Below are 72,089 nucleotides of genomic sequence, written 5' to 3' on the forward strand. Positions count from 1 at the left end.
AATAGATCTATCTTTAGGATTCGCGTCAATTAGGGTGTCTGTTCCCTAATTCTTAGATTACCAGACTTAATAAAAAGGGGCATATTCGATTTCGATAATTCAACCATAGAATGTAGTTTCACGTACTTGTGTCTATTTTGTAAATGATTTATAAAACATGCATGTATTCTCATCCCAAAAATATTAGATTTTAAAAGTGGGACTATAACTCACTTTCACAGATTTTTACTTCGTCGGGAAGTAAGACTTGGCCACTGGTTGATTCATGAACCTATAACAATATATACATATATATCAAAGTATGTTCAAAATATATTTACAACACTTTTAATATATTTTGATGTTTTAAGTTTTTTAAGTTAGCTGTCCTCGTTAGTAACCTACAACTAGTTGTCCACAGTTAGATGTACAGAAATAAATTGATAAATATTATCTTGAATCAATCCACGACCCAGTGTATACGTATCTCAGTATTGATCACAACTCAAACTATATATATTTTGGAATCAACCTCAACCCTGTATAGCTAACTCCAACATTCACATATAGAGTGTCTATGGTTGTTCCGAAATATATATAGATGTGTCGACATGATAGGTTGAAACATTGTATACATGTCTATGGTATCTCAAGATTACATAATATACAATACAAGTTGATTAAGTTATGGTTGGAATAGATTTGTTACCAATTTTCACGTAGCTAAAATGAGAAAAATTATCCAATCTTGTTTTACCCATAACTTCTTCATTTTAAATCCGTTTTGAGTGAATCAAATTGCTATGGTTTCATATTGAACTCTATTTTATGAATCTAAACAGAAAAAGTATAGGTTTATAGTCTGAAAAATAAGTTACAAGTCATTTTTGTAAAGGTAGTCATTTCAGTCGAAAGAACGACGTCTAGATGACCATTTTAGAAAACATACTTCCACTTTGAGTTTAACCATAATTTTTGGATATAGTTTCATGTTCATAATAAAAATCATTTTCCCAGAATAACAACTTTTAAATCAAAGTTTATCATAGTTTTTAATTAACTAACCCAAAACAGCCCGCGGTGTTACTACGACGGCGTAAATCCGGTTTTACGGTATTTTTCGTGTTTTCAGGTTTTAAATCATTAAGTTATCATATCATATAGATATAGAACATGTGTTTAGTTGATTTTAAAAGTCAAGTTAGAAGGATTAACTTTTATTTGCGAACAAGTTTAGAATTAACTAAACTATGTTCTAGTGATTACAAGTTTATACCTTCGAATAAGATAGCTTTATATGTATGAATCGAATGATGTTATGAACATCATTACTACCTGAAGTTCCTTGGATAAACCTACTGGAAATGAGAAAAATAGATCAAGCTTCAAAGGATCCTTGGATGGCTTGAAAGTTCTTGAAGCAGAATCATGACACGAAAACAATTTCAAGTAAGATTTCCACTCGAAATAAGATTGTTATAGTTATAGAAATTGAATTAAAGTTTGAATATGATTATTACCTTGTATTAGAAAGATAACCTACTGTAAGTAACAAATTTTTCTTGATCTTGGATGATTACTTGGAATGGATTTAGAAAACTTGGAAGTATTCTTGATTTTATGAAACTAGAACTTTTGGAATTTATGAAGAACACTTAGAACTTGAAGATAGAACTTGAGAGAGATCAATTAGAAGAAGAAAATTGAAGAATGAAAGTGTTTGTAGGTGTTTTTGGTCGTTGGTGTATGGATTAGATATAAAGGATATGTAATTTTGTTTTCATGTAAATAAGTCATGAATGATTACTCATATTTTTGTAATTTTATGAGATATTTCATGCTAGTTGCCAAATGATGGTTCCCACATGTGTTAGGTGACTCACATGGGCTGCTAAGAGCTGATCATTGGAGTGTATATACCAATATTAAATACATCTAAAAGCTGTGTATTGTACGAGTATGAATACGGGTGCATACGAGTAGAATTGTTGATGAAACTGAACGAGGATGTAATTGTAAGCATTTTTGTTAAGTAGAAGTATTTTGATAAGTGTCTTGAAGTCTTTCAAAAGTGTATGAATAAATATTAAAACACTACATGTATATACATTTTAACTGAGTCGTTAAGTCATCGTTAGTCGTTACATGTAAATGTTGTTTTGAAACCTTTAGGTTAACGATCTTGTTGAATGCTGTTAACCCATTGTTTATTATAACAAATGAGATGTTAAATTTTTATATTATCATGATATTATGATATATAATATATCTTAGTATGATATATATACAGTTAAATGTCGTTACAACGATAATCGTTACATATATGTCTCTTTTCGAAATCATTAAGTTAGTAGTCTTATTTTTACATATGTATTTCATTGTTAATACACTTAATAATATATTTACTTATCATTTAACATAATTAACCAAGTGTATCAATATCTTAATATGATTCATATGTACCTAGTAAGACGTTGTTATAACGATAATCGTTATATATATCGTTTTCGAGTTTCTTAAATTAATAGTCTCATTTTTATGTATATAACTCATTGTTAAAATACCTAATGAGATACATACTTATAATAAAATCATGTTAACTATATATAACACCATATATATGTCATCGTATAGTTTTTACAAGTTTTAACGTTCGTGAATCACCGGTCAACCTGGGTGGTCAATTGTCTATATGAAACCTATTTCAATTAATCAAGTCTTAACAAGTTTGATTGCTTAACATGTTGGAAACACTTAATCATGTAAATAAAAATTTCATTTAATATATATATAAACATGGAAAAGTTTAGGTCACTACATGTATGACGATTATTGAGAAAGATGGGGTAGTGTGGTGTATATGTATATACATATGTGTTAAGTTTTCTCATTCGTTGCTTAACCTTTTCTGTTTTATAGTATGAAGACGAGAAACGGACCTGAGACCAATGAAGGGGGTTCGAGCGAGGATGTTGAGTTTACGGCCAAGGTTGAGGCCATTATGCAAAGGCATCATGAGGCCTTCTTAGAGGATGTTAAGAAGATGTTCTTGGATTCGATTGACGAACAAGTAGTCAATCTAGTCAAGGAACAAGTTAAGATTGTTCTTAAAGAGGATAACGCGGGAAGACGAGACTTCCACTATAAAAACTTCAAAGATGCTCAACCTCCCACCTTTGAAGGTGAACGAGACCCACTCAAGAGTGCTCGATGGATCTCCGATATGGAGGGGGCTTTCCGTACTAGTGAGTGCCCTCTCGATAAAAAGACGAGGTTTGGTAGTAGCATGATGATGGGTGATGCCAAGTTATGGTGGGACGCGAAAATCCGACTTTATGGCGAAGAACAAAGTTTGAGTTTGACGTGGGACAAGTTTAAAGAAGAATTTTTCAAGGAGTACCGAACTTTGGCCGATCTTTCAAAGCTTAAGGAAGAGTTACGTACTTTAAGGCAAGGGTCAATGGATTTGAACACTCTCAAGTCCACTTTCTTATCAAAGACCCAATTTTGACCGAAGTATGGCGGGAACGATCATATATTGAAAGAAGATTTCTACCGAATCTTGAATGATAACTACCAAGAAAGGATTAATAGGAATTCAGCGAAGACTTTTGACGAGTTATTTGATATCGCTAAGGGTTTTGAGTCGCTTGCACCAAGAAAGAGTGACTTCACCTTTGGCAAACGAAAATTTGAAGCTACTAGCCACTCGAACAAGAAGAACAAGAGTGTGACCGAGAGCGTCGGTAGTGCGAAAAAGGGGGCTTCTAAGAGTTTTGGGCCCACGTGCTACAATTGTGGTCAACAAGGGCACTTGGCCCGTGATTGTACGAACTCATCTTCCAACAAAATCATTTTTTTAATTGTAACAAAGAGGGGCACAAGAGGCCGGAGTGTCCCGAATTGCGCAATGATAATGTTAAGCGACTAGAGAAGGCGGTGGGTACGGCTAGGGGTCGAAATTATTTGATGACCAATGAGGAGGCCAAGCAATCTAGCGAAGTTGTCTCAGGTACTTTCATGGTTAATTCCAATCCGGCAAGGATACTCTTTGATAGTGGTGCAAACTTGTCGTTTGTGTCACCAAAATTTGTGCCCAAACTTAATAAACCGTTAGCTAAGTTAAGTCATCCGGTAGAAGTTGAAATAGCGGATGGCAAGACGGTGCTAGTGGTTGATGTATGTAAAAATTGTAATGTTGTGTTTGGTGTCGAAAACTTTAAAATCGATCTCATCCCGATGACTTTGGGTGATTTTGATATCGTTGTTGGTATGGATTGGCTCGATCATAATAGAGTCGATATTGCATGCCATGAAAAATCTATTCGAGTGAAGACCCCTAGTGGGGGAGAGTTAATTATTCATGACGATAAACGAAGAAGACTTGTGCCGATATACACTTTTGCACGGGCACGTCGTTTTCTTGTTGGTGGTGGCATGGCTTTTCTTGCCCATGTTGTTGATACTCGAGATGAGCCACCATCCATTCATGAAATTCCGGTGGTGAGTGAATTTGAAGACGTTTTTTCGGATGAGTTACCGGGTGTTCCGGCGGAAAGATAAGTTGAATTTCGCATTGAGTTGGTTCCGGGGGCTACCCCCATTGCTAAAACTCCTTATCGTTTAGCGCCGACGGAAATGCAAGAGTTGTTAAATCAAACCCAAGAGCTACTTGAAAAGGGTTTTATCCGACCGAGTGCTTCGCCATGGGGCGCTCCGGTTTTATTCGTGAAGAAGAAAGATGGTAGTATGCGGATGTGCATCGATTATCGGGAGTTGAACAAAGTGACGATCAAGAATCGTTATCCATTGCCTAGGATTGATGATTTGTTCGACCAACTCCAAGGTGCAACGTATTTCTCTAAAATCGACGTACGGTCCGGCTATCACCAAATGCGGGTCCGTGAGGAAGACATCGAGAAAACGGCTTTTCAAACGCGTTATGGGCATTTTGAATTCGTAGTTATGCCTTTTGGTCTTACGAATGCACCAGCGGCATTCATGGATCTTATGAACTGAGTGTGCCAACCTATGTTGGACAAGTCGGTAATTGTGTTCATCGACGACATACTTGTCTATTCGAAGAGTATGAAGGAACATGAACAACATTTACGGAGTGTGTTAAAGACGTTGCGGAAGGAGAAGTTGTATGCTAAATTCTCCAAATGTGAATTTTGGCTAAGGGAAGTTCAATTCCTTGGCCACATTGTGAACAAAAATGGTATTCAAGTAGATACGGGGAAGATAGAGACGGTAAAGAGTTGGGGACGACCGACTACGCCTACGGAAATCCGAAGTTATCTCGGATTGGCCGGTTATTATCGTCGGTTTATCCAAGACTTTTCCAAGATTGCTTCTCCATTGACGAAGTTAACGAGAAATAATGCGAGATTTAATTGGGAGAACGAGCAAGAAATTACTTTTCAATTGTTAAAAGAGAAGTTGTGTCAAGCTTCGGTGCTAGTTTTGCCGGAAGGGATGGAAGACATGACGGTCTATTGTGATGCTTCTTTAAATGGGCTCGGTTGTGTTCTAATGCAAAGGGGTAAAGTCATCGCTTATGCCTCTCGACAATTAAAGGAACACGAGACGAGATATCCGACTCATGATCTTGAGTTGGCGGCGGTTGTTCATGCGTTGAAAATTTGGCGCCATTACTTGTATGGTGTCAAGTGTACAATTTATTCGGATCACAAGAGTTTGAAACATCTTTTTGATCAAAGAGATTTGAATTATCATCAACGTAGATGGATGGATGTGGTGAAAGAGTACGATTGTGAGATACTTTATCATCCGGGCAAGGCGAATGTGGTCGCGGATGCGTTAAGTCGAAAGAGTCATCACCCGGCGTTACAATTGGGATTGTTACGTATGATTATTACTAATGATTTTCTTGAAAAACTTGGTGTGATTCAAATTGAAGCTTACGTTCACAACAAGCATGCGGAAAGAATTGTGGGGCAATCAGAATTCATTACTATGGGCTCGCGTGGTTTGTTGTCTTTTCAAGGAAGAGTGTGGGTGCCTAAGATGGGTGATTATCGACAAGTGCTACTTGATGAAGCACATAAGTCAAAGTATTCCATTCATTCGGGCGCGACGAAAATGTATCTTGACTTAAGGAAAGATTATTGGTGGCCGGGCATGAAACGTGATGTTGTAAAGTATGTTGAGCAATGCGTCACGTGTTTGCAAGTTAAGGCCGAGCACCAAAAGCCGTATGGTAAGTTACAACCGTTAGAAATCCCGAAGTGAAAATGGGAGCACATTACCATGGATTTCATCACAAAGTTACCTAAAACGGCGAGAACCCAATTCAATTCGATTTGGGTGATAGTTGATCGATTGACGAAGAGTGCCTTGTTTCTTCCCATTCGGGAAGCGATATCATCGGAAACCTTGGCTAAATTGTTTATCAAGGAGGTAGTCGCTTGACATGGGGTTCCTATATCTATTATTTCGGATCGAGATACTCGTTTTACATCTCGGTTTTGGGAAAAGTTTCATGAAGATATGGGCACACAATTGAAATTGAGCACGTCATATCATCCTCAAACGGATGATCAAACCGAACGTACGAATCAAACATTGAAGGATATGTTGCGGGCGTGTATTATTGATTTCGGTGGTAGTTGGGATGAGCACTTACCTTTGGTGGAATTCTCGTACAATAATAGTTATCATACTAATATCGGGATGCCACCTTACGAGATGCTTTATGGGCGAAGGTGCCGAACTCCGATTTGTTGGGGTGAAATTGGCCAAAAGGAAATCGGGAGTACTGATTTGGTCTTAGAAACGAATAGCAAGATTGATATGATTCGGGATTATTTGAAAAAGGCGCAAGATAGACAAAAGTTGTATGCCGACAAGCGTAGATGAATGATCGAATTTCAAGAAGGTGACATGGTGATGCTTAAGGTTTCGCCATGGAAAGGTGTTATTCGGTTTCGAAAACGGGGAAAGTTAGCTCCTCGGTTTATTGGACCATTTAAGGTTTTAGCTCGTGTTGGTGAAGTTGCGTATCGTTTGGAATTACCCGAAGAGCTTGCGGAGATCCATAATACATTTCATGTTTCCCATCTCCGCAAGTGTCTTGCGGATGATTCATCTTGGGTGCCGTTAGACGAGATTGAGCTAAACAATAAGTTAGAAAATATTGAGGAGCCGATTGCCATACTTGATGAGAAGGTCAAAAGGTTGAGAAATAAAGAAGTGAGAACTTATAAAGTTCAATGGCGTCGTAGTAAAGGTTCTGAGTTTACTTGGGAGTCCGAAGAATTCGTGTTGGTTTACCTTCCCTCTTGTCATGCGGCTTGGATCGCGAGGACACGCTCCGATTCAAGTGGGGGAGAGTTGTAAGACCCTAATCTTCATTGTACAGCAGGGTATATATGGTACATAGCGTGTGGGTGAAGTTGTGTAATCAAACAGAAGTTAGAAGCTGAGCTGGGCTAGGTGCGCTCAGCGCACACCTAATGGTGCGCATCGTGCACTGTTCACTGTAGCTGGATCCAGCTCTTTTATTCAGATATTTTGTTGGGCTTTTTGGTAATTTTACTTGTGGACGAGTTAAAGGCCAGTTGGTCAGTTTTTGGAGTATCATTAACTCCATTATCAACAACCTTATCCTCTTCACTTAAATTTTAGAGAGAGAGTGTGATTCTTGAGTGAGAAAGCTTAAATCCAAGAGGAAGAAGTTGTTCTCGGACCAAAGTGCGGGTATTAAAGTTGTTCATCTCCTCTCTAGCTCCGTTGTGGTTGTAGTGGTATGTTCTAACTTTAATTTCCTTACTTTGATTTTGTGTAAGGGTTAGGGTTTGGGTAAATGAAGAACATAAAACCCATATTTGGTGATTTTGGGTGTTCTTAGGTAAAATGGAGTCATAAAGACTCAATGGTAACTAACCTAGGGTTTTAAAAGGTTAATTGATGTTTATGAGTTCTAATTGGTTAGTTAATCACTAGCACACCTAGTTAATTAGTAAATGGGTGTTAGATGAGTTAGTAGATAACCCGAAATGGGTGTGTTGACTTTAAATTAGTCAAAGGGCTAATGATTGACCTAATTGGGAAATATGGGTATGAAATACCCTAATTGTGTAATGGTTAATGTTGTTGGACCTTAATCACTAGCTCTTAAGTGATTAATGATGGTCTTGACCCTTAAAGGGAGGTTTTGGTGAAAATGGGGCATTTAATGCATTTAAGTCATTAAATGCACATAAGTGAAATTTTTGGTATTTAGTCCAACTAGTTACGTGGGTTGATTGAAGTACTTATTATATTAGGTACTTTGCTTTGAAGCTTGCGGAAGTATAAAACTGTCACCAAATCGTTAAAGGTGAGTGGAATGATTATATGCATATGTATGTAATGTATTTATTTGTATGCTATGGTATGAACCAAAGAGCCGATAGTGCCATAGTATGTGCGAGCGTGCTATGATGTGAACCAAAGAGCCGGTAGCGTCATAGTACGTGTGTTATAGTGTGAACCAAAGAGCCGGTAGCGCTATAGCACGATTTGTTAGGGTGTGAACCAAAGATCCGGTAGCACCTTAGCGTTGTTAGAGTGTGAACCAAAGAGCTGGTAGCACTCTAGCGTGAGTATGACTCGAGTTGTGATGTGAACCAAAGAGCCGGTAGCATCATGACAAATGCGTATGGTGTGAACCAAAGAGCCGGTAGCACCATGACGCGAGAATGGTTAACCATGGTTGTGTATTGTTTTGTAACATATTATATTATGCCGATTATATGTTATTCATTACGCTAGTAACGGTTTGTTGGAGATTATTAGCTTTGTACTTGAGATAGTATGCTAATTGTATTGCTAGCGTGTATGCGGTATATGTGTAAGTGATTGCAAGAAGGTATGTTATATATATATATGGGTATAATTATTGCATTCACTAAGCTTTGCTTACTCTCTCGTTGTTTATCTTCTTATAGGCTCCGGCGTTGACAAGGGTAAGGGCCTTTGATTGGATTAGAGATCCCGCTTGTTGTATAGGGGATGCTTTTGGGATGTGATAGCTTTTGGAGTTTGACCGAGATATAGGTAGTTTAACCCCAAACACCATGCTCATAGTGTAGTTTGGAATTTAAACTAGTGTGGTCGAAACTCGAACTTTTGTATGAAACTCGTAAAACGGCCGATGTGGCCCCGTTTTGTAAAACTCATTTTATGTTTGAATCGTATGAGTTTTTCATATTAGAACATGTTGTGAAAAGCGTTTCGTCTAAATATGTCGGGAAGTGGGAGATCTTTATTTGAAAAATTGAAAAATCGGACAGAACTGAAAATAGACCTGTGCGCGCCGCGCATCTTGAGGTGGTGCGCGTGGCGCACTCCCCTGTAATAAAAAAAAATTTCTTATGCGTGTTCAATTGTATATTGGGTTGGGTTGTTACATCTACGTACGGACCAGTTGCGCTATTTATATAGCGCATCCCTTACCCACGCTATCGGACTCATACCCGTGCTACCAGATTCATAGCATTACACTAGACGTCCTTGATATACAGGTAACATTCCTTGAACATAAACCCTATTCCCTACATGAGCCATCGATGACCGGACTACCCGTCGATGGTGGGTCTACGTTTAACCACCCCTGTTGAGATCATCATCTCGCAAGGGGCTATTCACGGTACTCCGGACCGGAGAGTTAAACTCAATCAACCCTTAAATCCCCTCTTAATGATGTCAAGCGTGGACCAAACCCGACCCGATCATTCTATGCTTGATCATTTGGCGCCATCCGTGGGACATACAAGTTAAAAGGTTTTGATTTGATCTTTTTTCTATATGTACACTTCTCATTTATTTTTTCTATACAGGCACCTGTCGCGAAAAAATAAATGCGTTCAATGGCCGACTGCCAACCACAGCTAGGAACGAAGCACAAAGCTAATGCTGACGGGAGCTCGAGGATGACGGAGATATCATTCCCCACCATTCAGATGTTCAACACTTCATGCGCGCCTATTATAGTGCAGGGATATCTGCCAGAGTCAGGACATGGCGTTAAGCGCCTTCACATAGACAACGGCAGTAGCATCGACATCATGTACGAGCATTGCTTCCGGCAGCTACCCAAAACAGTGAGGCAAACCATAAAACGTCCGACTACGTCTTTATCCGGATTTTTCGGTGAATCATCGTGGCCTATTGGAATCTTGGATTTGAAGCTCGAGCTGAGAGACAGCAGAGATAAATCAAAGAAGCGCACCGAAAGCATAGAATTCTGCGTTGTGCGCTCGTACTCTAGATATAACGCTATTCTAAGAAGGACTTCCATCCAGAAATTTGGTGCTATACCGTCCACCATTCACGGGATGGTTCGATTCCTGACGGATCAAGGAATTGCCACCCTCGAGTCAACACCGTTGGAAGCCTTATGCGCGTCTGTCACTGATAAGGGTAGCACTACTCTAGAAGAAAAGGGCGCAGATGAGTGGTGGGTTATAGTCAATCCCGAGTATCCGGAACAGAAGGTGAAGATAGGGGGAGCCTTACACACGAGACTAAGGAAAAGCTGAGGAACATCCTCATCGCTAACTCTGACGTGTTTTGTTGGCGCGATGCTGACATGACTGGAGTACCACGAGAGATAGCGCAGCATCACCTCTGCGCTAGCATCAACTTGACCCCGATTAAGAAAAAGAAGCGGCCCATGGCCCCGGAGAGAAGTGAGTGGTTGCGCAGAGTAGTAGATAAGTTGGTCAAAGCCAACATACTGTGCAAAGTGAACTACCAGACATGGGTAGCCAACCCTATGCTGGTGACCAAGTCCGATGGAATGTGGCGGCTCTGTATTGATTTCAAAGACGTTAACAAAGCTTGTCCCAAAGACAACTATCCTTTACCAGAAATAGACTGGAAAGTAGAGTCGTTTGCTAGTTTTAGGTTCAAATGCTTCCTGGATGCATACAAAGGATACCACCAGATACAAATGGCAAAAGAGGATGAAGAGAAAAATGCGTTCCACACAGACCAAGGGATATACTGTTGCACTAAGATGCCCTTTAGGCTGAAGAATGCTGGCGCTACATATCAACGCACTATCGATACAGCATTCGCTAAGCAGATAGGGCGTAACCTCGAGGCATATGTTGACGACCTCGTCATTAAGAGCAATACCGAAGAACAATTGTTGGATGACATACATGAGACGTTCAACACGCTCCGAAGCATTAACATGAAACTCAAGCCGGCCAAATGTAGCTTTGGAGAAGAGGAAGGGAATTTTTTGGGACATATTGTGACTCCACGCGGAATCAAGGCTAACCCAAAGAAGATAGAAGCAATCGAAAAAATGCCCTCCCCAAAAACAAAAAAGCAAGTTCAAAGCCTCAATGGGAAGTTAACTGCATTGATGTGATTCCTGTCCAAGGCCGCCAAAAGATCACTCCCATTCTTTCACACCTTGAAGGACTGCGCCAAGAAATCGGACTTTAAATGGACTGATGAGGCAGGAAAGGCATTCCAGGAAATGAAAGCACTCCTCAAAGATCTCCCAACGCTAACGGCGCCGATTGCAGGCGAAACCCTGATACTTTACCTCGCAGTATCTACAGAGGCTGTTAGTTCCGTTTTAGTCGCTTTACTTCGTCAGCAAAGCGCTATCAGGAAGCGAACTGAATTATCGCCCCATTGAAAAACTTGTGTACGCGCTCGTTGTCACCGCTCGACGTCTGCGCAGATACTTCCAAGCACATCCAATAACGGTGCTCACCGATCAGCCTATTCGACAGCTACTCTATAAGCCCGAAATATCAGGCAGGTTGACCAAATGGGCGATAGAGCTAGGTGAGCATGAAATCTCATATTGCGCTAGAAGCGCTATCAAGGGACAAGTGATGGTCGATTATTTAGCCTAAACGGCCGTTGATATGCCAGCAATAGACGACCCTGAACAGCTTCCCGCGCCCCCCTCGAACTATGGGAGCTCTATACCGACGGCACAGCAAGCTCCGAGGGAGCTGGCGCAGGATTAATTCTTACAGGCCCAAATCAGGAAGAGCATACATACGCACTACGATTTAACTTTAAGGTGACAAACAACGAAGCAGAGTATGAGGCGCTGTTAGCAGGTATGCGCATAGCTCAAGAACTAGGAATAAAGAAGCTGCAAGCATACGTGGATTCACAGCTAGTCGCTAATCAGATAAATGGCACCTTCGACGCCAACGACAAATCCATGCAATCGTACCTGGCTTTGGTTCATTCTCTAGCCGACACGTTCATCGACTTCTGAATCAGCTAAATTCCCAGGAGCCAGAATAAACAGGCGGATGTACTCAGTAAACTAGCGGCCCTCACCTTCAATCACCTGGAAAAGAAAATATTAGTAGATCAAGTCTTCACGAAGTCCACAGAGCCAGAAACTACAATCGCATATGTCGAAGAAGAAGAAGCGACTTGGATGACAGATATCGTGGAATTCTTGCGAACCGGATCTTTACCCGAAGGAGAGAAGGAAGCAATGAAGATCAGGGTGAAGGCACCAAATTACGAGTTGCGAGGAGAAATTTTATATCAAAAGTCTTATTTAGGCACGTCCCTGCTCTGTGTAGGACCTAAGGAGGCTGCTATGATCATCGATGAGGTTCACAAAGGATCATGCGGATTGCATTCTGGGTGGAGGACATTCACCGAGAATATTAAGCGACTAGGATATTATTGACCTAGAATGTACGCTGATACAGCTGAAAGGGTTAGAGTTTGCCTGGAGTGTCAGTTACACGCACCCGTCAGCAGGGCGCCTCAGCATCCCATGATACCTATTGTATCACCGTGGCCATTCTGCAAGTGGGCTATCGACATAGTGGGACCTTTCCCAAAGGGCGCGGAAAATGCTGAATACCTGGTGGTAGCTATCGACTTTTTCACCAAGTGGGTGGAAGCAAAGCCATTGCGCATTATTACCAGTAAGCAAGTCAGAGATTTCTTCTGGAAAAGTATCGTGTGCAGGTTCGACGTACCTAATGAGATTGTTAGCGATAATGGTACGCAGTTCGAAGGTAACCCCTTTCGCGGCTGGTGCCAAGATTTGAATATTAAACAACGCTTCACTTCCGTTGTGCACCCTCAGGCCAACGGTCAATGTGAAGTCACAAACAGAGACATTGTGCACGCCATCAAAGAAAGATTGGGGATGAAGCGCAGCGGATGGGTGAACGAGCTACCAAAAGTCCTATGGGCACACAGAACGATGCACAAGAATAGCACAGGGAAATGCCGTTCAGTCTGGTATACGGGTCGGAGGCAGTAATCCCAGCAGAGATAACAGTTCTGACAAAAAGAATTTTATCATACAGCGAAGGAGAGAATGACGAAAGATTGCGCACCAACCTAAACTACGTGGAGGAGCGCAGGGAAATGGCAGGAATCAGAGAAGCCGCCAACAAGCAACGCATCGCAAAATACTACGACAAGCGCGTAAGGGCAAGAACGTACAAGGTAGGAGACCTTGTGTGGCGCGACAACCAAGCAAGCAGGGCCCAAAACACTGGAAAGTTAGGGCCAAACTGGGAAGGACCTTACAGGGTCGTTGGGATCAGTAACACTGCGACTTACAAACTGGCAGAGCTTAAGGGAAATCCAATCAAGCGGACCTGGCATGCTACCGCGCTTAAAAAATGCTACATGTAATATAGAAAATAGGAGACTTGATCAATCACCTACTTTGTCTAGACTTACATGTAATTACTAAACAACGCGCCTTTGTAGGTCGACCGTGTACTGCGCTATTGTAAACTCGTTTTTTGATTACATTAAAGCATTAAGTCATTTTCAGTTAAGATTTCATGTGCCTCTTGGAGCTGAATAGCTTTATGATTTGAACTGCACGCGCACAGTAAAATACTAGCGCGTTCCTGCCTACTTAAGGGATGACTTTCCCTAGCTCCCGCGCGGCAGAAGTCTGTTTGGCGACAGACTAGACTTATTACCGGAGAGCGACGGTCATTGGGTTGACCTAGTTCCACCCGAGCAGACCTAGGGATCTGCAAGTCATGACTATAAACAAAAAAGCGTTGGTCGCGCTTGACCACAGTCCCGAACTAACGTTTGGATGACTCTTCGACGCGATTACAGGCGCGCAACCAAAGTGTGTGTTGAGTGCACATCAGCACACATGAAGGTTAGAGACGGCACACCGAGAGTATAAAATAACAATAAGTACCAAGTAATGAAACAAGAATACGAAAAGTAAGCGCATCACAAGCTTCCATTGAGATAATACATTTCCCATTTATTGAGAAAAATACACTTAATACAAAATGTTACACGCGTAGTAACGCATTATGATATCACAAAACAAAATCACAACTTAGAATCTATCAACTCTCGCACCGAAACTCGCGGGTTACGTAATAACTCCTCAAGCCGGGGAATGGGGATATGGTGTAGCACTCTGCAGGCCTCCCTAACAACTTTTCGCGTTCTAGGAATGAGGCAGTCTCGAACAGCCTTGGGAAGAATAGTAGGCACCTGAATGTGTCCCTTTATGATATCCCAAAAGTGAAGGCGCTCGACGTCCTGTATAGCTTTTAAAGCATTCTCGTACCGATCATTCACGGCAGTGCTATTCAAAGCATTATCCACTATACGAGGTAGACCTGCTTTCAACACTTCAAACTCGTGGGCGGCCGACCTTGATTGCTGCTCTGATTTGGTGCATTGAGCGCGTAGCACGCGAATGGTCTCCTCATGATCAATATTCTGAAGCTTAGCGTGATCCAATTGTGCTTGAATCTTGTTGTTTGCTTGCTGTGCCTTGTCAAGCCTGGCACAAAGACGCATTATGGTATCCCTCATCACGCCGAATTCATCACCGGAAGACTCGTTGCTCGGTCTGGGACTTTGGACTTTCTTACCTTTACAAGAACCCGCCGAGTCTGAGTGCTGCCTCTCGACAGAAGAGTCGCTGTCGATCTGAATGGGAGATAGATGAGGCCTATCCGCACTCCCTCTCGCATTACTATCGCGCCCATCATCTGTATCGGAATGATAACAATTAAGTAGTGCTGAAGTACAAACAAAATAAATAACAAAGGAGGTGCGCAATATACCGGTACGAGCGCGCTTTGAAGGGGTAGAAGTGGTAGATCTCTTGCGCTTCTTCAGAGCAGGCGCGCCAAGATGTGGCGGAACAAGTTTCCCACGAGGACATCGCTTGGGCAAGTCAGCATATTGTGTCGCAACCTTCTTCTTCTTCTTCTTCTTGCGGGAGGGGCCAGAAGCAGAAGCCGCGGCAACGGGGCGCTTAACAGAAAAGCCTTTCCCCAAAGACATACGATCCACCACTACTGAAGTAGAAGAAGAAAACTCGAGGTACTCGGAGAAGGAGATTGCTGTCAACAAGGAGCATTAAGGAGGATGAAGAATAAAAGAAGGAAAAATGCTTTGCGTACCTTGTAGATGACGACTGAAATGAGGATAGTAGTTCGGATCTGGCCAATGTTTGGATACCCCTCCAGCATACAATACGTTGCTGCTATACGCGCGTAAGGGAAGCACGCGACCTACACACTTATCCAACATCGACTTCTCACTTGAGCTTAAAGGTGGCGCCATATTTAAGCTACCATCAAAACCGTATTGCCAAACACTCACATTTGAGAACTCTAACGGAATGAAGGTATCATCCACGAAGAAGTAACGCTCTTTCCAGTCGCGCGGAATCTCCTCCAATGGCTCGCCGTTAAAGCGAACATTGTCACGAAAAGAGAACCAACCTATATCAAGCCGCTCAAACGAAAAAATGTTCTTGAACAAATTCACCGTAGGAATAAAGTCATGCGCCCTGCACCACATCTGAAAAACAACAAGACGACAGGCGCTGTCAGGATCCAACTGACCCACGTCAATGTTAAAATGAGAAAGCACGCGCAAGATGAAATTCGTAGGCGGAATGCGCATATTTCCCCGCTCAAAAGCTACACTATAAACAGCCACCTTTCCTCTGGGAGCACGGTTGGCTCGGTCTGAATGTCTGGGAATGACGGGCGACAAGGACCTCATAGGAGGATAGCGCTTTGAGATATACGCCACATATTCAGTGGAGATGGTCGAAGGAATAGAGCCAACGTTAGAAAAATCAGCGCGATAAGCCATGTCAGAAAGAGAAAAGCAAGAAAAGTGAAAAGTGAAGGAGGAAAGTTCTATTTATAGAAGAAGAAGACAGCCACAACGGATCTTGACCGTACACGTGTCAGAAGCACAGGAAAAGTAGAAAGAATTTAATGCAACAGGACAGGCGATGTGACGGCTGTCACATCACACCTGTGATGAAATTAATAGCAGATTGAGTTCGACAACATACGCAATACTTGCGCATAATATCGAACTGGGGGGACTTAATGATACGCATACCCGATTGGCTCGTGTTGCGCATCACACTTGCACCATGTGCATATCCTCCGCGCTATAGCACTTCTGGCGCAAGTAAATGTGCGCTTTGGGCGCCATCTAGACGATGTTGCGCTGCATAAGGATGACGTGTCCTGTACTCGCAACAACTTCTGTACAAGGACCGACAGCCAGCGAAAAAGGAGATAGTAGTGTTCCCTGGTCCCCTCCACGAAATAACCAGGTAGTGCAGACAAGAAAGCAACGTGGAACACGTGGCTCCAATGAACGGACAGCACTGTAGCTATAAATAACGGACTCAAACCACAAGGCAAAGGGTTGGTCTATCTTGGGAAGTTACACACAAACTATTTTTAGTATCTACGTACGGACCAGTTGCGCTATTTATATAGCGCCTCCCTTACCCACGCTACCGGACTCATACCCGCGCTACTGGATTCATAGCATTACACTAGACGTCCTTGATATACAGGTAACGTTCCTTGAACATAAACCTTATTCCCTACATGAGCCATCGATGACCGGACTACCCGACGATGGTGGGTCTACGTTTAACCACCCCTGTTGAGATCATCATCTCGCAAGGGGTTATTCACGGTACTCCGGACCGGAGAGTTAAACTCAATCAACCCTTAAATCCCCTCTTAATGATGTCAAGCGTGGACCAAACCCGACCCGATCATTCTATGCTTGATCAATTATCAATACTCTTATCAATGAGTTAGAAGTTCAGTGATATATATTGTCTTAAAAGCTGAATTGCCATGTGAAACCCTTTATCAAAAGAGCCGTAGGTTCGAGTCTCACTCTTGACAAGGATTCACAACTCTTGACAATCTGGGGTGATACTCAATTCTGCTATATGAGTGTAGTCGGTAGAGGTATTTTATGACTCGTAGATTAACTGGATTGATTGTATACACCTTTTGCCAAAAATACTCTTACTCTATCTTTTTATTCAATGATGATTGATTGTTCGAAATTTTATTTTCAAGACCTTCAGGTGCATGGAGTAGAAAAGTAATATGAATAAGTTGTGGATATTTCTAACTACAGTCAGCGTTAAAGTATATAAATATATTATACTTTAAATAAGTGACATTGAAAAGTCAATATTAATTGCTATGTATAATACTTATGCGTATTAACGACTTTAAAAGTGTCATCATAAAAATGATTTTGTTACTGATAGCCTTAAGATTGTCTTTAAGATGCATTTAAAAATTGTACATGGTGGCTACTATTGACTTTTTAATGACAGTGAAGCTTTTTTTACACGTTAACAATAGTCTTAAGTGTTGTCGTTAGCAAAATCGAAAAGAAAAATCAGAAGTTAGTTAAGAAAAAATTAATGGCTGGAATGGGCTTATCGTGTATTAACCAGGCCTGTACAATTTTGGGCTCATTCTGAAGTGCACAAAGGTTTATTAATTGATTAATCATATTTAAGGGTAATTGTTCAAAATACACTTTTTTTTTTTACTTCAAACAAAATACACTTTTTTTTAAAAAATTGTCTTTTTACACCATTCGGTAGACGGGATTTCCGTATACCACCTTTATCTGTCGTCTACTACCATTTTTACAAAGTAGTCGACGGTGAGATAAAGGTGGTAGACAGAATTTACAAAGTAGTCGATCGTCTACTGCCTTGTTGTTGCTGTCTACTGCCTTGTTGTTGCTGTCTACTGCCTTGTAGACACTAACAAGGGAGTAGACAACAACAACAAGGCAGTAGACAGCAACAACAAGGCAATAGACGGTCGACTACTTTGTAAATGTCTGTCTACTGCTTTGTTCTCGCTGTCTACTAACCCTGCCAGTAGACGGGAATTCGTCTACTACCTTTATCTCACCGTCGACTACTTTTTAAAAATGGTAGTAGACGACAGATAAAGGTGGTAGACGGAAATGCCTTGTAGACACTAACAAGGGAGTAGACAGCAACAACAAGGCAGTAGACAGAAACAACAAGGCAGTAGACGGTCGACTACTTTGTAAATGTCTGTCTACTGCTTTGTTCTCGCTGTCTACTAACCCTGCCAGTAGACGGGAATTCGTCTACTACCTTTATCTCACCGTCGACTACTTTGTAAAAATGATAGTAGACGACATATAAAGGTGGTAGACGGAAATCCCGTCTACCGAATGGTGTAAAAAGACAATTTTTAAAAAAAAAGTGTATTTTGTTTGAAGTAAAAAAAAAAAAAGTGTATTTTCAACAATTTCCCCATATTTAATATAAGCGAGCCATATATGAGAAAGTATACACAAAAACCCCTCTCTCTATATCTTGTGGCATCCCATTTAATAAATTAATATTAGTATTAATAAATAACGAAAAATGACATACTCTATAATTCCAATAAGTCAGTTTTGTTATAATTTTTTTCCTAACTTGTATAGTTCGATTATGCATTTAATTTTTAATGCATATATCTCACAGTATGCAATAGAAGGTTGCTTATATACTTATATAATCTCCCCTTCTCAAAAATAATGTTCCATTTTAACTTTTTGAATCTTTTTCTACAACTTTGACTTTAAATATTTTTTATGTTATATAATATTTGTTAAAAGTTATATCAATTGAAAAGATATTTTAAAACCGAATTCATTCATATAAATTTCGTCAAATATTAATTATATAACATAAGTAAAAATATTGAAAGTCAAATTTAAAAAAAAAAAAAATACTTTAAAAAGTAAAAAAATTTAAAAAAAAAACAGTTATTTTAAGACGGTAATGTATATATTAGAAATTAGTTAGACATGCAAAAGTCTAGTAACATTACCAAAACTCAAGATCGTTGGTTTTATGTATAAAAATAAGAAATATTTGGTTACGAACAAAAGCAAACCAAATGAATTGATTAAGTATTATTTACAAAATAGTAACAAAGTGTGTATATTTATTCTTTAACCCTATTCATCCTTGCACAGAGCCGGAGTTTTATGTCGTTCCACTTTTTACCATTAGTCGTTTCGAAAAAGACACTTCGTTTGACATACTCCGTAAATTTTTAGCACATGATTTAACAATATGCAACTATTAACAAAAGATTAACTGGAATCCCACTTAGCCCAGTTGGTCAAGGGCAGTCTACTCTTTGATTGGTGCCAAGTTAGAAACTTGGTAGTTACAGAGTACTTTTTTTCCGTTCATAATTTCAATACTGAGTAATACAAATGTTTGTATGAAAAGTAGTAATTAAAGTTCAAGAGCCATTCGTTCCATTTAATAGTCGAACATTTATTTTTAGGTTGTATCCGGTTAATAGTTTATTTTATAAATAAATAAGAATAGCTATATAAAATTCTTTTATATTTATGCATGTAAAAACAAAAAGGTAACTAAAAAGTAATGAATTATTGCAAAGTGAAAAAAAATTACATTGTAATAATGGTATTTTCTTAAACTATGTAAGAAATATTATTTATCTGGAGACTATTAAATTGGGACTATAAGTTACTAAATTGGTATTTTAAAGGTTATATGACAAACTTAATTTACCCAACTGAAATTTCATAAAAATCATATTTCTAACCGATATAATTAATATATATCGACTTTAAATTTTGAAGCGAAATTATTTTTCTCAGCAATACGCGGGCCAGTCTATCTCGCGTTTTAGATCATAGTAGGCTCCAAAATCTTTTACAGATTGCACACAAAGGAGAACAGTTGTCACAAGGTATCCTAGTAGCCAATTAAAGTACTACAGGGTACTAACTTAACAAAATAATAAACAACACTAGTTGGGTAAGTTTTTAAATCTAATGCAACCACCAAATTTGGAAAACAATTTTAATGGAAGTTAATATTGTTGTTCATATACCGTATGTTGTTAAATGCTAAGTTTGTTCCTATATATCGTTACATCTCAACCAATTCTTTAGTGAAATGTCAAATTTAGAAGTCAATAATATCCAACACATAGGGTAACATTGGCACCAATAACTGGTAGTTGGACCTGTTAATTAATGAAACGACCATTAAAACAACTAACATTTTTTTATGAGATTCCAAAGATCCTTATTGCGGAATGAGAGATCCTTCTTGCCCATTTTGACACTTTTGACCCATTCGACTTTACAGCATTCAAAACCCATTCCTGACTCATCAAACCTTCTGTAAAATGACCCAGAGAGGCCATAAACACTTCTCATTACATACAATTCACATCTCAACCTTTACACGACCAAATAAAGCTAGTTATACCACTGAACTACTAAATCGAGTTTTCTTTCATATTTCATAACATAGTAGAAGACCTACACAACGACCATTCAAGCCAAAAGTTCCAGATTTGTATGTCCAAACATCATCTAATACATCATCTTATGAACAAACAAAACTACACCAAAAGACCCACACAAAAAAACTACACCAAAAAACCTACACAAGAGCAAGGTTTTCAAGACAATTTTTTTTTTTAACAGCGCCAAAAAAATTTTTTTTATATAAACAATACTCCTCCCTGATAAGGAACTAGGAGAAGAGATCATACAACAAAATTACAACGGGTTTATAAGCCATTCAACCCATTGCGGGTTACATTTGCTTCTACTCTTAAGCCAATTAAACGAAAAATTCCTAATTGAATCAAAAAGCAACTCCTCCTTCATTCTTGGTGGACCAAACAAAATGGAATTGCGATAGCGCCAAATGTGCCAAACCAAAGAAGCAACTATAACTTGCAGCCGAATTTTCACCATCGAAGATCTCTGGACCGTATCCAACCATGCGAGCCATGCATCCCACGAGTCCACTAACGGGATATCCAAATCAATCCAAACACGAACTTTTATCCACAACTCTCTAGCAATAGGACAACCAAAAAAAAATATGGTCGGATGATTCCATAAAATGATTACAACGCACGCACCAGATGTGTTCGATTTCCATGCCTCGCTTAGAAAAGTTTAAACGGGTCGGAAGTCTATCCCAAGCTAGACACCATAAGAAAATATTTACCTTCCTCGGGACCTGTTTAATCCATCTCGTTGCGGTTCCAATATTGGGAAGAATAGCATCGTCCAGGTAATAACGAGTGTCATTAACTTTAAACGAACCATCCCCCGATAACGACCATACCCAAGAGTCCATTCGGTCATTAACAATCTCGAGGCCACTTATAAGAGCGCATAGCTGTTGAATTGCATCTATATTGTAACGACCCGACAAAATCGTCATTGACGGCGCCGTTAACTTAGGTCCCGTTACGTGGTCGTAGTCCCTATATGAGACACGTTTGACCAAAATTATGTCGCATTCATTTGAAACGTACAAAACTTACAAAGTTTAGTTTACCAAACGGATCGACAACAAGTTTAAGTTTACAAAAGTTATGAAGTGTAAATGAAACAACTTGCGACATAATTAGTTTAAAATCACGGTTTGCTATAAATAGCGAACGTATGTATGCTTTAAGTTTGAATCCAAAGGTGCTATCACTAGCGTATGCATGTATGCTTGACTCCAAGCAAGTAATCAAAGTGTGCGGAAGCATGTATCAAGTAGCCAAGTATGAACCTGAGAAACATATAGAAAACTGTCAACGAAAAACGTTGGTGAAATCATAGATGTAGTAATAAACGTTATTTTTAAATCACAAGATTTAGTATTTCCATAAAATTGATCATCCAAAAGTTGCATTCCAAAATAGGTTCGCGAGCACCCAATTATCAATGCTTAACATTTCTTCCATAGAACCTCATCACAATAGTGTTAGAACATACACTGTTTCTCGAAAATATATTTCATTCGTAAATGGTAGCGAACCGTTTGAATGAGGGTTTGTCAAACCCATATGGATCCATACAACATAAGTTCTCGCTTACATCCGGCAAGTGTAACTAATGATAATCGAATTGAGAATTTTGTTCTAAACTCGTTGTGGAATGTTTGTTTCATCGGACTTGTGTTCAAAACATAAAAGTAAGTAGTACATGATGTAACAAAGTATATGTTTCTCAGTCCACGATTTAAAAGTATAAAAAGTTGTTGAAAAGGTGGGACTATGATCTCACCTCGAGTGCACGAGTATAAATGTACTTCACAAAGTAAACGTGTGCATGAAAGTTGCTTAGCCTTGACCTAAACAAGTAAGTTGTATCAATTAACCGGTTACGACACAAGGTCGGGCGAAATGTGTTCAATTAGTCCTATGGTTCGTTACGACTCGATTATATAGCATGTGAATCAAATTGTCAAGTTTCATGCAAGAGTCAAGTATAAAAGAAGATTAGGACGATTGCATAAGTATTTGGTTAAGTTTGACTAAAAATCAAACTTGGTCAAAGTCAACGCGGTCGGGTCGGGTTTCGGACAATTTTTCTAAGTTATATAATCATATATGAGCATGTTGGCCAAGTTTCATGTTAATCGGAGGTGCGTAGCATAGTTAGAATTAAACGGTAAACGACCAAGCGAAACAGAATCTGGCAGTTCATCTGGACGACGTCCAGATTTGCTGGACGGCGTCCAGCATTGAAGGACTGGACGGCGTCCAAGAATCTGGACGGCGTCCAGATCAGTATGCAGACCCTGTTTTGCTGAAACACACAAGTGCATGAACCAAAACTCAAACTAACACAATTTGTGAACTGAAAACACTTAGAACATGTATCTTATATCGTTGGAAATGTATTTTGACAAGGAGTACAACTAACCACATATCATCAATCGAGTTCATCATTTACAACAAGAAAACCTCGTCAAATGATCGTTAAATGTTCATAATCAAAGTCTCAAGTTCACAAAATGCATTTCATGATTCGGGCAACCAATTTACATGTATGATATGCCGTTTCGAAGGTAATCAAGCATACAATCCAACAACACTTACCAACAATATTTCATGGCATTTAAATCATCAAAAGTCCATTTTAAGAGTTATCAAACCCTAACCAAAACCCACAAAATCAATATTCAAGTTTATGAAGTTTTCTAAAGCAACCTACATATCAAATTGAAGCTAGTGATACTAGTAACACAATTAATACATGAACTTTAACAATTTAACAACATTAACTCAACCAAAATCAAAGATTAAGCACACCCATTTTAAATGTTCATACTAGTTACCCAAAACAACAAATCGAGCAAATAAATCATATATTCATGCTAGACACGAGCCATAGACACTAACTAACACCATTTCAAGTCAAAAACACGAATTTAGAGAAATCTAGAGTTTTAGAAATGTTACCCAAACGAGATGAAGTTGGTATCAAATTGTAGAGGATGAAGAGAGGATTCCAAATATGTAATTTGTTTTGTTGCAAGCTTCCTAGATCGAATTTAGATGATGATTTTGTGTTTGAGGGTTTGAGAGAATAAAAATGGAAGTAATGAAATGGGGAGGATGAAATGAATGGAGGAGGGTGAAGGTTGACTAGTTGACCTAGTCATCCCTTTGCCCTCTTGGCAAGTTTAGTCCCTCAAGTTTGTAGTCAGGTGCGGGAATTAACCAAACGAATTATTTTAAAAACGCTCGAGTAAACGAGTGATGTTATAATTAAATAACGGAAATATTAGTACGTTAGTCAACGAAAGGTACGAATTTAGATAACGGAAGATATTATCTAAAAAAAAAAGACGGGCGTTAAAATAATTTAACGGAAAAATGCGGGATGTTACATATATTACGAGGGCCGATATGCTCCCGCGTCCACTCCCATTTCCACTCACCGTCAACTAAACGGTCGGCCAAGAAACATTCTCTATTCACGTCGAGAAGGAACAGTCAACAGAATCGGGAAGCGAGGTTACCATCTCCTAACCAATTGTCTTTCCAAAACCGAATAGATTGACCATTTCCCACCTTAATATGAAGAACGTTATTCGGTAACAAGCCATCATTTCTGATTTTGCTGAATAAATTAATGATATTAGGCCATACGCTTGAACCTTTTATGTCACCATCTAAAGCTCCGTTAACCCATAAATTACACGGATAGATGTGGCCTATATAGACTCCGGTTGCGACTTAAATCGCCAAATCCATTTAAGAAGAAGCGCATAATTAAATGCTCGCAAACTACCAATACCTAGACCCTCATTTTCTTTCGAAGCCAATACTTGGTCCCATTTAATCCAATGTATTTTTCTCTTATCTTCCGTGCTACCCCAAAAGAAAGAGGCTCTAATATTTTCAAGTTCATGAATCACCGTTTCCGGACATTCAAATAGAGATAAGTAATAAATACCCATGGACCCAATGACCGATTTGACAAGTGTAGCACGTCCACCAATCGAAAGAAGATTCGTTTGCCACCCCGCCAGTCTTTTCTTAAAACGAGCTATAAAGGAGTTCCAATTAGCTACTTGCCCCATATTGCACCCATAGGTATAACAACCCTCACATTTCCATACTTGAATTGACTAATTTTCCCTTAGGGTTGTTATCCATACTTAATATATGATTAAGTTCGACGTTGATTAAATATTTATTTTTTTGTCGACACGTTTTGTTAACTAAAGTTTATACTAATTATATAAAATAACTTTAGTTAATATTAATATTAATGTGTATTATATATAAAACTATATGTAACATAGTTATTAATTAAATGATAAGTTATTTTAATCATTATTTATATTTTTAGCTTTAAAAAAAAAGAAATAAGATTTTTTCCTTATAAATTAAATAATGAGCCCATGAATTTTGACTAAATATTTTCAAAGACAAAACATATTAAAAACATTTTTAACATGTTTTCTTTTTTTGTCAAAATTGGCACCTTTATTTTATTTATATTTTTTCTTTTCACCAACCATTTTTTTCCTATAAATACCCACTTCCATTTCATAAAACCTTATATCAAATCTTTGGAAAAACTCTCTCACAAACTTGGGAAACTACTTGAGGTATTTTCTATATTTTTTTATCGAATTGCTTTTATTTTTTGTATATTCTTTATAAATTCAAAATTAATATATATAAATTATGTTTATATGTTATAATTAGTATTATAAGTATTATGATGTATAAAAATAATTTTGATAATTTATGGAATATTATTTATAATTAAATACGAATTATGTAGTATTTAAACGTAAAAACAATGTAAAATTCGTAATAAATATTTTTAACCAAAAATAAAATATATATAATTTTTTCTGAGTTTAAAAAACTTATATAGATCTGGAAAAAATTATAAAAATAATTACTTGGGTCGAATTGGTAATTATTATATAATTAAACTCTATTATTATGTAATTCGAAGGTAAATTAAGAATAAATATAAAATAATAAAAATATTTTTTAAATATTTTTTCTACAGGTTATTAGACTGATAGAAACTTATAAAAATTATAAAAATAATTGTTTGGATTTATTTAGTAATTATGTAGAATTAAACTTGTTTTGTAAATAAATTAAGGGTTAAAAGAAAAACAAATACAAAATATAATAAAAATGTTTTCTTAAATTTTTTTTATTGATTTATATGATTAAATAAGACTATAAAAATTATGTATATAATTTTTAAATATTTAATTAAGTATTTAGACATTTTTGGATAATGTTTGATTAATAAAACACTATTATCTTCGAAGTAATTTAGATATTTATTTAAAGGTAATTATATTTAATATATATAAGACATACTAAGGTATAACTAAATATTAAATAATACTTAGGTTATATTATCACATATATAATTGTTAAGTACATTAATAATTCGTTGTGTGTATACACCTATAACGTGAAGGTTGTAATTAAAAGATAACGTGCACTTTATACAAACCTCACCGCTACTTGTGACCTAGGGTGATCCTTGTTACCATTATGGGACGCTTGTGGATCTCGAATGCCAAGACTTAGATTCTGGTCAAGAGATCCTAGGCCGCTCGGTAACAATAGATCATTCGAGTGACTTGCATGTTAGCAATGAAGTTTGGGCGAGATTGTACAACGTCTTTGTTGAGGATTATAACCCGAACATTCTTAAACTAGAAGCTTACTATAAGTGGAAGCTTTCCATAAATAGTAGGTTTTCAAAAATAGAAACTTTTGAGAAATAGGAACTTTTCTCGAAAACCGTCACTGTTTATATAGTTGCTATATTAATAAACAAACTTTATGTCTGTTAGACATTAACTAATCAAAGATTGTATCTCTAGGTTAAGATCTCCGATCACTTACTCCATTCATTCTTCTTTGCGTGGAATAACTTACTTGCTACTAAGGTGAACTTCATAGCCCCATTTTTTACTGTTTCATAACTGTTTTTATAACTTTTGGGGTGAGACACATGCTTGCTTTATAACTGTTTTACGCTTAGACACAAGTACTAAATTGTTAACTATGCTGCCATGCTTTGATTCATGATAAATCCCTACCGTAATATCGTCAATTGCTACGTTTAAATGCAAACTTAATTATTGTGAGTAGGCTTATTGAGAGTAACGTCTCTAACCATTCGACCGTTGGTCTTTGGTTACATAATAATGATTCCACGACACTGACAGTACAAGGTGTCATAGGGTAAATTGTTTAGTAGCGATATTACAAACTGCAGCAACACTTTTAGATTGATATATCTGTATTGATCAACTTTAAACTAAATCTTGTGCTCTAAAATTTTGGATATTATTTATAAACCTTTGAATTTCACTCAACCTTTTTGGTTGACACTTTAAGCATGTTTTGTCTCAAGTGATGATTGAGCTAGCTGTTTGCAACTTTGTGATGATAGATTTGATGCTTGCATGGAGTCCACATCGCATATTATATTTTAGTTCATAAACATTTATTTTACATTTTAATAATAATGTAAACATTTATTACTGCTTCCGCTGTTTTATTAACAAAGGTTTTATTTAAAAAAGTCTCATATAGAGTCGTTCTCGTTTATACAACTGTGTTATGATATGATTGGTCACAAATACCCCTGGTCCATTTTGGGGGAGTGACAATAGGGAACCTCAAGTAAGTAAAAGGAAGATTGCCTTTAGAGCAACCAATCGAAGCCACCATTTCATCTATCTCCAATTCGCCGACTCCAATACCAAATAAAGACGATTTGGCTATGTTGATGGTCAAACCCGAACAAGCAAAAAAAGATTCGAGAATACCAAACATAGCATTAAGATTATCTCTATTCCAGGGTGCCACAAAAATCGCATCATTTGCGTAAAATAAATGAGAGATAGAGATAGTCGGGTTACCTAATTTCGCACCTTGTAGTGACCCGTCGCGTAACTTTTCTTTTATACATAGGTGAAGGCCCTCCATTACAACTAAAAAGAGGAACTGGCTCAAGGGATCTCCTTGACGAAGACCCCTACGTACCACAAACTCATTGGTTGGACTACCATCATTCATTCAACTTACAATCATGGGCAAATGGCCCGAAAAGGTAACATAAGTTACCCAATTTGACAATCAAGGAAACCCCAATTTGCACAAGCCCGAAAAGGACTTCATTTTTATTTTTGCGCAAGAAAAGGATTACGTGTTCAAAAATTTTAAAATTGAGGTAATCTTCGTCAAATTCATTAACGAGCGTTAGTTAAAAAAATACACTAATGGTCCCTAAAGTTTGCTAAAAAATTGCACCAAAAGTCCTCGTTATCATCTTCATTAACATCTTCATTCCCACCACCATCATCATTAACATCTTCACTCCCACCAAAATCATCATCATAAATGGCTATCTGGGTTTCATCATCATCTCCATATAATTCATTTAAATAAACCCATCTCTTTTCCCAAATTAAATCCACTAAAAATCTAACTCATAATAGATTTGGTTCCACTCTTTCACAATAAATTCAACAATTTCAGTCCTTATAATCTTGAACCAGATTCACATCTGCGATAAACAATTTGCAAGTTTACATTCATGTTTTCTTAACCCATTTATGACACCACAAAACAATGATAAAATGGAGGCGGTGGAAGCAATAACGCACTTGTAGCCTTTCAGATCCGGTTTTTTTTCCGTCACAAATCTCGATTTTTTTTCCAGATCTTAACGAGATCTCATGTAAGTTAGTCACTTTTTCATAGCCATTTAGATTTAGATCTGAAATTGTGGGCATTTTTGGTTACTGTGTGAATAACTATTAAAGTAGATGTACGATTGAATTTATGAAATATGTTTTAACATTTACAGATTTCTTTTTGGCTATTTGATAGTGCAATGTATTATTGTTTTATTCAACATAGGTCAAGTTTTGTGTTTGCACACTTAAAGTAGATGTATGATGAAGGTGTTTGATAATGGTGGTGATGAAGATGAAGATGAACGAAAAACATAAACTCAGAAATTTCAAATTGATCAATCACTCGAATTGAACTTTGAAATCGGTTATAATGAACTCCTGAAGCAGCGACTAAATACTTTTGTGAAGGAATTTGATCCATAACAACTTCACAATAGCGACTTTTAACCTATGAACATGAAATAAATTTAATTTCACCGTCTTTTTCTTTTTAATTCTTTAACACCACCTAGATCGATTGTATGTCAATTTTAGGGGTTTGATGTGTTTTGAATTCTTTATATTAGGTATAATGTTGAGTTGATGTTATATTAATTTTGGGGATTTGAATGTACAATAGAATTAGGTTTTGAAAAAGATGATGAAGATTGGGATTGAAGATGATGAAGAGGTTATTGGTGAAATCTTTTAACAAACTTTATGGACCAATTGTATAATTTTGACTGACGATTGTTAATGAATTTGACGATGTTACCTTTTCTCCGAATTTTTAAAATTAAAATCCTTTTCGGGTATCTTTTTTTGAGAGTTACCTTGATTGTCAAATTTGATAACATAAGTTGTCTTTTCGGGCCATTTGCCCTACAACGTTCAATTATACAAATTCAAGATTCTAACATATTAACCCATTTACCACCCATGAGTTAGGATTTTGGCTAGTGTTCATACATCAAATCACATTTACACACATTCATATCCCTCTAAATTCACTTAATCCATTTCTTCCACTTACTCATAATTTTATTAGCATAGTAGTAATAAATGGTTACCATCTATCACTCTCACATGAACCCTAACATCACGACCACATCAAAAACCTAGCCATACAACATTTTCGACAAGCCTAGCCAAAATCATGCATCCCCAATTTGATATATGAGTTAGGGTTTCAAATGAAAGTTAATATCTTTATTTTCCACCATCTCAACCACAATAATTCATAAAATTAACATTTAACTTTTATTTATAAAAGATACATACCTCAAATTCTAGGATTTATAAAAAAAACCCTCAAATCTTTCAAATAAAGGGGAAAATAAAGAATCAAGGGTTGCTAGATGTGTAGGAAGCTATAGTAAGGATCCTAGTATGATTGTGTGTGAAGGAAAAGTGGATTTCCTTGGATCTACCCTTGGTCAACTTTTTCGCTCACACTTACACTCCCTCTATTTTTTTCAGATTCTGAAGTGAAGAAATAAAGAAAAGTTTACGCCATTATATATTTAAGCTGTTATAATTCAGTAGGCTTATAACTACCTTTAGCGGTTTAATTCTTAATGTTATAATTCAGTAGGCTTATAACTACCTTTAGTGGTTTGATTCTTGATTAAGAATGCTAATAATGAAGTGTAAGAACAAAGATGATAATGGAGAGAAAGAAAGAAACACTTTGTAAGTGTGAGAAATTGGTGCAAGTTTAATGCTTGCATTCATGGCTATTTATAGCAAAAATATCACAAGTTTAGGTAATACAATAATATTACTTCTGTGTATCAATAATTGACTATCCATTTATATATATATATATATATATATATTTATATATTATAACACTCCCCCTTGGATAGCAATTTTGTTTGTTGAAGATCAACTGTAAGTTACTGCCTCGTTAAAAACCTTGCTATAGAAAACCCAGTGGGAAAAAACTTTAGCTAAGGGAAAAAGAGTGCAGCATGGAGTTGACTCCCCCTCAAGTAGACATCGCTTCAGCCGTTACATATTTTGAACATGTCTCATGCCAATGTTATGAATGTGTGTTCTGAAAATAGCAGTTGGAAGTGCTTTCGTGAAAAGATCAGCAGAGTTTTTGCTGGATTGAACATATCTCATTTCAATCTGGTTGTTCTTAATGAGATTTTGAGTGTATGAGAAGAATCTAGGAGGTATGTGTTTTGTTCGGTCACTTTTGATATACCCTTCTTTCATCTGTGCTATGCAAGCTGCATTATCTTCATAGATAGTTGTTGGACTTTTATCGCGTTCTAGTCCACAAGAATCAGTAATGAGTTGTGTCATTGATCTCAACCAAAAACATTCCCGAGTAGCTTCATGTAATGCAATCACTTCGGCATGATTTGATGATGTAGCAACAAGTGTTTGTTTTTGAGAACGCCATGATATTGCAGCACCTCCATTTAGGAATGCATATCCAGTTTGAGATTTAGCTTTATGTGGATCAGATAAATAACCTGCATCTGCATAACCAACCAAATCTTGTTTTGATTCGTCAGAATAAATAATCCTAAATCAGTAGCTCCTCGAAGGTATCGAAATATGTGTTTGATCCCATTCCAGTGTCTTTTAGTAGGAGCAGAGCTGAACCTTGCCAACAAATTAACTGCAAAAGAAATGTCAGGTCTTGTACAATTTGTAAGATACATAAGAGCTCCAATTGCACTAAGATATGGTACTTCTGGTCCAAGAATATCTTCATGATCTTCACATGGACGAAATGGATCAGTTTCAATATTGAGTGATCTAACAACCATAGGAGTACTTAATGGTTTTGCCTTGTCCATATTGAAACGTTTCAAAATCTTTTCAGTATATGTTGTTTGATGTACAAGTAAACCATTAGGTATATGCTCAATTTGTAAACCAAGGCAATACTTGGTTTTTCCGAGATCTTTCATTTCAAATTCTTTCTTTAGAAGTTGAATGGCTTCATGGATCTCTTTATTTGTACCTATGATGTTAAGATCATCAACATAAACAGCTATGATCACATATCCGGATGTTGTTTTCTTAATGAAAACACAAGGACAAGTAAGGTTATTTGTATACCCTTTGCTTATTAAGTAATCACTTAATCGGTTATACCACATACGTCCCGATTGTTTTAACCCTTATAAAGATCTTTGTAATTTAATCGAATACATTTCTTTAGGTTTTGCATTTGATGCTTCTGGTACCTTAAATCCTTCAGGTATCTTCATATATATATCACTATCAAGTGATCCATATAGATAAGCAGTCACAACATCTATGAGATGCATTTCTAAATTTTTAGAAACTGCCAGGCTGATTAAGTATCTAAAAGTAATTGCATCCATAACAGGGGGAATAAGTTTCTTCATAATCAATTCCCGGTCTTTGAGAAAAACCTTGAGCTACAAGTCTAGCTTTATACCTTATAACTTCATTTTTCTCATTTCTTTTTCGAACAAAAATTCATCTGTATCTTACAGGTTTCACATCTTTAGGAGTGAGAATGATGGTTCTGAAAACTTTTCTTTTATTGAGTGATTCTAATTCAGCTCGTATTGTTTCTTTCCATTGAGCCCAACCATGTCTATTTTGACATTCAACCATAGATGTTGGTTCTGGATCATCATCATTATTCATGATGTCATATGCAACATTAAATGAAAATTTCTCATCAAGATTTTTTATTTCATTTCGGTTCCATAATATTTTTGAATATGCATAATTGATTGCAATTTCTGTATTGACATCATCAATCTCCTCTGCAGTAGGAGTACTGATTTGTGGTTCTTCTTGAACACTTTCTTTTACTTCATTATCAGCTGATTTTCTTTTTCGAGGATTTTTATCCTTTGAACCAATTGGTCTTCCACGTTTCTGACGTGTCAAAGATTCATGAGTGACGTTACTGCCAGCTTTTGGAATTTCAATTCGAGCTGGAGTATTTACTGCTGGTATATATGATTTTGTCACCATTTTTGTATCTGTAAATGCATCAGGCAATTGATTTGCAAGTTCTTGTGTATGCATTATCTTTTGAACTTCTGTCTCGCATTCTTTTGTGCGAGGATCAAGATACTTTAATTGAGGTTCACACCATGAAACATCATTTTCTTTATTTTTTTATTTCTCCCCCTAATTTAGGAAACAATGTTTCATTAAAATGACAATCAGCAAAACGTGCTGTAAAAACATCACCTGTCATAGGTTCAATATACCTTATGATTGAATATGTTTCATATCCAACATATATTCCCAACCTCCTTTGAGGACCCATTTTTGTACGTTGTGGTGGCGCAATTGGAACATATACTGCACAACAAAATGTTCTAAGGTGGGAAATATTTGGCTCTTGACCAAAAGCAAGTTGTAGGGGGGAATATTTATGACTTGCACTTGGTCTGATGCGAATCAATGCAGCAGCATGTAAAATTGCATGACCCCATATAGATACAGGGAGTTTTGTTCTCATTATCAATGGTCTAGCGATTAACTGTAAACGTTTAATCGGTGACTCGGCTAAACCATTTTGTGTATGCACATGAGCAACAGAATGTTCAACAACAATTCCTATAGACATACAATAGTCATTAAATGCTTGAGATGTAAACTCACCAGCATTATCAAGTCTCACCTTTTTAATGATGTAATCAGGAAAATGTGCTCTCAATTTAATAATTTCGGCAAGAAATTTTGCAAATGCCACATTACGGCTTGATAACAGACAAACATGAGACCATCTGCTAGATGCGTCTATTAGGACCATGAAATATCTAAATGGTCCACATAGTGGATGAATTGGTCCACAAATATCACCTTGAATTCTTTCAAGAAACATTGGTGATTCTTTCTCAACCTTAAGTGGTGAGGGTCTAGTTATCAATTTTCCAAGAGAGCAAGATATACATGGAACCATTGTATCATGAAGGATTTTTCTATCCTTCAGTGGATGTTCATGTGTACATTCAATAATTCTTTTCATCATTGTTGATCCTGGATGGCCCAATCTGTTATGCCATAAATTAAATACACCAGGATCAATATACTTTTCTTTAATCACCATATGTGCTTCTGGTACATTTATATGTGTATAATGTAATCCAGAATTAAGTCTTGGCAGTTTTTCAATCACGTGATTCTTGTTAGTGATACTTAAATATTTCTCATTTTCTGCCGTTACTGACTGATAATCATACCCATTAAGGTATATGTCAGAAAAACTCAATAAATTTCTGTTTGACTTAGGAGAGAATAAGGCATTATTAATTAAAAATGTTGTACCGTTTGGTAATATGAATTTTGCCTTTCCTATCCCTTCTATCAAGTTAGCAGCACCTGATATTGTATGTATAGTTCCTTCCGTTGGTTTCAAATCAATGAAATATTTTTCAGATTTAAGTATAGTGTGTGTAGTACCACTATCTGCTATACAGAGATCTCCACTACTTGATTGATGTTGTGTTCCAGCAGAATTCATATTAAACTTCATATATAAGAAACAAACAGTAAGTATATAAATGTTACACAAAATGTTTATTACATACAAATAGATAAAACTGAAACATTTGACATACATAGAATTGAAACATCAAACATAGAACTGGAACATTTGATAAAACATATAGAACTGAAACATTTGAGAAAACATGATGACAAAGGTTAAATCGTTTATTTATAAAAGAAACATATTAATTTAATTCAAGAAATCTTCATATAAATTAGATGGTTGCTCAGTGACTGTTGGATCAATATTATCCACAAAATTTACTTCCTTTTCTTTACCTTTCAGCGAATCCTGATACATCTTAACAAGATGTTTAGATGTTCGGCAAGTATTAGCCCAGTGGCCCATTCTACCACATCTGTAACAAGATTCTTCAGAATTTTTAGAAGAATTTTCTTCAACATCTTGTTTAGTGGGCTTGTTTTGTGGTTGATATTTATATTTTCGTGGATTATTATTTCTTTGACCACCACGGCCACGACCACGGCCACGTCCACGCCCATTCCCATTACCATAAGGATGGTTTCTACCATAGTTATGGCTTTTGGCATGATGATGGCGATGGTTATTATAACCACGACCTTGCCCGCGTCCTTGTCCCTGTTTATAATTATTTACAGTATTTGCTTCAGGGATTGCAAGTGTACCAGTAGGACGGGATTGCTGATTTTTCATTAATAGCTAATCATTTTGCTCTGCAACCAAGAGGTATGAATTAAGTTCAGGATATGTGTTGAACTTTAGCATTCTCAAATTTCTTTGCACTGTGATGTTGGCAGCATTCATTGTGGAGAAAGTTTTCTCCAACATGTCTGCATCACTTATTTCATGTCCACAGAATTTAAGTTGTGAGACTGTATTATACAGAGCTGAGCTGTATTCATTTACTTTCTTAAAGTCTTGGAACCTTAATGTTCTCCATTGATCCATAGCAGCTGGAAGTAAAATTTCTCTTTGATTATTGAATCTGCTTTTGAGACCTTCCCATAAAACATGGGGATCTTCTACAGTCACATAATTATTTTGTAAGCATTCATCAATATGTTGATGAATAAAGCAACATGCCGTTGCTTGTTCTTTTTCAGAACAAGTGTTGTTTTCATTTATGGTTTCAAGAATGCCCATTGATTTAAGATGCATTTTTACTTTTATAACCCATGGCATGTAGTTGTTTCCAGTTGATTCTAAAGGAGTAAATTTAAGCTTTTCCAGATTCGACATTTTCTATTAACAAAAATTAAAACAAACAACATGATAAATTAGAGTCAATTTATATTCATAAGTATATAAACATTAAACATAAATTTAATATAACATAAATGATAAGTAGGCGACAGTGTCGACCATATGTAAGCAATCATAAATAAATGTTATATAACATAAATGATAATTAGGTGACAGTGTCGACCATATAAATGTTAGATAATAGAAATATAAATGTTAGTAACATAAATGATAATTAGGCGACAGTGTCTACCATATAAATGTTAGATAATAGAAATATAAATGTTAGTAACATAAATGATAATTAGGTGACAGTGTCGACCATATATTATTCAGGTGGTATAACCGACCATATATCATTTAGGTGGCAGAGCCAACCATAATTAGTATTAAGATTATCGTGCTGATAACGTGTTATAATTCAGTAGGCTTATAACTACCTTTAGCGGTTTGATTCTTAATGTTATAATTCAGTAGGCTTATAACTACCTTTAGTGGTTTGATTCTTGATTAAGAATGCTAATAATGAAGTGTAAGAACAAAGATGATAATGGAGAGAAAGAAAGAAACACTTTGTAAGTGTGAGAAATTGGTGCAAGTTTAATGCTTGCATTCATGGCTATTTATAGCAAAAATATCACAAGTTTAGGTAATACAATAATATTACTTCTGTGTATCAATAATTGACTATCCATTTATATATATATATATATATATATATATATATATATATTTATATATTATAACATAAGCCAAAATATACACTTTCTACCTCAACGTACCCATCAAATTTCTTATACTAAGGGTCCTTCTCTTATTTCATGACTAGTCCTATTTCTAACTCAATGACATTTAAAAGTATCACAAAGTTAATAACGTACTTCAAAAATTTTACGCTATATTTTTTACACTTACAATTTTTGACGTCATATTTTTCTATACTTCTGATTTACATATGATAGTTTTGAACGTCAAATGTTCATTTAAAAAATATCACGAACTAGAAAGTTTGTTGTAGCATTCAAAGCCCAAAAAGGTTACATTTAATAAAAAAGAATCTAAACTTTAACTCATATGAGTAAATTAACATCTATCTTTCATTTTTTCCGTGAAAAAATAATATATTAATAAAACTTTCATCGGAACGATGAAGAAAATACAATATATTACATTGCAAGAGGCTTGTAAGCCCATAGGAAATGACAGTAATTGAAAATACATAGGGAAAGACGCCTAAATGAAACACTAAGTCCGACCTAAATCAAATCACATTTAGACACATTCATATCCCTCTTAATTCAGTTAATCCATTTCTTCCAATTACTCATAACGAGAAAAAGGGTCACCAAGCGTTGCTGCTGAAAATCGTTTGAAAATATAGATTTTTGTCTAGAAGGAATAGGTAATTGGTTTGAAACAGTAATTGTAACACCCTGATAATTGGCATAGACGAAAAAAGTAATTTTAAATATGATAATTGAATTATGGTTAAATTAATTAAATACACATATAATATGGTAAGTGGGTCGGGTACCAAAGCCATTCAGTTTCAACAGTTCCCTTGGCCAATGAAAGTATAATAACAAATACAGGGTTTATAATAATAATAATAATAATAACAAATCCACTTTTTCGTTATCTCCCCGACAATCGGCCTTATGGAAATCACAGCAGAGTGATCACACCTCTGCTTGGCTAAGGGCAGTCCCTATTTTGGGGTTGGGTCAGACGATGAACGCAAAGACTTACCGATGTGTGTTGTGCTACCGGTTAGGTGTTCCATTGTTCTCTATCTCGACGGCATGCTCTGCCTGTTCAAGGGTTTTTACTGGGGATATTTTCGGGGATCACGCGGTGTCTTGTGCTGGTATGGTGGGTATTAAGCATCGACATAATATTGTCCGGGATTCCCTTGTTGATGTTTGTTATCGATCTGGGATTTCAGCGAGAAAGGAGGTTGACATTGGGTTGTCTGGAGGGAACGACAGGGCCCTCAGACCTGCAGATGTGTTACTTTATTCCTGGGATTGTGGTCGCGATGTTTGTGTTGACTTGACAGGGTCTTCTCCTTTGACACAGTCTGGGCTTTCTGACTTTGTCCCTGGACGTGCTGTGATTGATGCGGCTCGTCGGAAGCGGGTCAAGTACGAATCTAGTTGTCTGGCGATTGGTTATGGTTTCATTCCTTTCTCATTTTCTTCCCTTGGGGAATTAGAGAAGGAGGCTGTTTCTTTGCTAAAGCGGGTTCAGAAGAGTTCGATGGCGCAAGATATTGGTGCCGGTGCTGCTGCTCATATTTTTACTAGGATAGGTTTTGCTATTGCTAGAGGTGTGGGGGCCCAGATTGTCTCTAGACTTCCCACTAATTTTTTGTAAGTTTTAAAACTTTTAAGTTTATAATAATAATAATAATAATAATAATAATAATAATAATAATAATAATAATAATAATAATAATAATAATAATAATAATAATAATAATAATAATAATAATAGTTACTAAGTTAGTGTTGAATATTCATATTGAAAGTATGGTGAACAAAATTAAGAAGTAAAAAGTCAGGAAGTAAAGATCGAAAAGGATGACGTTGAGGAAATAAAGGTCAAAGGGTAGCCACTCAAGGAAAGTAACATTCGTTGATATTATAAACCCAAAAGTTATAAAAGCAACGTAAAAAGTTGATATTAAAAGACAAATCGACAAATAAGGACTAATCGAACAGTAGCAATTGTAAGATTTCTATTTGAATATATAGATAATTTGATTAGCATACTAGCTAGTAATAAATGGTGACCATCCGTCACTCTCACATGAACCGTAACATCATGAACACATCAAAAACTTAGCCATACAACATTTTCAACAAAACCCTGGCCAAAATCATGCATCCCCAATTTGCTATATGAGTTAAGGTTTCAAATGAGGTTAATATCTTTATTTTACCACCATCTCAATCACAAAAATACATAAAATTAACCTTTTAATTTTAAAGATACATACCTCAAATTCTAGGGTTTATAAAAACACTCAAATCTTTCAAACAAAGGGGAAAATGAAGAATCAAGGGTTGCTAGATCCTTAAGCATTAATTCTTGATTGTATGTGAAGGAAACGTGGATTTCCCCTTGATCTACCCTTGGTCGACTTTTTCGCTCGCATACACTCCTTTCTTTTCAGATTCTGAAGTGAAGAAATAAATTAAATGGCTGATATAATTTTCCCCGTTATATATTTAAGCCAAATATACATTTTCTACCTCAACCTAACAAATTTCTTATACTAAGGGTCCTACTTTTATTTCATGACTTGTCCTATTTCTAACTTTCGTTCCAATGGTTAACTACTAATAATATTTAACACATATAAACTCATAAAATAATACGGAGTACCTTATGGGTGTGTTTGGATGAAACTAGCTAGAGCTGGAGCTTATAGCTGGAGCTGGAGCTGGAGCTTATGAGTTAGAGCTGGAGCTTATGTTTAAAGCTGGTAGCTGGAGCTTATTATTTTTTATAAGGGTTTGGTAAACTAGTTGAAGCTTATTTTTCAGTTCATAAGCTCTACTTTTTTTCATATATTTTTTAAGAGCTTATGATTTTTATAAGCTTCACTTTTTATGTCTACCAAACAAATCTTATAACTTGAAGTTTATTAAAATTATAAGCTCAAGCTTCAATAAATTTCCATAAGTTTCAAGAAACTGTGCCAAACACACCCTATAATAATTTGGATGGATGTTGTAATTGATCACAGTATATTGCAGTATTACGGAGTATTGTGTAAAATTTACTTCACACTTCACCATCACTACAATAATAGATTTATTTTTTTTAATATTTTTTAAAATGTGAGTAATTTGACATATTTTGAAACATATAGGTGTCACAAATTTTTTTTAATACTTGAAAGAGTCGAAAAAGAAAACTCAATGACATTTAAAAGTACCAAAGAGTTAATAACGTACTTAACAAATTTTGCGCTACATTTTTTCACACTTACAATTTTTGACGTCATATTTTTCTATACTTCCGATTTACATATTATATTTTTGGAAGGTAATTCTCACACACCACTTTTTGATCTATACACACTTTTGTACCATAAACTTACAATTTTATCCCTACATTTATCTAAGGAGTTAAACTTTTATTATTATTCTAAACATAAATAAGGGTATAATAGTCAATTAAGTGTGTATAGATCAAAATGTAGTGTGTGAGGATTACTCCCATATATTTTTGAGCGTCAAAAGTTCATTTAAAAAGATATCACGAGCTAAAAATGTAACGACCCTGGTTTTTCCATCTTTAATTAATAATGTTTATTATTAATACTTGTGATATAATGAATGTATTTTTATACATTTACTTGTTACCATACATGACTTTTAAATGCCCGACATGTCTTTGTGACACACGAACTTTACACGAATAATATTTTTGAATATTATTTACATTCATGATTAATTATTATTAATCATTTTAATTAACTAAGGTTACTAGTTAATTACTTGGACTTTATTGGATTAATTTGTTAATTACTTGAACTTGGGCATTTATTAATGTTAATGGACTTAAGAGCCCACCCTACACACTAATTGGATTAATAAGCCCATTTTATGAATGCAAGTATTACTTTGAGTTTAAACTAGATAGATTAACTTGGTGGAATCTAGTTACTCACATCTTACCCATGCAACACCCCTTGTAACCATTTTTTTTTTGCAAAATACTTGTAAGAACCTTGTGGATATATGTCTTCCCCTTGATTCCTTGATGAACCAACGGCCTCCAAGGCCTTTTGAGGAGTTTGATTGCTTTTTTTTTACTACCTCATTTACTAGTATTACTCTTTCATTTACACACACACACAAAATCACTTGCAAGTTCTCTCATCTTTTCTCTCATTTTCTCTCCTTTCATGTAAGCAACATAGACTTTTCTTCTCCTCTTTTTCTTGTACTAAAACCGTGGCCCAAGACCTCTCATCACCATCATCTTTTGTTTATTGTTACTTGTTCATGTTTATGGTTTACTTACTTGTTGTTTGTTATTTACTTACTAGTACAAGGATCAACTTTCTAATTAGATTCTTCTTTTATCTTGTATTTACAAGAACACTCAAGAACATAAACTTACTAGTTTATGTTCTACCTTTAAAGTTTTTAAAAGTTTGTAAGTTCATGGTTGTAAAAATCATACTTGTAAATCATGTTTGTAGACTTTAAAGTTTACATTCTTAAAGATCAAACTTTGGTTTGAATCTTTAAAGTATGAACAACCCATGAACTAGTTACTTGTTTACCTAGCTTGTTTCTTTATATTATGCACTTTAAATTCATGTTTGTTAGTATTGGTCAAGTATTACAAGTTAGTCTTGATCTCATACTTTCTTGAACTAAAATTTACTTTAAAAGTTCAAGAACATGTAAGTAAGCTTTCTTTAATTATAATTTTGTGCACTTATGTTAGATCTAGACTTTTGAGTCTTGGATCTTCAAGATCAAACTAAGAACTATGTTCTACATCTTAAGATCTTAATTTCATAAGTTCACTTTCAAGTTTGTAACTTATTATTAGTTTTAAAGTTCATGTATGTGTTAGATCTAAGACTTTGATGTAACTTTGGTTCATCAAAACACTTGCAACACTTAAGTGAGTTGTGCTTCATGTCTTAGACTTATACTTGGGTTATGATGGTCAAACCTTGGTGAAAGTGATGCAAACACATCAACGAGTTGTACACTTGAAGCTACATGCATCAAGGATGAGAATCATGATAAGCATCGAGCACCAAGAACCACCGGAACCTACTGACCCTACTGTTCTACTGTTTCTGTGTCTGACCCGTACCACCTGGGCTACTGTAATTATGATTTTTAGATAGCTCTGTTCGATTAGATAACTTTTCATATAGGACTCGTCTTAATCCGAGTTACGGTTTAGGATTTATGGCCCTCCGATCGTCACTATGTCCATTTAACGTTGTGCTGAAAATTCTGACCTACTCGCACTTAGACCGTCACCACGGTCAAACGAAGATGAGTTTGCTTCTGTAACTTTTACCACAACTAAAGGACTCATATACGGATCCATGGCCACTGGTCTCACCTTATTTCACTAGGTATTGAGGCCGTGGTGACTGACCGAACTCAGCCTTTGTTTCAAACTCTTTTCATAAACGAAACTTACTTTACACCTTTTGTTTGATGATGAATGATGATGACCCTTAAGACCTTATTTACATACTTTTAAACCTATTCGGACGATTTACTGACTTAGTACTATTTGACTTAGGTTGAGGACCCGTTTGGACAACCTTCATTACTTGCTTACTTTCCGAGTCATACCTTACCGCTACTTTATCATTGTGAGTTATAGCATTCCCTTTTTACTTTAACTTATTTTGGGAACTGAGAATACATGCGGATTTTATGTTTTACATACTAGGCACGAGTACTTAAACTTATATATGTGTGGGTTATACAACGGCAGAAACATTCCCTTTAGCTCGGTAACGTTTAGTCATTGGTTTTTGAACCGGTGAACGCGAATCTTAGATATGGATCCATAGGGTTTGACATCCCCACTCAGGCTAGTAGCGCTAGCATTTAATGAGTGTTTAATACTTCGTAAACATACGCACTTGCCAAGTGTACTTTCAGGGGGTATAAACGTTAAGTTAGTTACCAAGTGCCCACGGTTAACACATACTTTATCATATTGTTTTGAAACGCTCTTTGTAGCACTGAAATCTCGTGGCCTACCTTACATACTGTTATACTTAAACTATAGCTCACTGATGTCAAAGCTAAGGGGTATAAAATACTATTAAATTTTAGCAGAAAATACTATTAAATACGATACAATTTTACACAAGATATTTATTTATTTAGAGAACGGATATACTTAAACCTTGCTACAACACTTATAGGCAGTGTACCTAATCGTACAGTAGTGTAGTTTTTAGTAAGTCCGGTTCGTTCCACAGGGAATCTTTTTAAACAAAGCTTAACGCTATATTAGTTTACTTTTATAGAAATACAAATATATATATAAGTAATATTATTATTATAAAGGGGGGTTTTTACCGTTTAATGACCGGTTTGTCGATTTTAAAACTTTAGTCGCAGTTAAAACCTAATGTAAAATATTAAATAAATAAAAGACTTAATTTAAAGCGTAAAATAAATAACGATAATGAAATTGCAATAAATAAAAGTGCGATAAAATAAAATTGCGATAATTAAAAAGTACGATAATTAAAAGTGCAATTAAATAACAATAAATAAAAGTGCGATAATTAGAAGTGCAATTAAATATAAAATAAAGGAAATTAAATATGAAATAAAAGAATTATGCTTATTTAAACTTCCGTAATCATGATGTTTGACGTGTTGATTTTAGTTTTATGCCCATGGGTTAATTGTCCTTTGTCCTGGATAATTTAATATGTCCGTCTGGTTTTTGTCCATAACAGTCCATCAGTCATAAATATAAAGTGCGAGTATCCTTGTCAAATTATCCTTATACCCGAAGTTAAATATTCCAACTAATTGGGGACTTAAACTGTAACAAGATTTTAATACTTTGTTTAATAATTACACCAGGATGTCGACTGAGTGTAACCCAAGGTTTTAATATTTTGTTATCAATTATACCAAGTGTCCTTGTACATAATTTCACCCCTGTTTTAATTATTCTAGTGGCTATTAATCCATTCCCGTGTCCGGTTAAATGAACGATTATTCGTACATATAAATACCCCGCCCATCGTGTCCGATTGAGTGTATATGATAATTTATAGGGACGCCCAATTGTAAATCTTTATATTAACATTAACAAACTATCATTTAGTTAAACAAATATAAAGCCCATTAATAGCCCATAGTCTAATTTCCACAAGTGTCGTTCTTTTGTCCAAACCCCAATTATGGTACAAAGCCCAATTACCCAATTTTAATAATTAGCCCAACATCATGATTACTTCGTTTTAAATAAGCATAATAATAACTTAGCTACGAGACATTAATGTAAAAAGGTTGAACATAACTTACAATGATTAAAAATAGCGTAGCGTTACACGGACAGAATTTCGACTTACACCCTTACAACATTCGCTAACATACCCTTATTAGTAGAATTATAATTAAAATTAAAATATAAATTATAAATATATATATATATATATATATATATATATATATATTTTACGTATGAATGAGGAGAAGAAAAAGATTATGAAAAATGCTCAGAATTCGGTTGGCTTTATAGGCAGTTTCTCATTTTGGGGGTTCGCGACTCGCGGCCAATTTTGCCTTCAAACTCCGCGAGTCGCGGAGTTTGAAATTACAGCTCAGAGGAGTTTGGCTCTTTGTTTACCGACGGTTTTAAATAAATATAATATATTAAATAATTATAAGAATTATTTAAATATTATATTATATTTATGTGCATAGTTAACTTGTAATTTTTAGTCCGTTGCGTCGAGCGTTGAGAGTTGACTCTGGTCCCGGTTCCGGATTTTCGAACGTCCTTGCGTACAATTTAATATCTTGTACTTTGCGTTTTGAATCTTGTACTCTTGTAATTTCGAGACGTTTCTTGTCAATAATTGGAACCCTTTTTTATTGTCTTTTGTACTTTTGAGCTTTTTGGTCGTTTGCGTCTTCAATTCGTCGAATCTGTCTTTTGTCTTCACCTTTTATTATTTAAACGAATCTCACTTGTAAATTGAACAATTGCAACTAAAAGCTTGTCTTTCTTGAGGAATAATGCTATGAAATATATGTTCGTTTTTAGCATTATCAAATATTCCCACACTTAAGCGTTGCTTGTCCTCAAGCAATATCGTCTTGAAATACTAGAATCACTTCTTTATTCTTCACACTTTGTACATCAGTGATTTCTATACGGTGGTATAAACAATGGTAGTAACGATATGGTTTACAGTCCCACATGACTATAAAAATTTAGATCCATTAAGGAAATTGGATCTTTATGAAAACATTTGATCTTTTGAAAATTAAATCTAGTTTTTACCCTAGATAAGTTTTCCGGAATAACCCTTTACCGGCGTTTGCAAAATATTTTTGTGGGTTTGGTGGGTTTCAGATTTGAAAATTTTAGCTCAAAACTTATGGTTTTGTGTTACCCACTTGCTAACCTTGTATTTGGAAAGCAACACGTCCAGTTTACTTGTCCCGTATATTACCTTTCGGTAAACTACCGTCCGGTTGTAAAGGAAAGCGTTGAACAAGCAACTGTTAAGGCAATGTCCCCTGACATGCTTTTAATTATGGTCTATAACGTGTCGGACGCAATTACTATCCTTGGTAGGAGCAATAGTAAAGCTCACCCTTATAATTTTTCGATCTGGCACAAGGTCCTGTCTTTGACCATGCTATGCAACCACCGTTCTTACGGTTGACACCCGATTTAGTTCAGGTGACCTAATGAATTCCAGGTGAATTCCTAGGATTTTACGTTCAATGGTAATGAACGCTTTGAAAATAGGGTTTTCAGAAAACAAATCGGTTTGTAATTTTGATCAAAATATTTTCTCGTTCAAGCTCGAGTTTAGATATCATTGAATTCCATGAGTTTGAATTCTCAATCTTTAAGGTCAATCTCTAGGATTGAGTAATATCAGGCTTAAAAGCTGATTTTTAATCTTTAAGGAGATTATCCTTTCTGGGGATCTGATTCATTAGTCTTATCCAGCTAATTTGCATGGTGCCCCCCCATTGTACGAGATAAATCCTTCTCATGGTTAGGATAAATCTGACCACTTGGCGACCCTGTTTAATGCTGAGGTCCGTGGATTTCCTGCTGATTTTAGTGATGACTTTTCTCGATTTTTCGTCAACCTACAGCTGGTCTGGACGACAACTTCATGACCTAAATCAAGAAGCGCGTGTCTTTTTCGGAAGACTTTACTTCCTTTTAATGATGGAATTGATTCATCGTGTAGATCCATCTTTTCTTTTCTTTCATCGGGTAAAACAGTTTAGTTTAGTCCAAAGCAAAAGTATTTTTAGTTATTTGTTACAGATATATGTGACATATGTTTAAGATAACTTGGTAAATTTTCCCACACTTGGCTTTTATTTTCCTTTTTATCGTCCTCTATTCCATTTTAAATGAATTTTAACATTTTGGTTTGTTTCTCAATTTATGTCCTTTTTGAGGTAACAATAATTTCGGTGTTAAAACCTAGTTTTATCGTTCATAAATATGTATAAACATGATTTTGAGTTCATTTAATTGAAAATTTTGAAAAATTTTACTAGATTTGGGTAGTCAGTATATAAGACTAGGGCTGTTCTTTATTATCAGAGAGCACTAGATTCTAATACAACTACTGCTTTACTAGTATTTTTAATGGTAACCAAGTGTATAAAGTAAAAATTTTAAAATCCGAAAGAATTTAACCTCTTCCCACACTTAAGATCTTGCAATGCCCTCATTTGCAAGAAATCAGTAATAATTTAAATTATTGAGGGTGATTTGTGTGAAAATGATTAAATTTTTACCAAAGTTTCCAAATATATTGGCGTTTGTTTGCTGAATGATAAATGGTGCACATCATTTGTTCATTCCGTCTTGTTGTTATTTCACATATATTTTGCATCTTGTCGTCAAAATTAGTTGCTTTTGCTGAACTTAATGCCAGTCTTTGAAAATGCGTTGTTTTACCCTGTTGTGTACATAAGATAAATTGCAAACATATAAACATATTTTTGAAGTTTGGTATATTACCCCACATTCAAAAATTATTAAAATCTAAGAATAAAAGTTAGACAATTATAAAAACTATTACAATATTAACAAAAGTATTAAACGTATCAATCATTACAAATTACAAAATAAATAAAACTAAGTATACTAGGGATGATACTGGTACCAATAGGGGTTATACGTAGGATACGGTGGTTGCATCTCTATAGACCAGGGAGGGAAGATGGGTTTCGGTGTAGGAATATAGTTTCTACCTATATGTTGGCAATGAGCTATGATTTGGTTCTGATGAACTTGCCAATCTTCAAATGCTCTCTGTCTAGCATTTTCGTACTCCTGAGAAGCTATAAACCTTTGCATTTCTTGCATCTCATTCCCCCCTCCTACATTACCTTGCTGTTGGTTTCTCTCAACCTGTGGATGTCTACCATGGTATGGTACTGCGGCGTTATTTCGCCTCTTCAAAACTTTCGCACCATGGTATACATTCAAACCTATAGTATCTCGGGGTTCTGGTTCTTCTACTAATAATCCCCCCGACTTATATCCACACCGAGATATTCACCAATCAAAGTAATAAAAATACCACCTCCTATTATGCTATGCGGTCTCATCCCCCGAACCATAGCTGATAAATAATAACCCACACAATATGGTATACTTACAGCGCTTTGTGGGTCTCGAATACACATATGGTAAAACAAATCCTGTTCATTTACCTTTTCCTTGTTCTTACCCCTTTGTGTAATCGAATTAGCTAAAAACCTATGAATCACTCTTAATTCGGCTCTATCTATATCCAAATAAGAGTAATTTCCCCCTTTGAAACGGTGATGGCTTGTCATTTGACTCCACACACCGTGTGTATCAAAATTTTCATCTATCTTTCTACCGTTTAGTATCAACCCTCTACAATCGGCAGATGCTAACTCCTCAGGCGTATATATACGTAAAGCCTGAGCCATGTCCAGTAAAGACATGTGGCACATCGAACCGCCTAACAAAAATCTAATAAAAGAACGATCGGTTAAACTAGCTACCCGATCATTCAACTCTATACTACATAACAATTCTTCACACCATACTTTATATACAGGTCTACGCATGGTGAATAGACGTACCCAGTCATTAAAAGTAGAATTACCATACCTCTGTACAAGTAATTCCCTAATTGGCCCGGCCAATTCTACAGCTTCTAAGGGTCCCCATTCTATGACCCTCGGTACCTCAACAACCTTAGAATGAAGAGTATGCAAACCCCTTTGATATTTTGGATAATCTATCCAAAGTCTATCAAATCTCAGGTTCGGGTGCAACTCTTCCAAGTGCATATCAGAAAAGGTCATGACTGGATGCGGTATATCCTGCTTGTAGTAGTTATCCACCTCTTGTTGTTCCGCATTCTCAGCAGGAGCATTGCGAGCTTGGGATGAAGATTCACCCCTTTCAGTCTGCAAAACACATCAAACACAATTTTTGTGCATCCAAATATGCATTAGTGTCAGCAAAATCATCAATCAAAATAATTACAATGACATGATCAATTTATATCAAACTTAAGCTCATTTTCACATTTTTATCAAATCTACACTTTTTCAAATAAGCATATACGAAAATGTTCGCCAAGTTCATAAGCATTCAACTCAAATAACATGTCAAAATAATCATTACTAGCAATTAAACAAGTTTCAAATGGTATTGTCTTTCAAAAATCAAGTTCATGAATTTTAGACTTGAAAAAGTCCACTTTAATTCTCAAAATCATGTTTAGGCTCAAAGTTTGGATCATTTAACTACCTAGACATGTTACACTACTTAATTTAGCAACAATTCATGACAAAAATCGGCCATAACCTGTTTATATCAAAAAGCCCCAAATTTGCTCAAGAACACAAACCCTAGATTACTCAAAATTTGAAGTTTAAGGCTTCTAATCATGTTAAATAGCATCAATCTAGGTTATACAAGCATAATACATAAACAATTTAAGCCTAATTACACTAAAAAGCATCAAAATCAAATTTGGAAAAAAAATAACTCAAGAACACTAATTTCGGATTAAATGGTGTTTAGGTGTAGAAATTTACCGTTTTTTTGAGTAATTCCTAGATAGCATCCTTCTCAACATGATTTTAGTAAAAGATTTGGTGATTAACGGTTAAAAATTGTGATTTTGGGGGTGTTTTTGGGTTTTTTTTCGTGCAGTTTTTCGCAGTATGTTTTTGTTTTGGGTTGGGACTGATCTGTTATGCGTTTATATTTTTTTTTCTGTATTTTGGTCCCTCCGCGACTCGCGGTGTTTGGACACTTCAAACTCCGCGAGTCGCGGAGTTTGCTTTTTTTTTTTTTATAATCTTTAACTTATAAAACAATTAAGTAATTAATTTTAAAATTTTGTTTCCCTTGTTATTTAGGACGAGGTCGTTTCGGATCGATGTCCTAGTCCGTCCTTCGACAAAATTTTAAAATTTGACTTTTTGTAGCGATTGTTTTAAAAGCTAAGATTTTTGGATTTTTTTTATTGTTTTTGGCATACTTTAATTCAATAAGATTAAAAATAATGATAATAAAAGTTCTCGTCCCTCCCTCGGGTAAAGCAATTTCGGTTCAAAGACCTAGTCTTCAACTTACGACAAATTTTAAAAATCATATTTTTAACTTAATGAGATAAAGTAAATTTTTGTTTTTAAATTCACACAATTTAAATATAAAATTCAAAATTAATATTAAAAATTCACACCAAACTTAAAATTTAAAATGCATAAAATTAAAAATTCATATTTTAAAAATTAAAAATTCACACCAAACTTAATTTAAAAATTCATATTATAAATTCACACCAAACTTATATTAATTTTTCAAATATTTTCAATTTTAAAAATATTATTTTTACAAAGTTTACAATATTAATTTAAGATTTATATATTAATTTTAAAAACATGGTAAAAATAAAATTAAAAATCTTTTTGTCTTTTTATCCCACTTTAATCAATCAAATATTATCAAAAATATGCGCCCCTCTTTTCGGTAAAGTAATTTCGGTTCCAAGACCTAATTTAACTCATGACGAATTTTTGAAATATTTTGGGTTGATTGATTAAAGATATTTATACCTTAAGAATAAACGTTAAATTTCGCAGTGATGTAATAAATTTTTGTATGATATCAATAATTTCGGTCGCCAAACCTAATTTTATTCAATACCAATTTAATACTTTTAGCGAACAAATTAGCGTTTATTATCAAAAGGTTAAAAAAAAAAAAAAAAAACTGTACAGACTTACCTGTGAAATAGATTTCTTAGTTATATGATCTATCCCATTCATAAGATAGTCGGTTTAATTGGTTTTCCATGGCTACATAGGCGTAACCTCGAGCATTCAGTGTCTTTTCTTCTAAACATATGAACGGTCCATCTCTGCATAAAGTAACAAATTCGGTATTTGAATAGGTTTGATTATTTGAACATTTACCTCCATGTGACCATTTTCCGCATTTGTGACATCGTTCTAGGTGTCGTGCTCTTCTTTTTGCTGCGGATTTTGATTTTCCTTTACCAAATTGTAACTTATTATCTTCGCATCTGGATTCTTTTCTAACTCCGTCCATTCTTTCTCTGATTACTGATACTAATTCACTCGGTAGTATGTCATTATTACGTTTAATGATTAAAGCGTGTAGCATTAGACCATGGTTTAGTTCACAGGCAGTCTTCATTTTGTAAAAACCTAAAAAAAAATAAAAATTCAGAATGGGGGGAGAAGACTAGTTCTTTAGGGTCTGCTAGGGAAAGACCATTCGGGTTCCATTTTCGAGAACTACACGAAAACAGACAATCTAACTCTAACATAAATACATATTATCCTTTAAAGACTTGATTCTCCCCACACTTATTTAGCTGTGGTGTCGAAATTGTGATTAACTTCGTTGTCGACTTCCATCGGACCTTGTATGTAATGTTTAACTCTGTGACCATTAACTTTAAATTCAATCCCATTTGAATTTATTAATTCTATCGTTCCGTATAGGAAAACTCTTTTGACTATGAATGGTCCAGACCATCTTGATTTCAATTTTCCAGGAAATAGCTTGAATCGTGAATTGAAAAGAAGAACTCTGTCTCCTTCTTTAAATTCTTTTGAACTTCTGATTCTTTTATCATGCCATTTCTTCGTTCTTTCTTTATAGATTAACGAATTTTCGTATGCTTCATGTCTTAATTCTTCTAATTCGTTTAGTTGACTTAATCGTAAACGTCCGGCTTCATGTAAATCAAGATTACATGTCTTCAAAGCCCAAAATGCTTTGTGTTCAATTTCTACTGGAAGATGACATGCTTTTCCATAAACAAGTCTAAAAGGTGTGGTTCCAATTGGAGTTTTGTAGGCTGTTCTAAAAGCCCAGAGTGCATCCTTCAATTTAATGGACCATTCTTTCGGATTTGATCCTACGGTTTTCTCTAGAATACGTTTTAAAGCTCGGTTGGTATTTTCAACTTGTCCACTTGTTTGTGGATGATATGCGGTGGAGATTTTATGAGTTACTCCATATCTTTTAAGAACTTTCTCAAGTTGATTATTACAGAAATGAGTACCCCGATCACTTATTAAAGCTTTCGGTGTTCCAAACCTTGCAAAAAGACGTTTTAAAAAGTTGACTACAACTCGTGCATCGTTAGTTGGGAGAGCTTGTGCTTCCGCCCATTTAGATACATAATCAATGGCTACGAGTATATATAGATTATTATGAGATTTTGGAAATGGACCCATAAAGTCAATACCCCAAATGTCAAATACTTCACATACTTGGATGACATTTTGTGGCATTTCATCACGTTGACTTATTTTTCCGGCCCTTTGACAAGCATCACAGGATTTGCAAAGAAGGTGTGCATCTTTGTAAATTGTAGGCCAATAGAATCCAGCATCATAAACTTTTCTTGCTGTTAGTTGAGGCCCATAATGCCCTCCTGTTGGTCCTGTGTGACAATGGTTTAAAATTTTACTAGCTTCATCTCCAAATACACATCGGCGTATTATTCCATCGAGACAACTTTTAAACAGATGTGGATCTTCCCAAAAATAGTGTTTTATATCACTGAAGAATTTCTTTCGTCTTTGGTACGATAATCCTTTTTCAAGGAATCCACATACTAAGTAGTTTGCATAGTCTGCAAACCATGGAATTTCTTTATAATCTATCTTCAATAGATATTCATCAGGAAAGTTGTCTTGTATGGCCGATTCATTTAGAACTTCTAATTCGGGATTTTCAAGACGAGAAAGATGATCAGCGGCGAGATTTTCTGCTCCTCTTTTATCTCGGATTTCAATATCAAACTCTTGTAAGAGTAAGATCCAACGGATTAATCTTGGTTTAGCATCTTGTTTTGAAAATAAGTATCTAAGAGCAGAATGGTCGGTATAAACCACCGTTTTTGCTAGAACGAGATATGATCGAAATTTGTCAAAAGTAAAGACAATAGCAAGGAGTTCTTTTTCAGTAGTTGTATAGTTTGTTTGTGCTCCTTGTAACGTCTTACTAGCATAATATATAGGTTGAAATCGTTTTTCAATCCTTTGTCCTAAAACGGCTCCCATTGCAAAATCACTTGCATCGCACATTAGTTCAAATGGTAGATTCCAATTTGGTGTTATCATGATCGGCGCATTAGTGAGTTTTTCTTTAAGAATATTAAAAGATTTGATACACTCATCTGAAAAGATGAATGGAGCATCCTTTTCTATGAGTTTATTCATAGGAGTGGCAATTTTAGAAAAATCTTTTATGAAACGTCGGTAAAAACCGGCATGCCCTAGAAAACTCCTAACTCCTCTAACATTGGTGGGATGTGAAAGTTTAGCAATTACATCTACTTTAGCTCTATCCACTTCAATTCCTTCTTTTGAAATTTTATGTCCAAGAACGATGCCTTCTTTAACCATGAAATGGCATTTCTCCCAATTAAGTACTAGATTTGATTGTTCGCATCTAATAAGCATTCGTTCAAGATTAACTAGACATGATTCAAATGTATCACCGAAGACTGAAAAGTCATCCATGAATACTTCCATGCATTCTTCTATCATGTCATGAAAAATCGCCATCATACACCTTTGAAAGGTTGCAGGGGCATTACAAAGTCCAAATGGCATGCGTTTGTAAGCAAAAGTACCATAAGGGCACGTGAATGTGGTTTTCTCTTGATCTTCGGGTGCTATTGGAATTTGAAAATATCCGAAAAATCCATCTAGAAAACAATAGTAACTATTTCTGGCTAATCTTTCCAACATTTGATCTATGAAAGGTAAGGGAAAGTGATCTTTTCTGGTGGCGTCATTTAATTTTCTATAATCAATACACACGCGCCATCCTGTTACAGTCCTAGTAGGAATAAGCTCATTTTTCTCATTTGTAATGACAGTCGTGCCACCCTTCTTAGGCACGCATTGAACTGGGCTTACCCATGGACTATCAGAGATTGGATAAATTAGACCTGCGTCTAGCAGTTTAATAATCTCTTTCTTAACTACATCTTGCATATTAGGATTTAGTCTTCGTTGGCGTTGCACATACGTTTTATGACCTTCTTCCATAAGGATTTTATGTGTGCAATACAAAGGACTTATTCCTTTAATATCATGAATCTTCCATGCAATGGCTGGTTTATGAGCTTTCAACACAGAAATGAGTTGTGATTTCTCATTTTTAGTAAGATAAGACGATATTATTACAGGTAATTCAGATTCACCATGTAAATAAGCGTATTCCAAATGGTTTGGAAGTGGCTTTAACTCTAATTTCGGAGGTTCTTCTATCGATGATTTATATCGATATCTGTCTTCTTCTTTTAGCATTTGAATTTCTTCTGTTGTTGGTTCATATCCATTAGCTATAAGTGTAGCTAACATTTCAGCTTCATCAATTTGTTCATTACCTTCTCCTAAAGAACATTATCCTGTTCCTTGTAATTCTGGAAATTCTTCTAATAATTCTGCATGTGCATCTATAGTTTGAATATAATAACATGTATCATCTGCAGATTGCGGTTGTTGCATTGCTCTATCAACTGAAAAGGTAACACTCTCTTCCTCTATACTTAGGGTCAATTTCTTACCGAACACGTCTATCATTGCTTTAGCCGTGTTTAAGAATGGTCTTCCTAATATGAGAGGAACTTGAGAATCTTCTTCCATGTCCAAAACAACAAAATCTACTGGAAATACTAAAGTACCAACTTTAACTAGCATGTTCTCCATTATCCCTCTAGGATATTTTATTGATCTATCGGCTAGTTGTATGCTTATTCTGGTTGGTTTCAATTCTCCAAGGTCTAGTTTAGCGTATAGTGAATACGGCATTAGATTTATACTAGCACCTAAGTCTGCCAATGCTTCTATTTAACTAAGACTACCCAGAAAACATGGAATTGTGAAACTTCCTGGATCAGATAGTTTTTCTGGTATCTTATTCAACAGCACTGCTGAACAATTAGCATTCATAGTAACAGCCGAGAGTTCTTCCATTTTCTTTCTATTTGAGATTAGATCTTTCAAGAATTTAGCATATCTAGGCATTCCTGAAATCACATCAATGAAAGGAAGATTTACATTTATCTGTTTAAACATATCCAAGAATTTGGATTGCTCGGCTTCAAGTTTCTCTTTCTTCATTTTACTTGGGTAAGGAAGTGGTGGTTGGTATGGTTTAACATAAGGTTTATCCTTAGCTGTGTTATCTTCATTAACCTTTTCAACTACCGGTTCTTTTTCCTTATCTTGATCAGGTTGTGGTTCTTGTGGAGTAGGAATAATTTCATCAGAAGTTACACGTATTTCAGGTGGTTTAAGTGTTATACCACTTCTTGTGGTAATGGCTTTAGCTGTTTCATTCCGGGGGTTAGCATTTGTATCACTAGGTAGACTTCCTGGTTTTCTTTCACCTATTAACCTTGCTAGGTTACTTACTTCTTGTTCCAGATTTTGAATAGAAGCTTGTTGATTTCTAAATGCTTGAGCATTTTGTTCATTGGTTTGTTTTTGAGATGTAAAAAACTGCGTTTGAGTTTCAACTAGCTTCGTCATCATATCTTCTAAATTCGGCTTTTTATCATCGGTTTGTTGTGGTGGTTTGTTTTGAAAATTAGGTCTTTGCCCAGGTTGTAAGTATTATTGGATACTTGTTGATTGCTAGGACCTTGTGTAACGACCCGTCAAAATCGCTATTGACGCGGCACGTTAATCATTGATTCCACAGTGAGGTTTCGACCTCTATATGATACGTTTTGATAAAATATTGCATTCATTAAAATAAGTGACTTTCTAAACATAGAAAGTTATAAACATGTGGGCGAGTGCTTAGGTATAAGCAAAACCCCGAAATACATAAGTCTTTAATTTACAGGTTGACATCACAGTCCAATTATTTATTACACAACGCAGTTTTATTTTGAATGCAATAAACTTTGTACAAAGCATGAGAGACTCCATGCAGGCAACAAGCACATCACAGCGGAAGCATTCTAAGGACCTGAGAATAAAACATGCTAAAAAGTCAACACGAATGTTGGTGAGTTATAGGTTTAATTGCTCGAGTCATAAACATATATAAAGATAGACCACAAGATTTCATCAAAAGTTAATAGATTCTACGTAACAGAGCACCCTGGTAACTAAACTTAACGCTATAGTGATAATTACCCCATTCGTTTTAATACACGCAAACCAACGTGTCTTAAACTCAAATAACATACGTCCGTTAAAAGGCTAGCGCTCTAGCTCGGACGGGGATGTCAAGCCCTATGGATCCATATACAATTATTCGCGCCCACCAGTCCATATCCTATGTACTGGCAGCTACTAGTTACCAAAGCTAAGGGATTTTCGATTTAACTCAGTGTAGAATTTAGTATGTACTTGTGTCTTATCGCGATTAAAATAAATTGCATGTATTCTCAGCCCAAAAATATTTAAAGTATTTAAAAAGGGAGACTATAAACTCACAGTTCAATATTGAGACTCAATATTGTAGGCAAATTGCGTAGACGTAATGACGGTAGATGACTGTATGGTTGGCCTTGGATTCAAGAACAATACCTCAAACAATACCCAATATTTCCTTAGCTTAAAGCGGTTTGAAACCCGAATTAAAACACCCTTGAATATACTTTATTATTATTAAACTTAAATTATAATTATAATTATAAATTAAAACTTAAGTTACATATATATTTATGAAAAATATCGTCGAGCAAAACTGACATTTTATAGTACTTTTCGATTTACTGTAGCTCATGCGATCGCATGAGTTTTCAGTGTTTTTGCCATGCGATCGCATGGCCGCCTTTTCTGTTTTTGTTTGCTAGTTCGTCGACATCAAATAGTATTTTACTGTAGCAAATAGTGTTTACTGTAGCAAATAGTATTTTACTGTAGCAAATAGTGTTACTGTAGCAAATAGTGTTTTACAGTAGCAAATCACTGTAGCAAAGTCGTTTTCACTGTAGCACTGTAGCAAAATACGGTTTCACTGTAGCAAATAGTGTTTTACTGTAGCAAAGTCATTTTTACTGTAGCAATTAATGTTTTACTGTAGGAAAGTCGTTTTTGCTTGTACATCTTATAATATATATATATATATTTATACATACATATATGTATATTTACATAATATTAAATCATAAAGAGAATTGGTTTAAATTAGTCGAAATTTTTCGGGTCATCACAGTACCTCCCCGTTAAAGAAAATTTCGTCCCGAAATTTTGAGTAGTACCTGTTTCATGAGCGATATCAGTGAACAAATGTGGATACTTTTGCTTCATTTGATCTTCACGTTCCCAAGTAAACTCGGGTCCTCGTCTTGCGTTCCAACGAACTCTAACTATCGGTATTTTGCTTTGTTTTAATTGTTTGACCTCACGGTCCATGATTTCAACAGGTTCTTCGATAAAATGGAGTTTATCATTGATTCGTATTTCGTCAAGAGGAATTACGACATCCTCTTCAGCTAAACATTTCTTCAAATTTGACACGTGAAATGTGTTGTGAACACTACTAAGTTCTTGCGGTAGCTTTAATCGATAAGCAACTGTTCCAATTCTTTCGGTGATTTCAAAGGGTCCTACGTACCTAGGACTTAGCTTTCCTCGTTTACCGAATCGTACAACGCCTTTCCAGGGTGACACTTTCAACATGACTTTGTCGCCCACTTGAAATTCTAGCGGTTTTCTTCTTACATCAGCATAACTCTTTTGGCGACTCATGGCCGTTTTCAATCGCTGTTGTATTTGAATGATCTTTTCGGTGGTTTCGTGAATAATTTCTGGTCCAGTAAGTTGTCTTTCTCCTACTTCACTCCAACATATAGGAGATCTGCACTTTCTACCGTAAAGTGCTTCAAATGGCGCTGCGTTGATGCTCGTATGATAGCTGTTATTGTATGAAAATTCTGCCAACGGTAAGTGTCGATCCCAACTGGTTCCAAAGTCAATCACGCATGCCCGTAACATGTCTTCCAATGTTTGTATTGTTCTTTCACTTTGACCATCTGTCTGTGGGTGATAAGCGGTGCTCATATCTAATCGAGTTCCCAATGCTTTTTGTAATGACTGCCAGAAACGTGATGTGAATCGGGTGTCGCGATCAGATATGATAGAGATGGGTACACCATGCCTGGAAACTACTTCCTTCAAATATAGGCGTGCTAATTTCTCCATACTGTCTGTCTCCTTTATTGGTAGAAAGTGAGCTGATTTAGTTAGACGATCAACTATCACCCAAATAGTATCATGACTACTTGCAGTCCTTGGCAATTTCGTAATGAAATCCATGGTTATTCTTTCCCATTTCCACTGCGGAATTTCTGGTTGTTGCAGTAATCCTGACGGCTTTTGGTGCTCAGCTTTGACCTTTGCACACGTTAAACATTTGCTTACATAAGTAGCAATTTCTGTTTTCATATTAGGCCACCAATAAAACTTCTTGAGATCGTGGTACATTTTTCCGTTTCCTGGGTGAATTGAGTACCTCGTTTTGTGTGCTTCATCCAGTACTAGTTGCCTTAGGTTACCATGTTTTGGTACCCATATCCTACCAGCAAAATACAGGGTTCCATCGGCTTTTTCTTCAAGTTGTTTTTCTAACCCTTTGCTTATTTTGCCTTTTTCGTTTTCTTCTTTTAAAGCCTCTAACTGTGCTGCTTAAATTTGCTTTGTGAGATCAGTACGAATTGTAATATTCAAAGCTCGGACCCTAAGAGGTTTTACTCTTTCTTTTCGACTTAGGGCATCAGCTACAACATTAGCCTTTCCGGGGTGGTAACGGATTTCACAATCGTAATCGTTTAACAACTCTACCCAGCGACGTTGTCTCATATTGAGTTGTTTTTGATCAAAAATATGCTGAAGACTCTTATGGTCGGTGTACACTGTACACTTGGTGCCATATAGATAGTGTCTCCATATTTTGAGTGCAAAAACTACAGCTCCAAGTTCCAAATCGTGTGTCGTATAGTTCTTTTCATGAATTTTTAGTTGTCGTGAGGCATATGCGATAACTTTTGTGCGTTGCATTAATACACATCCTAAACCTTGGCGCGAAGCGTCACAATAGATCACGAAATCATCATTTCCTTCTGGTAATGACAAAATGGGTGCAGACGTTAACTTCTTCTTTAATAACTGGAATGAGGATTCCTGTTCCGTGGACCAATCATACTTCTTTCCCTTTTGAGTCAATGCAGTTAAGGGTTTGGCGATTCTAGAGAAATCTTGAATGAATCTTCGGTAGTAACCAGCAAGACCTAAGAATTGGCGAATTTGTGTTGGAGTCTTCGGGGTTTCCCATTTACTAATGGCTTCGATCTTGGCGGGGTCAACTTTAATTCCATGTTCACTGACAACATGGCCCAAAAATTGTACTTCTTGTAACCAGAAATCACACTTCGAAAATTTTGCGTACAATTCTTCTTTCTTGAGTATCTCTAGTACCAGTCTTAAGTGTTGCTCATGTTCTTCCTTGTTCTTAGAGTAAATCAATATGTCGTCGATAAAAACAATGACAAATTTGTCTAAATACGGTCTACAGATGCGATTCATTAGATCCATGAATACTGCTGGAGCATTAGTTAATCCAAAAGGCATGACTAGAAACTCATAGTGACCGTAACGGGTTCTGAACGCGGTTTTAGGAACATCTTCTTCCTTCACTCTCAGTTGATGATATCCGGAGCGTAGATCAATCTTAGAATAAACACTTGATCCTTGCAATTGATCAAACAAATCATCAATCCTCGGTAATGGGTACCGATTCTTGATCGTTAATTTGTTTAATTCTCTGTAATCTATGCACATTCTCATAGATCCATCCTTCTTCTTGACGAACAGAATAGGAGCACCCCAAGGTGAAAAACTAGGACGAATAAATCCACGGTCCGATAATTCTTGCAACTGGTCTTGTAATTCTTGCATTTCTGAAGGTGCAAGTCTATATGGAGATCGGGCTACAGGTGCAGCTCCTGGTATGAGATCAATCTGGAATTCTACACATCTGAGTGGAGGTAGCCCCGGTAATTCTTTTGGAAATACTCCGGGATATTCTCTTACAACTGGCATGTCATCAATGCTTCTTTCTTCAGTATCGATCTTCTTTACGTGTGCCAGAATAGCATAACAACCTTTTCTTATAAGTTTCTGGGCCTTCATGCAGCTGATAAAGTTCAGTTTTGAGTTGTTCTTCTCCCCATAAATCATTAATGACGTTTCATCCTTACGAGGGATGCGGATTGCTTTCTCAGCGCAAACAACTTCTGCTCTTGTTTTGGACATCCAGTCCATGCCAACGATTACATCAAAACTTCCTAATTCTACGGGTATCAAATCAATTTTGAAGGTTTCACCAGCGAGATTCATTTCGCAACCATGGCAAATTTTATCGGCTTTTATCAGTTTACCATTAGCTAATTCAATAGTATATTTATCGTCTAGAGGTAATGATGCACATTTTAGTTTAAAACTAAAGTCTTTACACATATAACTTCTATCAGCACCCGTATCAAACATAATAGAAGCTAGTTGATTATTAACGGTAAACGTACCCGTGACAAGATTAGGATCCTCACGTGCTTTACTGGCACTAACATTAAATGCCCTCCCACGTGCGGGTTCTTTGTTCTTCTCCTTATCAGGGCATTGATTTATAAAGTGACCAGACTTCCCGCATCCATAACATTTCTTGACATCGGTCGATTTTGTCTTTACTTCAGAAACGGTGGCATAACAATCTTTCGCCACATGTCCTTTCTTGTTGCACTTATCACAGACCACTTGGCAATAGCCTGCATGATGTGTGTAACATCTTTTGCAGAACGGATGAGGTCCCTTATAGTTTGGACTTGCAGTTGCCCCATCTTGTTTACCTTTAAAAGTTTCTTGTTTCTTCAGATGAGTACTTTTGCCCTTATAGTCTTCCCATTTCCTCTTTCCTTCAGTTGTCTTGACTTCGGTAATTGGTGCCTTAATCGAACTCTCTGTGATCTGGTCCATGAGTTGGTGTGCCATTGTCATGGCTTCCTGCATCGTATTTGGTTTGGACGATGTAACATTTCCTTTGATATTGATCGATAAACCGTCAATATACATTTCTATCTTTCGCTTCTCGTTTGGCACCAATTCGGGACACAACAAGGCTAGTTCCATGAAACGCTTTTCATAGTTATTGAGATTCGCGCCGATAACCTTCAGATTACGTAACTCAGATTCCATTTTTCTGATCTCGTTTCGAGGACAGTACTCCTCGATTAGCATCTTTTTCAGTTCTTCCCAAGAGATATCATATGCCGTATCTATTCCTTCTGCTTTAGCATAATTGTTCCACCAAGTAAGTGCACCATCTTGCAACGTGCACGAAGCATACTTTGACTTGTCTCCGTTCGCACAATTACTGATTTTGAAAACGGACTCCATCTTTTCAAACCATCGGGTTAGACCGACTGGTCCCTCGGTTCCACTAAACGTCTGTGGTTTGCATCCTTGAAAAGTTTTGTATGAGCATCCGTTTCGTGAGTTTGTGTTTACGGCTGCTGCTTTGGCTGCTGCTTCGGCTGTTGCTTTTGCTGCCTCGGCTGCAGCAATTCTTTCATTCACACGTTTCTCGACTAGTTGCTCAAACTCAGCATCCGACATTTGAGACATGTTTCTTCAATAAACACAACAGATATAATTTAATCATATAGAATATTATAGGTAAAATGAGTTGTCAATAGTTAATCGTAGCATATTAATAATATGAACCGATTATTATAAAAGCCTTTTCTTCTTATTAGCATTTTATAATTATTTCTAGGGTATTACCTACCCGTTAAGTTCATACATAATAGCTAGTACAAGGAATTAACTACTAAAATCCTAATAATATTCCACTATGAAAAATTATAGCGAGTTACTACATTATTATGTAATAATAATAATAAGAAGTAGTAATAATACAAATAATCATTCCATGCATTTATTATTAATAAACCAAAATAATACAATACCATACAATACTGATATTTTACATATGCTTATTTTACATAACAAGATAGAGTAGCACACATAAGCAATAAAATAGCGCATGGAAGATTTATGGTTGCGAGGTCGTTTATTCAGAACTATCAGAAACTTCTTCCCATTTGGTTCTCTCTGCCAATTGTTTGTGTGCACATGGTCCGACAGACATTCTGGCAGTGTATTTTATTTTTAGTTGGGGTTTTGAGGTACCCGTTGCCTCAGTGGGTTTAATACAATAAGGGTGGTTACGGATCGAATGGTCCTGTTCTTTTTTAATAATTAAGGACATTTTATTATTGTGGTTGTTTTTATTATCTATTGCAAGTTGGAATTTCTCCTTAGTGATCTCTTTTATTTCATTAGCGAAATCCTCCTCCTTACTGATCTCGTCTGATGACGAACTGTCTGAGTCATGTGTAGGAGAATATGACGACGAACTGCAAGAATATGTACCGGTGGTCATGAACCGAAATCTGCAAGGCGTAATCGGCACAACCCGCCCGTCGGCGGTATATCTGGACCAATGTCCATATTTGTTTAAAAATGGACGATCCTCTTTTACTCCAGGGATCATGGGTCCATGCCAACGATACTGTGGCTCCGGAAAACTAAAGCTGGGTGGAGCTGGAACCTCCTCTGGGTTTACCGGGAGTTGAGATTCCCCTGCTAACACAATTTCTTCTTTAATAGGTATTTGAACGCCCTTTTCAGTTGTGGATAGAATAGATTCAGTGTCCGATTCCGAGTCGTACAAAATGATAGGATTAGAAGAAGTCATCTATCACATAATTGAAACAACAATTACGTTAGCATATAAATATATTACATATAATGTTTTTGACCAAATGATAAGCAAAAATCAGTAAAAACAAATATGGTCATAGTCCAGACTCACTAATGCATCCTAACAATTACCAGTTAAACACACTAATGTAATTTCTGGTTCCCTATGACCTCAAGCTCTGATACCAACTGTAACGACCCGTCAAAATCGCTATTGACGCGGCACGTTAATCATTGATTCCACAGTGAGGTTTCGACCTCTATATGATACGTTTTGATAAAATATTGCATTCATTAAAATAAGTGACTTTCTAAACATAGAAAGTTATAAACATGTGGGCGAGTGCTTAGGTATAAGCAAAACCCCGAAATACATAAGTCTTTAATTTACAGGTTGACATCACAGTCCAATTATTTATTACACAACGCAGTTTTATTTTGAATGCAATAAACTTTGTACAAAGCATGAGAGACTCCATGCAGGCAACAAGCACATCACAGCGGAAGCATTCTAAGGACCTGAGAATAAAACATGCTAAAAAGTCAACACGAATGTTGGTGAGTTATAGGTTTAATTGCTCGAGTCATAAACATATATAAAGATAGACCACAAGATTTCATCAAAAGTTAATAGATTCTACGTAACAGAGCACCCTGGTAACTAAACTTAACGCTATAGTGATAATTACCCCATTCGTTTTAATACACGCAAACCAACGTGTCTTAAACTCAAATAACATACGTCCGTTAAAAGGCTAGCGCTCTAGCTCGGACGGGGATGTCAAGCCCTATGGATCCATATACAATTATTCGCGCCCACCAGTCCATATCCTATGTACTGGCAGCTACTAGTTACCAAAGCTAAGGGATTTTCGGTTTAACTCAGTGTAGAATTTAGTATGTACTTGTGTCTTATCGCGATTAAAATAAATTGCATGTATTCTCAGCCCAAAAATATTTAAAGTATTTAAAAAGGGAGACTATAAACTCACAGTTCAATATTGAGACTCAATATTGTAGGCAAATTGCGTAGACGTAATGACGGTAGATGACTGTATGGTTGGCCTTGGATTCAAGAACAATACCCCAAACAATACCCAATATTTCCTTAGCTTAAAGCGGTTTGAAACCCGAATTAAAACACCCTTGAATATACTTTATTATTATTAAACTTAAATTATAATTATAATTATAAATTAAAACTTAAGTTACATATATATTTATGAAAAATATCGTCGAGCAAAACTGACATTTTATAGTACTTTTCGATTTACTGTAGCTCATGCGATCGCATGAGTTTTCAGTGTTTTTGCCATGCGATCGCATGGCCGCCTTTTCTGTTTTTGTTTGCTAGTTCGTCGACATCAAATAGTGTTTTACTGTAGCAAATAGTGTTTACTGTAGCAAATAGTGTTTACTGTAGCAAATAGTGTTTACTGTAGCAAATAGTGTTACTGTAGCAAATAGTGTTTTACTGTAGCAAATCACCGTTTTCACTGTAGCACTGTAGCAAAATACGGTTTCACTGTAGCAAATAGTGTTTTACTGTAGCAAAGTCATTTTTACTGTAGCAATTAATGTTTTACTGTAGGAAAGTCGTTTTTGCTTGTACATCTTATAATATATATATATATATATATACATACATATATGTATATTTACATAATATTAAATCATAAAGAGAATTGGTTTAAATTAGTCGAAATTTTTCAGGTCATCACACCTTGTTGGTTGTTGTATGGAATATTTCGGTTATAGTTCTGGTTTTGATTGTAAATAGGTCTTGGCGGTTGATAATTATTCTGATAATTATTTCCAGGCCTTTGGTTTATGTATGAAATATTCTCTCTTTGTTCCATTGTTAATTCAATACTGAGACAATCTTTTGTCAAATGTGGTCCTCTACACTGCTCACAACTAATTCGTATTGAGTGAATATCTTTAGTCATCTTTTCCATTCGTCTCTCCACAGCATCTATCTTTGCGGAAATGGAATCTAAGTCATGGCTAGAATCGGCTCTAGCTGCTTTAGATGATCTAACGATATCTTTTTCTTGGTGCCACTCATGTGAGTGGGAAGCAGTGTTATCAATAATTTTGTAAGCATCAGTTTCGGTTTTCTTCATAATAGAACCACCAGCTGCTATATCTATGTCTTTCCTTGTAGTGATGTCGCATCCTTGGTAGAATATTTGTACTATTTGACAGGTGTCTAAACCATGTTGCGGACATCCTCTTAATAACTTTCCATATCTTGTCCACGCCTCATATAGAGTTTCATTTGGCTTCTGTGTGAACGTGACAATTTCTGCTTGAAGTCTTACGGCTTTAGATGCAGGAAAGAATTGTTTAAGAAATTTGTCAACTAAAACATCCCATGTATCGATCGCCCCTTCAGGTAACGATTCCAACCAATCTTTGGCTTCTCCCTTTAAAGTCCAGGGAAATAACATGAGATATATCTGTTCATCCTCCACTTCTCGGATTTTAAATAGTGTGCAGATTCTATTAAAGGTACGTAGATGTTCATTTGGATCTTCCTTCGACGCACCACTAAATTGGCATTGATTAGTCACCATGTGTAGAATTTGTCCTTTGATTTCATAATCTGGCGCATTAATGTCTGGATGAGTAATTGCGTGACCTTGGCCAGTGCGTTTAGCTCTCATTCGGTCTTCCATACTTAAAGGTTCCAGATTCTCCATAATTGAATTTGTTGAATCGGAATCACTAGAGGATTCTGATTTAATGGTTCGTTCCTCAACAATCTCTGTTTGAATGATTGGTGGTTCCGGAGGAAAATTTAGTGGTTCAGGATCTACGAACCGTTCCTGAATATTCTCCGGATTCTCAATTGTGAGGTCGGGTTCAAAAAATGGATTATCGGAAATTTGAACTGAAGTACTTGGTCGACTGGATGACGATTCTAAAGAAAAATCAACGGCGGTTATATTTGCTAAATGTCTTGATCTAGTTACAGGTGGTGAACGTACAAAAGGTGGTGAACGTCTTGCTCGGTGCATTCACTGAATATCCTATTAGTTTTTAAAAGGAAAGAAAAATTATAATAAGTTATCCAATCAATAGACTTTTCTGATTTTGCCCACGTTTCGAATAGCCAAAAGATGCAGCAGAGGGGCAGGATTCGTTTGGTCTCAATATAATTGAGGACTGTTTGGCTCCAATAACCCGGTCCACGTACAAATCCAACTATTACTCCGAACCAGAAAATTTTGATGTCTATCAATTTAACCACTTAAAATAAATTTTCGTAATTTTAAGAAATTTAGATAAGAAGTAGAATAAAAATCTATGTCCTAAAACTAGAATAGCGAGAAATAAGAAAGAAAAAGAGTTCGTCGGAAGAAAAAAAACTAGAAAAAGAAAAATAAGAAAGAAAGATAAAAGGTGACAGAAAAATAAAAGAAACTTATAAAACTTAGAAATACTTGACTAACCTAACCTTATTACTACAACTAACTTAAAATTATAATCGCAAATTGAAATTACTAATTGGAATGATAGTTGGTACATAGTAAAAGGTATCTAAAAATATTAAAGCTTACAGGAAAAACTATATCCCAAATGGAAATAACTTAAAAAGAAACTAAAACTTAAAAAGGCGTCGCAAAATTCTAAAGCACCTAAATCTTAGTCTAAAGAAAAAGCACTTAAGGGATTTTACGGCAAAGCCTAAAAATCTAGGAGTAAAAATAACTATGGCAAAAACTAAGTTTAAAACTAAATATGAGCTAAATATACAAATATTACGCTAAAACAATTAAAAAGGGACAAAATATAAAAATATACAAAAAGTTGTAAAAATTACAATTTTTATAAAAATATTATTTTTATATTATTTATTTTATAAAACTATTAATTTTATAATTTAATTAAACTAATTTGCTTAAATAAAACAAATTAAATAAAAAGAAACTTTAAAATAAAACTTAATTATAATAATAATAGATAATTAGGGTTTATAATAATAATAATTAATAAATACTCCGTAATTAATGCAGAGTTAGGGTTCTGTCGGTGGCGTCAGAGAAACTCCGCGAGTCGCGGTATTTAATGCATCAAACCCCGCGAGTCGCGGGGTTCCAGTTTTCAACTGACAGGTTATTTAAATTCAACGCGTTTTTCTTTATTTATTTATTTTTTTTCTGTTTATATATTTAAAAAAAAATATGTGTATAATAAAAACTTATATTTTAAAAACTTAAATAAAATAGAACTACTTTATAATTTTAATAAATAAAATGCTTAAAACTAGATTTATATATATATATATTTTTTATGTTTTTAAATAAAAACAAAATACTTAAATAAAACTTATGTTTTTATAAAATAAAAATAAAGAAACTTTATAAAACTTAAATATTTAACAAAATCTTAAAAATACATAAAAAAAAATTTATATTAGCGTTGCGCTTCCGGCTTTTAAGAGACTCCCCGGCAGCGGCGCCAAAAATACTTGATGTCAAAGCTAAGGGGTATAAAATACTATTAAATTTTAGCAGAAAATACTATTAAATACGATACAATTTTACACAAGATATTTATTTATTTAGAGAACGGATATACTTAAACCTTACTACAACACTTATAGGCAGTGTACCTAATCGTACAGTAGTGTAGTTTTTAGTAAGTCCGGTTCGTTCCACAGGGAATCTTTTTAAACAAAGCTTAACGCTATATTAGTTTACTTTTATAGAAATACAAATATATATATATATAAGTAATATTATTATTATAAAGGGGGGTTTTTACCGTTTAATGACCGGTTTGTCGATTTTAAAACTTTAGTCGCAGTTAAAACCTAATGTAAAATATTAAATAAATAAAAGACTTAATTTAAAGCGTAAAATAAATAACGATAATGAAATCGCAATAAATAAAAGTGCGATAAAATAAAATTGCGATAATTAAAAATTACGATAATTAAAAGTGCGATTAAATAACAATAAATAAAAGTGCGATAATTAGAAGTGCAATTAAATATAAAATAAAGGAAATTAAATATGAAATAAAAGAATTATGCTTATTTAAACTTCCGTAATCATGATGTTTGACGTGTTGATTTTAGTTTTATGCCCATGGGTTAATTGTCCTTTGTCCTGGATAATTTAATATGTCCGTATGGTTTTTGTGCATAACAGTCCATCAGTCATAAATATAAAGTGCGAGTATCCTTGTCAAATTATCCTTATACCCGAAGTTAAATATTCCAACTAATTGGGGACTTAAACTGTAACAAGATTTTAATACTTTGTTTAATAATTACACCAGGATGTCGACTGAGTGTAACCCAAGGTTTTAATATTTTGTTATCAATTATACCAAGTGTCCTTGTACATAATTTCACCCCTGTTTTAATTATTCTAGTGGCTATTAATCCATTCCCGTGTCCGGTTAAATGAACGATTATTCGTACATATAAATACCCCGCCCATCGTGTCCGATTGAGTGTATATGGTAATTTATAGGGACGCCCAATTGTAAATCTTTATATTAACATTAACAAACTATCATTTAGTTAAACAAATATAAAGCCCATTAATAGCCCATAGTCTAATTTCCACAAGTGTCGTTCTTTTGTCCAAACCCCAATTATGGTACAAAGCCCAATTACCCAATTTTAATAATTAGCCCAACATCATGATTACTTCGTTTTAAATAAGCATAATAATAACTTAGCTACGAGACATTAATGTAAAAAGGTTGAACATAACTTACAATGATTAAAAATAGCGTAGCGTTACACGGACAGAATTTCGACTTACACCCTTACAACATTCGCTAACATACCCTTATTATTAGAATTATAATTAAAATTAAAATATAAATTATAAATATATATATATATATATATTTTACGTATGAATGAGGAGAAGAAAAAGATTATGAAAAATGCTCAGAATTCGGTTGGCTTTATAGGTAGTTTCTCATTTTGGGGGTCCGCGACTCGCGGCCAATTTTGCCTTCAAACTCCGCGAGTCGCGGAGTTTGAAATTACAGCTCAGTGGAGTTTGGCTCTTTGTTTACCGACGGTTTTAAATAAATATAATATATTAAATAATTATAAGAATTATTTAAATATTATATTATATTTATGTGCATAGTTAACTTGTAATTTTTAGTCCGTTGCGTCGAGCGTTGAGAGTTAACTCTGGTCCCGGTTCCGGATTTTCGAACGTCCTTGCGTACAATTTAATATCTTGTACTTTGCGTTTTGAATCTTGTACTCTTGTAATTTCGAGACGTTTCTTGTCAATAATTGGAACCCTTTTTTATTGTCTTTTGTACTTTTGAGCTTTTTGGTCATTTGCGTCTTCAATTCGTCGAATCTGTCTTTTGTCTTCACCTTTTATTATTTAAACGAATCTCACTTGTAAATAGAACAATTGCAACTAAAAGCTTGTCTTTCTTGAGGAATAATGCTATGAAATATATGTTCGTTTTTAGCATTATCACTCACCAACCTTTGTGTTGACGTTTTTAAGCATGTTTTTCTCAGGTGCTTAAGGTTGCTTCCGCTGTGTACTAGTCTTGCCGTAGACACCCGCTGCTCTAGTGTTATCACCGCATGAACTACTTTATTTTGCATTCAAACTTAATTACATTTGAAACCATGTTTTGTAATGACCTAAGGGTCACATACGTTTATTCATGCTTGCTATTCGTAGAAGCATACTGTTGTTGTAAAACAATTGATGTCGGTTGTGACGTCATCTTTTTATCGTGAATGAAACTTCTTTTATTACAGCATATAGTACTTAACCTTGTAATGATCCTATTGTTGATGATTCGTACATGATGGTTTTGTACGGGGCATCACAAAAAAGTTTGTTGTAGTGAGCATTCAAAGCCCAAAAAAATTACGAAAAGAGAGTCTAAACTTTAACTCATATGAGTAAATTAACATCTATTCTATCTAATAAATGTGAGTTTATGGTAAAGTTATCATATGCTTCTAAAGGTTGTAACATTTGTTATAAGGGTTGTAAAAGAGGTCCAACAATTGATGCTTAGGGGTCGCCCAGCTCGTCGCCCAGGTGGACGACGATGGCAGCGAGCCGCCCAGGGCTCCGCCCAGCTCATCGCACACGTTCAATCCTTTTTGAGGCATCTTGGAGGACGGAGAATCCATTGCAAAACTTTTAATTCATTTTGGGGTGAAATTCGAAGACAGTATATTTTGCTAGTTACGATGTAAAGACGTGCGGATCAAATTAGTGAAAAATGGAGTAAAATTGCACGTGATGTTAAGCAATTTATTGCAATTTATTCAAACCTTGAGAAACATTAGCAAAATGGTTGTGCGAGGGAAGATCTCATGAACACGGCCCGAAAACAATTCAAGCAACAAACCAAAGGTCGACAGTTTAATTTTGAGGATGCGTGGTGAGTTTTAAAGGATTGCTCGAAGTTTTTACAAGGTGAAGGTGTATCAGCTACCAACAAACGAAAACAAGCCGACGATATACCGTTAATGTTCCAGCCGAGGGAATTTTCAACCCGAACACAAGCACGAACCCCGATCCAACTCAATTTAAAAATTTACCTAAGGATCAAGACTCAATCGTCCTCCAAGATGAGTAGTTTGATTATTTAGTTTCTAGTATTTCGTTTTAATATATGTCGCATTTTAATATCCTCGTAATGTTTTAAATTTTAATTATTGTAATGTTTTTTATTTTTAATGAAAGTTTAGTTTTTATTTGAATAAGTATTTTTTATTTAAATAATTATAATTATTTAATTTTATAACAAAAAAATAAAAAAAATTAAAAATATTGAAGAAGTATGCCACTATTGGTAGTGTTTAGTCATGAGTTAGTCTTGAGAAGGAAGTGCTGATATGACAGCTAGTTATGAGAAGAAAGTATGTCCACTGTTGGGACCTCTCTAACATGTCAATTTAATAATATTATAAATATAGTTAGCCTTTAAAGTTAATTAATTATTAAATAAATAAATAATTAATAGATAATAACATTTAGTTCAAAAATAAGCCATGCAATAATTCAATATAATATTCATGTAATTATGGCTAGCTACACACTTCATATTTACTTAGTAAACGTCACATTTACTTAGTAAAATGGTGAAATCTATTCTTCTCTAATATTTGGCTAAAACTATGATGTCATAAACAAAGGCTTTACATAGCTTAAAAAAAATCAAAACAAAAAAGAAAAAAGGAGAGACCATCAAGGTGACATTATAAATCATTTTATTTTTTATTTTTTTAAGCAACTCAAATATATTTTGAAAATTAATCAGATATCTAAAAAAACACTGTAAGGGATCTGTACATCATGCACCATTCAATTCAATCCCTAAAAAAACACGTCACATCTTTTTTTTCCCTTCGAAACACACTCCTCTTTTAGAAAAACCCTAGAAAAAAGAAAATACTCTCATCCGGATCTGAACAATCGCCACCACTCAGACCACCGCCATCGCCACCGTCAGTTCTATAGCCACCACAGCACCATCGCTGATGTCAGTTTTGTAGCCACCACTGCACCATCGCCTCTGTCATTGCACCATCGCCACCGTGTTTGAGGTCAGCTGCAAAAAACTGTTTGTCCTTTCATAATCTGCTTATCCTCTTCTTCTTCTTCTTCTTCTTCTTCTTCTTCTTCTTCTTCATATCAGCAGCTTCATCTACATGTTAGAAATCTTTTAACATTTTCCGATGACAACTTGATTTTTGGTGTTAGGGTTTAAATTTCATCTTTTACATAGACAATAACATGATTTCTTCATGCTTTTTCTGTAAAAAGGATCGTTGTCAGCCAATCGATTAGATTAGTCCGTTGATCTTGAAGAAATTATGCATCTTTTCATCATCTTCTGGCTTCATCAACAGGTTATAATATTTTCCTTGAACATCTTTTTTCAATTACAACATGATTTTGGGTGTTAGGGTTTAAATTCGTAAGATTGTGATTATAACTTTATAACATGATTTTGGAATCTAAAATTTGTGGTTTAAATCCCATATGTGTTTTTCTGATTTGGTAATTGTTGGGTTTTTTCTATTGCAGCGCTTACAAATTGTTTGATGAAATGTCTAAGAGGAAAAGATTACTTAAAGGTATATATCATTTTAATCCGATTTAGTGCTTTTCATTTTCATTGCTTATTTGTTAGAATTCATGCTAAGAATTGATTTGAGTTCATTAAGTCATTAGTGTATTGCACCACGTTATCAACTAAAACCCTATCTTTGTTGTTTTGAATTTGTTTACAGAAATTGAGGTTTGATTACAGAAACCCGGTTTATCAACTACACTCCTGTTATGCTTTTATCTGGTAAAAATTCTTATTATTTTGTATCCGCTTATTATCGGATACGTTTGCTTATATGTAAATGGTAGTTTAAAAAATGTTTGTTGGATGTTTGTCATGAGCAACAGCGATACATTTCTGACTTTGCTTTCGATTTTTCTATCCAATGACCAAATTTTGTGATTTTAAAATGTGGTTTATGAAAAAATAGGTTCATATACCTTTAGGGTGACAATATTTACCCATTTACTACAAATCTAATATTAGATAATGAGTAAATCAAGTTCATTCTATTGCCTTAAGACATGCTGTTAACCTATTGCTTTTATGTCTTTAGAAATGCAGCTAAACTATTGCCTTTATGTAATACTTTTCAGTTTACAATTTCATGAACATTGACCTTCAGAGGAAGTTTTAATTATCTCATTTTTAACCAATTCTACTCAACAATTCTGCCATTCAATCAATATATGATATAATGAATTGCATAGTTATACAAACCTGGACAAATGTTTAGGTAGTTGTTCAGTTACTTGATTCCTGTTTGATGGATGATGTATTTATGGTAGTATTTTTTTTATTTGAGTTAGATTTTTATTGAGATAAATATCTAATTTGTGTATCTTTAATATGCGTTCTTTGTGTTTCGATGATGCTGTTGTTGTTGAGGTAGGATTATTATTAACTAAAAATTCGGGGTCATGAAAGTGAGGTAATAATCCATTTACACCAGCAGCAAATATATGGTACATACTGATGTTGGTATCATTCTCAAGAACAACAGTTATTATGTTGAGCAAGCTGGTCAGTTTAGTGTTGTGATCTTCCTAATTTGGTCAGTTTATTGATGTACAAGTCTTCTTCCTCCATCAAAGACCATTGTAAGTCCATTCATCAGCAGCAAAAAAAAGTGGAATTGATTTGGTTATTTTAATATCTTTTTTCTCATTCTTAAATAAATAATGGAATTCATATTTCTTCTGATTTTCTTGGTATTTTGATAATAACCCATGTGCATTTGATTTTTAATTAGCTAAAAGGAACTACTTTTTGCTTTTTGACAGGATGACGAATCTTTGCTGAATTAGGTTATGTTATTTGAAGTTCTAATAAGGTATGAGTTGAGTTGCGTATTTATGTTATGATTTATTGGTGATGTTCTTAGAGTATGAATTTTGATGATAGGGTGTTAGGCTGTTTAAAAAGGTTCATTTAAGTAAGAATATATTAGCTATGTTATAACAGCGAATGATCCATACAATGGGGTCTAACCGGGTGGGTCTAAGTGGGTCATACAATGGCTAAGGTTTTTAGCAGCAGGGGTAGCTATAGCATGTTGAGCTCTTCATACAATGCCAGTTAGACTTGGTTATATTTTAATATACTGCAATCTGGACACATTTTGAGCAATCATAATATGCTATCGAACTATGAATCTTTTAAAGTTATCTGATATACATGTTTTGTCCAGTTTGAATGTTAAAGCTCTTCATACAATGTGATGTGTAGCGTGTATCAGGCCCATTTAAATGTTACTGATATTATTACGGAGATGTATTTTTGTATGTGGTTGCAGTAGAGGTAAAACTTTTCTTATGATATAGTTCTCATATAAACTTGATTGAATTCCTCCATTTATACTTATGATTATCTGATTTGTAAATATTTCATACCTATATTTTAA

The sequence above is a fragment of the Rutidosis leptorrhynchoides genome, chromosome 6, assembly GCF_046630445.1.
Source record: "Rutidosis leptorrhynchoides isolate AG116_Rl617_1_P2 chromosome 6, CSIRO_AGI_Rlap_v1, whole genome shotgun sequence".
NCBI lineage: Eukaryota > Viridiplantae > Streptophyta > Magnoliopsida > Asterales > Asteraceae > Rutidosis > Rutidosis leptorrhynchoides.